The 72,089-nt window shown below is 45.3% G+C and overlaps 1 protein-coding gene across 1 annotated transcript; it reads left to right on the top strand.

Moving 5' to 3' along the window:
- Positions 1-19,283: 19,283 nt before the first annotated feature.
- Positions 19,284-70,070, top strand: LOC126183478 (uncharacterized). Its single transcript, XM_049925496.1, has 2 exons — positions 19,284-19,424; positions 68,331-70,070. The coding sequence occupies exons 1-2, from the start codon at positions 19,404-19,406 to the stop codon at positions 69,765-69,767; spliced, it is 1,458 nt and encodes a 485-aa protein (XP_049781453.1). The 5' UTR covers positions 19,284-19,403; the 3' UTR covers positions 69,768-70,070.
- The last annotated feature ends 2,019 nt before the right edge of the window (positions 70,071-72,089 follow it).

The raw sequence follows: 72,089 nt of genomic DNA, 5'->3' as shown, positions 1-72,089 counted from the left end.
TCTCCTAGATAATGGACGAAATTCGTCTAATGTGCAACTGCTTCTATTCTTTTATTATTTAATTTAAATTTCTTCTTAATTGTGAATAAAATGTTAAGCAAAAAATGTTCATTCGTGTAACTGAAGAAGGAAAGTAGTAATACAGTAAAGTCCCTTTTTAATGTTGTATATTCCTTCATCCTTAAAATGTAAAATCATTTTCTCTTCTAAGTCTCCCTTTCTTCCAAAAATTAAATGTACGCTTCGTTATAAATTCAAAACATTTTGATGTTTTGTCTAAAACCAGTCGCCTGTCATCTATAGAAACTGGGTTCCTTGCCCCTCTTTGAGGAAAATTAGAGAAATAAATAAATTAAACTACTTCTCCTTCGCTGCTGCATATTTTCTTGCTAGACCACGAGCCGCGGACGAAACACATGTCCATTCTGATAGAATGATATAAAGTAGTGTCCTCTGTAGCTACAATTTTCCCCCATTTTCGGGTAACAAATGGATTACGCGATAAAAGAAAATCATATTCTTTTGAGGTGATCCATTCATGAGGCCTCTTTTCGAGATCGTTAAAAGATGTGACGTGTTGTTCAGAAAGGCCATGGAGCATGGACCGAAACAATTGGGAATCGGAAGGGGTGGTGTCCAGTGAATATGGCGGGTGGGGTAAGATATCCCATCGAAGTCCTTACAGGGTCTCCTTCACTCGATTTGCAACATGTGGTTTCGCACTGACATGAAACAGAACGAGTTTGTCATGTCTCTGAATATTTGCGGCGTTTATCTTTAAGTGCGCGACTCAAATTGAGTAATTGTGGTTCGTAGCGTTCAGCATTCACCGTCTGACCCGGTTGCAGCAGCTTATGGTACGCCACATCGACCAGGACGCATTTCACTCACTTCAAAGTCATTGTCTTTGAATCATCGAAATCACTCTCTGCACGTTGTTCCCGACGTTTCCACAAGCAAACGATGAATTTCCGCAGCAGATTCCTTGAGATGAAAGCATACGAATAACACCTCCCGAAAATGCTGTTTTGTAGGTATAAAATCCGACACGTTCAAGGCACTAAATAGGTATGTTCTTTTCACTCCACTAGCAAGTGACATGCAGATTTGAAAGTCTAATGTTTCTACCGTTAAGCAATTTCGTGTCGCTGTCCGATATGGTGCACTAGCACAACTAATGCTCCACTTCGTCAACAGCGGAAATTAATTCAAGCTGCCAACAGTACGGCGGCTTATAGATATTGTCAAAATTTATACCCTAGATATTCTCAAGATTTATACCCTATTTTCGGCTTAATTTATATCTGAATCCACAAGGAGAATGAGATCCGTATCGTTATTATTATTATTATTATTATTATTGTTGTATGTTATTACAGAACCCAGTCGTAAGACATCTCACCGAAGATTGTGGAAACAACAGTTGGACGTTTTTCTGACAACTGTGGAATACCATCTAATTTCTTTTATAAGAGTGCTGCTACACAGTAACAGAGGATACAGCACGAAATCCATGACATAAGGTCACTAAAAATGACAAAAACTTTTCTTCTTTTATTGCCCTGTAGGAAGGTAAAGCAAGAACTGTGAACAGTAAGGGAGCTATGTACCTCCTCTATGCGTCCGAAACTACGGTAGAGTTTACAAAAATAACAGTTCCACCCTTAGCTTACTTAGTAATAATAATAAAGTGCGTGACATAATGGTCTCTGAATATATGACACATGGGCATCACGAGTACTGTCATCTGTTTATAAACAATTGTGGTTGTAGCTGTCACCACCGCTTTTACGGTAATTCAGTTAACTCATACTTTTTCATAGTACAAATTGCTTACAGTATCAGAATAAGAGCTACTCTGTATAGGTGGTGCTGGACAGCTTTCACAAATGTTAGGAATTGCATCGTAAATACACAGCTGTACTTATCATTTTATTTAGACGATCAATTTTGCTCAAACTCAGACCGTCTTCGGGTCATAAGTCTTGTTCACCTGTGTATACCACAACTGCAATGACTTATACTTCTGGAATATTCTGTTAAGTGTAAGATGTGTTATAATGAGCGTGTCCTCTGTCTTGCAATGTGAACATTAATATACCAATTACTGTGCACATTAATATAGCAGTTAATGTGCACATTAATGTTTATACTGCAAGATAGGGAAAATGTTTTTTATATAACACATGTTATACTTAAATACAACATTTCAGAATTATTAGTCATTGCATTTATAGTATCGTGGTTGAATCGGTTTTATGACCCGAAGACGATCTAAATCTCACAGAAATCGACAATCTAGACAAAATAATAGGTACAGCTGTGAATTATACGATGTAATTCCTAACATAGAATCACAGCTCTATTTTATGGTTCTCGTTCAGACCCCCCCCCCCCCCCCCCCCCATATCTTTCCTCTTCTCTCCTTACAGTTTATTACACACTTGTAATATCATTGCTATATACTGACCATTGAAAACTAAGATGCAAGAGCTAAAACGTAAAAAAAAAAGATAATTTATTCTGGCTCACACGTTTTACTAGTTCCTGAATAAATTTTACAGACACACTTAATGATGGCAACAAGAAATTTAGATGATAAGCTTCAGAGGAAAGAACATATTACGATGTGACATCCGAAGGATCGCCTTGAAGCTCCTTGATTAGCAATACAACTGCACTGGCTGTTTGCTGTTAATAAGTGTGCGGTTAAGCTCGATTGAAAGCTGTGTCTCTTAATTTCGACAAATAGTTTGTAATCTTTTCAGGGATTGTGGTGCAGGAGAGGTTTGGGTATAAGCTCGATGTGCTACAATAGACAGGTTTCCGCGACTGCTCTGCAGTATTAATAACTGGGTACTTTTGTTGGTCATTGCACTCTTTATACACACTTGGAAATGGAAAAAAGAACACATTGACACCGGTGTGTCAGACCCACCATACTTGCTCCGGACACTGAGAGAGGGCTGTACAAGCAATGATCACATGCACGGCACAGCGGACACACCAGTAACCGCGGTGTTGGCCGTCGAATGGCGCTAGCTGCGCAGCATTTGTGCACCGCCGCCGTCAGTGTCAGCCAGTTTGCCGTGGCATACGGAGCTCCATCGCAGTCTTTAACACTGGTAGCATGCCGCGACAGCGTGGACGTGAACCGTATGTGCAGTTGACGGACTTTGAGCGAGGGCGTATAGTGGGCATGCGGGAGGCCGGGTGGACGTACCGCCGAATTGCTCAACACGTGGGGCGTGAGGTCTCCACAGTACATCGATGTTGTCGCCAGTGGTCGGCGGAAGGTGCACGTGCCCGTCGACCTGGGACCGGACCGCAGCGACGCACGGATGCACGCCAAGACCGTAGGATCCTACGCAGTGCCGTAGGGGACCGCACCGCCACTTCCCAGCAAATTAGGGACACTGTTGCTCCTGGGGTATCGGCGAGGACCATTCGCAACCGTCTCCATGAAGCTGGGCTACGGTTCCGCACACCGTTAGGCCGTCTTCCGCTCACGCCCCAACATCGTGCAGCCCGCCTCCAGTGGTGTCGCGACAGGCGTGAATGGAGGGACGAATGGAGACGTGTCGTCTTCAGCGATGAGAGTCGCTTCTGCCTTGGTGCCAATGATGGTCGTATGCGTGTTTGGCACCGTGCAGGTGAGCGCCACAATCAGGACTGCATACGACCGAGGCACACAGGGCCAACACCCGGCATCATGGTGTGGGGAGCGATCTCCTACACTGGCCGTACACCACTGGTGATCGTCGACGGGACACTGAATAGTGCACGGTACATCCAAACCGTCATCGAACCCATCGTTCTACCATTCCTAGACCGGCAAGGGAACTTGCTGTTCCAACAGGACAATGCACGTCCGCATGTATCCCGTGCCACCCAACGTTCTCTAGAAGGTGTAAGTCAACTACCCTGGCCAGCAAGATCTCCGGATCTGTCCCCCATTGGGCATGTTTGGGACTGGATGAAGCGTCGTCTCACGCGGTCTGCACGTTCAGCACGAACGCTGGTCCAACTGAGGCGCCAGGTGGAAATGGCATGGCAAGCCGTTCCACAGGACTACATCCAGCATCTCTACGATCGTCTCCATGGGAGAATAGCAGCCTGCATTGCTGCGAAAGGTGGATATACACTGTACTAGTGCCGACATTGTGCATGCTCTGTTGCCTGTGTCTATGTGCCTGTGGTTCTGTCAGTGTGATTATGTGATGTATCTGACCCCAGGAATGTGTCAATAAAGTTTCCCCTTCCTGGGACAATGAATTCACGGTGTTCTTATTTCAATTTCCAGGAGTGTATGTTTTGTTGTGTTTCATTAAAAAATCTCTATATGGACTGACGTTATCCTCTAACATAAGGAACCGTCAAATGAAAATGAGACAGATAGAAGAAGTAAGTAAACTGTTTAGTGCAAAGGTGAGACAAGACTGTCGATGCCTTCATGGCAAAATATTTTTCGGTTGCCTACGAAACCATGATTGTATCCAAATGTGCACCTCTTCGTCCGAAGTTAATCGACGGCCATGGATATATTTCTTCAGGGCTCCAAAACATGCAAATCGCATGTGGAGGGATCGGGGCTATATGGAGGATCGTAAGAGATTCCCAGCGAAACTTCTGCAGCGTAATCGAAACCACCTTGGCAACATGTGAGCCGGCCATGAAGGCCCTAATCGTCTTGTCTCACAGTGGAATAAATGTGTCAACAGTTATGGTGATTACTTGTAAAACAATAAAGAATTTACTTACCTTTCTTCCATCTGTCTCGTTTTGATTTGACTGTCCCTTAAAGAACGATTCCGCCATCTTCTTTGTTGTGTGAATCGTTTAATATTCCGATCCAAGATGTCGTCCTATATTTCTGAAGACTTGCGCTCCCATGTCGGAGCATACAATGGTTCGTATGTCCTTCAAGAAAGAGGCACACAACGTAATTCAGGGATCGCACTCTAGATAGAATACGGTTTTATCACGACATAGGGCAGATGGTCGCTGATGCTGGATTCAACTCACAGGTTCTCCAGGTCGTAGGGAGAGTCGCTTCCTGTTGTTTATTAATGCTTCGCAAATACTTTCTCTGTTCTATTCCTACACTAGATAGTTGAAGAAACTTAGCGATAGTAAATTATTTATTTCTACTTGAATAAAATCCCGCATTTCTTAATTATGAACCTTAATATAATCTTAAGCAACAGGTATGAAGTTGTACTCTAAAATAAAACGTCATAAAATAAAAATAATGACAGGCAACCACCTAATTAAAAAAGTCACGAATCTATTTACATACTACGTATGTATTATTTATTATCTCACTGAAGCTGTACGTTTCAGGATTGTCTCGGAAAGGCATGAAGCCCTTGCCGCTTGTCCCAGCCTACGTATTTCTACTATGTTTAATACTATCTGATTGTTACGAGCTTTGGCACTGACTAGGCTTCCATAAGGCAGTAAATGTTACTGCTCCTCTAACGCTGTGCTAACGGTATGCTAAATAACGAACACAAATGGTTAACAAACATATACATTGTCAGACGCAGTCACACGCGGAGTTTAAAATGTGTATCGAGGAAGTGCCAGGGGGCTATAATTTTCAGTTTTTATTGTGTCCACTTGGAAGGTCTCCGGCAAATCTCAATCGGGGATTACGTAAGAAACGCCTGTTCGTCACACTTGCCACTCTACTGTCAATCCATACTTTCAGTGTCACTTCTTGCAGACAGCATTAGTAAAACGTCATGTGTGAAATTCAAGAAACTACGCTTTCTAAACTTTATCTGCAACTGTATCCACCGAGTGCCTTACTTCTGGCTCTCTCTGAAAGTCGTCCAAACTATTTGACGGCAGAACTTGGTTCTTAGTATCCGCCATCAATCCATGGGATTATACAGTACATGTTCGTGAGCCCCCACTTCAAATAAGTTACTCACTTCAAAGTGACATTCATTACCTATCACGATCAATAAAACAATACTGTGTTATAGAACACCTGTCGGTCGTTCATTTAATTCATTCCGGCGGACAACTACAGCCGCCATTTTCAAGGAATCTTCATTATCGTATCATAAATGCAATAGCTTCCAACGGAGATATTCTCCCTCATTTACGCTTTCCATGATTAGTTCGTTAAAACTCATCAGAGAATTGCAGTACGATTTTTTCTAATATTGAGTTTGTGATATGACTTTGTGCTGGGTGCATTGTCGTGGATATTACGACCGTGACACATATGGTATGGCATTGAGAGGTATTATGTAATTGCCACAAGCCCTGATATCAGAGAACGACCAGATAAGGCTGCGAAGAATACAGAAAAAGAGCCCGCATCTCGTGGTCGTGCGGTAGCGTTCTCGCTTCCCACGCCCGGGTTCCCGGGTTCGATTCCCGGCGGGGTCAGGGATTTTCTCTGCCTCGTGATGGCTGGGTGTTGTGTGCTGTCCTTAGGTTAGTTAGGATTAAGTAGTTCTATGTTCTAGGGGACTGATGACCATAGATGTTAAGTCCCATAGTGCTCAAAGCCATTTGAACCAATACAGAAAGAGCAAGACACCACGAATATATGGATCTCTTATTTTCACTAAAATAATCAGCTAAGTTACGGTAAATACTGCTCATTATATTCATAGCCGGCCGGGGTGGCCGAGCAGTTCTAGGCGCTACAGTCTGGAACCGCGTGACCGCTACGGTCGCAGGTTCGAATCCTGTCTCGGGCATGGATGTGTGTGATGTCCTTAGGTTAGTGAGGTTTAAGTAGTTCTAAGTTCTAGGTGACTGATGATCTCAGAAGTTAAGTCCCATAGTGCTCAGAGCCATTTGAACCATTTGTGCGCCATGACGTGATCACATACATAGAATAATATTTTCAATCGAAAAATCACCAGTTTTCCATTTTTACACAGCCTGACAAAAAAGTAAAGCACACAGAATGGGAGAAGGAAACGAAACGAAACGAAACAATATGGGTAGCGCGGTATATAATGTTGTTTCAGTGACTACAGTATCGTGTGAAATTTACAAACAACTTGGCAGTATGAGCACACAGCAGTATCACATTGCATCCTCCATTCCCTTCCCCCCCCTTCCCCCTCTCACATTTCCTGGCCTGAAAGCATGAACTGATTCGGTTGGGAAGCGTGTCATAAAGCCGTTGTTTCTCCTGCTGAGACAAACTGGCCCATAAGAGTCGTAACGTGTCCTTGATATCCCGTACACAGGCACTCGGACCGAACTGACGTCCGAGGTGGTCCAACACGTGTTCTCTCGCGGATCGTTGTGCCATCAGAGTTCCCTCAGTCACTATCAGCAATGGCCTGAAGTTACACTCGATGGCTCGCCACACCATGACGGCAGGAGCAACACCTCTGTATCTGTTCAAAACATTGGATGAAAGAACCCAGGTCGTCGCCATACTCACCTACGGTGTTCATCTTGGGTAGTGCGGAACCGCGATTCATCACTGAAGACAATGCGTCGCCACGCCTTCTACAGGCCATACCTCCCGGTCACGGGCACCGTCCCAAACGCAGCTAGTATGGGACGGTAACTATCTAGTCCGACTGCTGCCAGTCTCCGACCAACGATGCGAGGTGACACAGAATGTTGCAGGGAGTCCATTTCTTGTTCTCGTATGGCAGTCGGAGATGTGAAGGGCTTACGATGTGCTTGGTGCACTATACGGGATTCCTCCCGTGTGACTGTCAGATGTTATCGATCGCAATCTTGACGACGAATATGTCTGCTTTCTCGTTTCCTAAGCTGGGACAATGTCACATCCGAATTCCCCACAAATCTGCATATTGCACGACGCTACCAGCCGGTCAGATGGTAGGAAAGAGGAAAGGAACTTCCCTATAAATTAACATTATTTGAACTAATACCCATTCGACATCAATGTCATTAGCGACAGAGCACAATCTCGGTATGTTGTAAAATATGGGGAAGGAAATCGCCCGTCCCCTTTCAAAGGAACCATCCCGGCATTTGCGTAGAGCGATTTAGAGAAATCATGGAAAACGTAAACCTCGATGGCAGGACGCAGATTTGAACCGTCGTCCCGAATGCGAGTCCATTGTACTAACCAAAGCACCGCCTAGCTCCCCCGGCCAAATGGTGCCCTACAATGAGGCCCATTCGAACTCTGTCAGGTGCGGATAACGCAATCTCATACGAGTATGCGGCTTCACCGTGTTCTTCACAATGATCTCTCAACATCTAATTTCCCTACCGGGCCTGATAACAACATTACACGCAAACAACCCACTCTGGTGGCCATTCTGTGATAGAGGATTGTAGCGCTAGTCACATACACCCCCGCCGATGCCGTGTACATCTAAGTACTTTCATTGACATACCGACCATATCTTCTGAGTTCTTCACTCTTTTGTCAGGTGGGGCATATACAGGGTGCATGAAAAAGAATCACCCGATTTGGCACGTCTATACAGGGTTATTACAAATGATTGAAGCGATTTCACAGCTCTACAATAACTTTATTATTTGAGATATTTTCACAATGCTTTGCACACACATACAAAAACTCAAAAAGTTTTTTTAGGCATTCACAAATGTTCGATATGTGTCCCTTTAGTGATTCGGCAGACATCAAGCCGATAATCAAGTTCCTCCCACACTCGGCGCAGCATGTCCCCATCAATGAGTTCGAAAGCATCGTTGATGCGAGCTCGCAGTTCTGGCACGTTTTTTGGTAGAGGAGGTTTAAACACTGAATCTTTCACATAATCCCACAGAAAGAAATCGCATGGGGTTAAGTCGGGAGAGCGTGGAGGCCATGACATGAATTGCTGATCATGATCTCCACCACGACCGATCCATCGGGTTTCCAATCTCCTGTTTAAGAAATGCCGAACATCATGATGGAAGTGCGGTGGAGCACCATCCTGTTGAAAGATGAAGTCGGCGCTGTCGGTCTCCTGTTGTGGCATGAGCCAATTTTCCAGCATGTCCAGATACATGTGTCCTGTAACGCTTTTTTCGCAGAAGAAAAAGGGGCCGTAAACTTTAAACCGTGAGATTGCACAAAACACGTTAACTTTTGGTGAATTGCGAATTTGCTGCACGAATGCGTGAGGATTCTCTACCGCCCAGATTCGCACATTGTGTCTGTTCACTTCACCATTAAGAAAAAATGTTGCTTCATCACTGAAAACAAGTTTCGCACTGAACGCATCCTCTTCCATGAGCTGTTGCAACCGCGCCGAAAATTCAAAGCGTTTGACTTTGTCATCGGGTGTCAGGGCTTGTAGCAATTGTAAACGGTAAGGCTTCTGCTTTAGCCCTTTCCGTAAGATTTTCCAAACCGTCGGCTGTGGTACGTTTAGCTCCCTGCTTGCTTTATTCGTCGACTTCCGCGGGCCATGCGTGAAACTTGCCCGCACGCGTTCAACCGTTTCTTCGTCACTGCAGGCCGTCCCCGTTGATACGCGCATACCATCGCCGAATGGAGTTAGCAGTTGGTGGATCTTTGTTGAACTTCGTCCTGAAGTGTCGTTGCACTGTTATGACTGACTGATGTGAGTGCATTTCAAGCACGACATACGCTTTCTCGGCTCCTGTCGCCATTTTGTCTCACTGCGCTCTCGAGGGCTCTGGCGGCAGAAACCTGAAGTGCGGCTTCAGCCGAACAAAACTTTATGAGTTTTTCTACGTATCCGTAGTGTGTCGTGACCATTTGTCAATGAATGGAGCTACAGTGAATTTATGAAATCGCTTCAATCATTTGTAATAGCCCTGTATTTCTGAAACTGATAAACATATACAATGAATTTTGTTTTTTGATGAACGGGAAACTCAAAAAGTTTTTTCATACCTTTCCACTCTGCAGCTAGCATGTCTTGAGTTACAGCTTCCACAGCTGCCGTTATGCGATGTCTCAGTTCATTCATTGTTGTTGGTAACGGAGGCACATAAAGAGAGTCTTTTATAAACCCCCACAAGAAATAATCACATACAGTCAGGTCTGGTGACCTTGGAGGCCAGTAATGTAAGGCTGAATCATTTGGTCCAGCACTATCGATCCGTCGTTCAGTAATACTTTGATTTAAAAAGTCCCGCACTTCCAGATGCCAGTGTGGCAGTGCCCCACCCTGTTGGTAAATGAAGCAGTTCGAATCAGTCTCCAACTGTGGGAAAAGAAAATTCTCAAGCATATCGAGAGACGTGCTTCCTGTAACAGTGTTTCCGGCGACGAAAAATGGACCATACACCTTTTCCTGTGAACCTGCACAAAATACACTCCTGGAAATGGAAAACAGAACACATTGACACCAGTGTGTCAGACCCACCATACTTGCTCCGGACACTGCGAGAGGGCTGTACAAGCAATGATCACACGCACGGCACAGCGGACACACCAGGAACCGCGGTGTTGGCCGTCGAATGGCGCTAGATGCGCAGCATTCGTGCACCGCCACCGTCAGTGTCAGCCAGTTTGCCGTGGCATACGGAGCTCCATCGCAGTCTTTAACACTGGTAGCATGCCGCGACAGCGTGGACGTGAACCGTATGTGCAGTTGACGGACTTTGAGCGAGGGCGTATAGTGGGCATGCGGGAGGCCGGGTGGACGTACCGCCGAATTGCTCAACACGTGGGGCGTGAGGTCTCCACAGTACATCGATGTTGTCGCCAGTGGTCGGCGGAAGGTGCACGTGCCCGTCGACCTGGGACCGGACCGCAGCGACGCACGGATGCACGCCAAGAGCGTAGGATCCTACGCAGTGCCGTAGGGGACCGCACCGCCACTTCCCAGCAAATTAGGGACACTGTTGCTCCTGGGGTATCGGCGAGGACCATTCGCAACCGTCTCCATGAAGCTGGGCTACGGTCCCGCACACCGTTAGGCCGTCGTCCGCTCACGCCCCAACATCGTGCAGCCCGCCTCCAGTGGTGTCGCGACAGGCGTGAATGGAGGGACGAATGGAGACGTGTCGTCTTCAGCGATGAGAGTCGCTTCTGCCTTGGTGCCAATGATGGTCGTATGCGTGTTTGGCGCCGTGCAGGTGAGCGCCACAATCAGGACTGCATACGACCGAGGCACACAGAGCCAACACCCGGCATCATGGTGTGGGGAGCGATCTCCTACACTGGCCGTACACCACTGGTGATCGTCGAGGGGACACTGAATAGTGCACGGTACATCCAAACCGTCATCGAACCCATCGTTCTACCATTCCTAGACCGGCAAGGGAACTTGCTGTTCCAACAGGACAATGCACGTCCGCATGTATCCCGTGCCACCCAACGTGCTCTAGAAGGTGTAAGTCAACTACCCTGGCCAGCAAGATCTCCGGATCTGTCCCCCATTGAGCATGTTTGGGACTGGATGAAGCGTCGTCTCACGCGGTCTGCACGTCCAGCACGAACGCTGGTCCAACTGAGGCGCCAGGTGGAAATGGCATGGCAAGCCGTTCCACAGGACTACATCCAGCACCTCTACGATCGTCTCCATGGGAGAATAGCAGCCTGCATTGCTGCGAAAGGTGGATATACACTGTACTAGTGCCGACATTGTGCATGCTCTGTTGCCTGTGTCTATGTGCCTGTGGTTCTGTCAGTGTGATCATGTGATGTATCTGACCCCAGGAATGTGTCAATAAAGTTTCCCCTTCCTGGGACAATGAATTCACGGTGTTCTTATTTCAATTTCCAGGAGTGTACATTAAATTTTGGAGCGTCCCTCTCATTTGTACAACTTCATATGGTTGTTCCTCATGTTTTCACATTATGATGGTTCACCTTTCCATTTAAATGGAATGTTGCCTCGTCACTAAACACTAAGTGTGGAAGAAAACTGTCATCCTCCATCTTGCCAAGGACGAAATTGCAGAACTCCACACGTTGTTGTTTGTCACCTTCGCTAAGAGCATTCAATAGCTGCATTTTATGTAAACGTCGACGCAACACATGCCAGACGGACATCGGGGGCGTACTGAGCTGTCGAGCTGCACGGCGAACTGATTTCTGCGGACTGCTTGTGAAACTATGGCGGATGCGTTCGACGTCTGTGTCAGGCACTCGGTGACCGCCCGGCGATTTGCTTTTACACAAACCTGTTTCTCGGAATTGTTCATGCCATCGTCGAATGGTCTGTGCTGTAAGAGGATGCACACCATACCTAGAAAGAAAGTCATGGTGAACAGCTATTACTGTCCCGCACTGCGCATAACGTAGAACCCAAAACGCTCTCTGTTGTCCCGACACCATTTTTACAGGAACTGATGTGGGCACACACTGCTGCTACCTAGCGGTAACCATGTAAAACTCGAAAGTTAGCTCTTTACAACAACACATTGTTCACGCACATACACTCCTGGAAATGGAAAAAAGAACACATTGACACCGGTGTGTCAGACCCACCATACTTGCTCCGGACACTGCGAGAGGACTGTACAAGCAATGATCACACGCACGGCACAGCGGACACACCAGGAACCGCGGTGTTGGCCGTCGAATGGCGCTAGCTGCGCAGCATTTGTGCACCGCCGCCGTCAGTGGCAGCCAGTTTGCCGTCGCATACGGAGCTCCATCGCAGTCTTTAACACTGGTAGCATGCCGCGACAGCGTGGACGTGAACCGTATGTGCAGTTGACGGACTTTGAGCGAGGGCGTATAGTGGGCATGCGGGAGGCCGGGTGGACGTACCGCCGAATTGCTCAACACGTGGGACGTGAGGTCTCCACAGTACATCGATGTTGTCGCCAGTGGTCGGCGGAAGGTGCACGTGCCCGTCGACCTGGGACCGGACCGCAGCGACGCACGGATGCACGCCAAGACCGTAGGATCCTACGCAGTGCCGTAGGGGACCGCACCGCCACTTCCCAGCAAATTAGGGACACTGTTGCTCCTGGGGTATCGGCGAGGACCATTCGCAACCGTCTCCATGAAGCTGGGCTACGGTCCCACACACCGTTAGGCCGTCTTCCGCTCACGCCCCAACATCGTGCAGCCCGCCTCCAGTGGTGTCGCGACAGGCGTGAATGGAGGGACGAATGGAGACGTGTCGTCTTCAGCGATGAGAGTCGCTTCTGCCTTGGTGCCAATGATGGTCGTATGCGTGTTTGGCGCCGTGCAGGTGAGCGCCACAATCAGGACTGCATACGACCGAGGCACACAGGGCCAACACCCGGCATCATGGTGTGGGGAGCGATCTCCTACACTGGCCGTACACCACTGGTGATCGTCGATGGGACACTGAATAGTGCACGGTACATCCAAACCGTCATCGAACCCATCGTTCTACTATTCCTAGACCGGCAAGGGAACTTGCTGTTCCAACAGGACAATGCACGTCCGCATGTATCCCGTGCCACCCAACGTGCTCTAGAAGGTGTAAGTCAACTACCCTGGCCAGCAAGATCTCCGGATCTGTCCCCCATTGAGCAAGTTTGGGACTGGATGAAGCGTCGTCTCACGCGGTCTGCACGTCCAGCACGAACGCTGGTCCAACTGAGGCGCCAGGTGGAAATGGCATGGCAAGCCGTTCCACAGGACTACATCCAGCATCTCTACGATCGTCTCCATGGGAGAATAGCAGCCTGCATTGCTGCGAAAGGTGGATATACACTGTACTAGTGCCGACATTGTGCATGCTCTGTTGCCTGTGTCTATATGCCTGTGGTTCTGTCAGTGTGATCATGTGATGTATCTGACCCCAGGAATGTGTCAATAAAGTTTCCCCTTCCTGGGACAATGAATTCACGGTGGTCTTATTTCAATTTCCAGGAGTGTATCTTAGATAACATAATAGTTACGATTTTTTTGAAATCGAATTATTCATTTTGATACACCCTGTATTTTACTTCTAGTACAGGACTGTACACCCTAAACATGTTAGTGAGGTTTGTCATCCAAAATGTTGCTTCAACAAATTATCCGTTTGAATTCACATTTCACTTGTCTGTTTTTTCAGAAGACTTCGACAGTATCTTATAATAACTGATGGCCCCTGCAACACTACAGTGTTCCTAGATTCCTTTCGCCACGACGCTCGTGTGTGCTTACGAAAATTATCGAATCCGTAACGTAATTATTTTTTTTCCAGAAAATCCAGTCAACTTTTTTGCTCACTGACATAGTCAGCCATCACAGCATTTCAGACATTAAGACTTTATATTGGGGTGACTAATCATAATTTTCTGTGAATTTCCAGAATGACATGAGGTGACTGGCAAAAGAGACTCTTCAATAAAAACAGGGCCAGTTCCTTCCCAACATCCTTGTCCCACTGAACTAATGCTCTGTCTTTAATGACCTCGATGTCGACGGGACGTTTAACTGCCCTCCGCCTTCACGTCCGCAGCGCCTTTTACATCAACAGATCGCACTGTCAAGTAACTGCTCCAACCCTACAGCGATGGTGATTTCTGTTGCTCAAATTAGTTCCTTCGACATTTTGTTACCGAGCGAGGTGGCGCAGTGGTTAGCACACTGGACTCGCATTCGGGAGGACGACGGTTCAATCCCGTCTCCGGCCATCCTGATTTAGGTTTTCCGTGATTTCCCTAAATCATTTCAGGCAAATGCCGGGATGGTTCCTTTGAAAGGGCACGGCCGATTTCCTTCCCAATCCTTCTCTAACCCGAGCTTGCGCTCCGTCTCTAATGACCTCGTTGTCGACGGGACGTTAAACTCTAACCACTACTACTACTACATTTTGTTCTTTAGTCTATATCTTCTGTTTTAGGTAGTGCCAGAAGCTCGATGGCAAGCCTCTCTGAAGTACGCGGAAATGTGGCTACGATGTTCGAATCTGCAGTATTTTACATTAGAGTTGATTGCTCTGTCGGTATGAAAGTTACTGAAGACGGTCGTGAATTGAATGTGCGTAATGCTGTTTAGAAAAAGATGTATCTTCGGTTTGACGTAAATCTACGATTTCTAGTGTACCGGCCAGCGTGAAGTGGGTGTTTTAGGCAAGTTTATAGAGTCTTCGTTACTAAAACTGGGCATCCCCTAAAATTTCGGAACTGTAAGGATTTGTTTACTTGCATTTCGTAAGCAAATTCATGAAACTTTTACTAACTGTCCTAGTTATAAATGTTACCGGTTACAAAGCTGAACATGGAAAGACGTAAAAAGCTATGTACATCGCATAATAATTATACGATACAGTGCTGCACTACTGTCTTCAAAGAAAAATTAGTGTGTAAAAAGCATGCTCTTTTAAGAAGTGAAGAAAAATTGTGTAATGAAGACCCATTGATGCCGAGTTAATTACAGACGGCCTGCTATTTCACATATACAGTGTGGTGTATTCCGGCCAACTCTGAGTCTTTTCAGCCTTATTTTACTGCAATGCATACTTCAACACCATACGCGATGTGTCCGCCCGCTTCCATTTTGAGTCCTCCATAACTAGTCTCTGACTCTAAATAAAGAATTAATTCTTTTATAAGAAAAAAAATAGTACTACCGTTCTGTTAGAAAGAATCATTAGATGATGGTCTCGCTTAAAGTTACGCTTTTACCACTAGGTATGTGTGAACTGAATATCAAATGTTAAATTATTTTGAGTAAACATCACAAATTACGTAACATTAGTAATGTCGCGAGCTGACTATAGTACAGCTGACATTAATATGCTACAGTGTACTATAGATCGAGCGAGGTGGTTAAGGTAACAAACTTGCATTCAGGACGATCTAAGTTTAAAATTTATGACTTACAGTACATACAGCAGTTGATTATTGTAAAGCGTTATTGGACGAACACTTCCTAAAGCATCACAGTAGTTCTTGTCAAATTTCATCTTGCTTCTCGGACTGGCAGTTTAGTGTCAAAGAAAATGTCAGTTTCTGTACCTTACCAAAAAAAAAAAAAAGTAGCAACCTGCGGTTGCAGAGGTAGTCAAATTTCGAATCAGCATATAAGCTTAGAATTAATAACGTGTGAGTATATGAAATGAATCAACCACATGCTCACAGTCCTCGATAAAGGAGATTACAGGCTTCAGTACGCTGGTCGTGTAACGGATTAGGTCCCTTTCTCAGACCCCCCTCCGTGAGCGCCATTATAACCGCAAAAGTACCTCCGACCCTATACTTGGTGATTGCTCACTATTTCTTCTCTTTTTCTTATTCTCTCCATCTTACACATTATCTCTCCAACAATGCTGTAAAAACCTGAGTAGCTGCTGATGAAACCACAGGGTCCCTAAATAAATATGTATCGCACGTGGCTGAAGGCGGAATTCATACATACATTCAAGGGTCTTTATTATCATTAATTTTAACTAGCTTTCCCTGTTGTATCAGTTAGACAATTCTGTTTGAAGCGGCTTCGAGAGCGCTAAGCTTTTGCAGCATTACTGAGGAAGGTTGTAGGAACCTTTGAGCCAAATTTCAAACTTATACGTCGCAATGGAAGTCAATTATGGGAATCGAAAAAGCGATCCTTAAATCTATTGCACAGTGTATATTCAGGAAAAACTGACTAACTCATAAATTTATATATACAGGGTTATTACAAATGATTGAAGCGATTTCACAGCTCTACAATAACTTTATTATTTGAGATATTTTCACAATGCTTTGCACACACATACAAAAACTCAAAAAGTTTTTTTAGGCATTCACAAATGTTCGATATGTGCCCCTTTAGTGATTCGGCAGACATCAAGCCAATAATCAAGTTCCTCCCACACTCGGCGCAGCATGTCCCCATCAATGAGTTCGAAAGCATCGTTGATGTTTTAAACTGCGCATATCATCGCCGAATGGAGTTAGCAGTTGGTGGATCTTTGTTGAACTTCGTCCTGAAGTGTCGTTGCACTGTTATGACTGACTGATGTGAGTGCATTTCAAGCACGACATACGCTTTCTCGGCTCCTGTCGCCATTTTGTCTCACTGCGTTCTCGAGCGCTCTGGCGGCAGAAACCTGAAGTGCGGCTTCAGCCGAACAAAACTTTATGAGTTTTTCTACGTATCCGTAGTGTGTCGTGACCAAATGTCAATGAATGGAGCTACAGTGAACTTATGAAATCGCTTCAATCATTTGTAATAGCCCTGTATGTTAAAATATTTTATTATTCAGAAGTATTTTACTTGCTATTGCCAATCAGCGTCTTATTTCCTAACTAGTTTGGCCACCATGTTATTTTCGTGCGCAAATAACAGACCTTATCTACTACTTCTACTGCCTCATCTCTTACGTTAATTAATTTGGCTATGTTCCATTACTCTTGTTTTACTTTCGTTGATGTTGTCTTACAACTTCTTTTCAAGACACTATCCATTCTATTCACCTGCCCTTGGAAATCCTTTGTCTTCTCGGAACAAAATACAGTTTCATCAGCAAACCTCTAAGTTTTTATTTCTTCTTCCTAAACTTAATTCCTTTCGAAAATTTCTCCTTGGTTTCATTTATCGCTTGCTTTATCGACTGAATAACATCGGGGATGGGCTGCAACCCTCTCTCACTGCCATCTCGACCACTGCTTTCCTTTCATGTCCTGCGATTCCTACAGCTGCCGATTCAGATTTTCAATGATTGTATTCCAGGCAACATTGTCACAAGCTTTCCCCAAATTTACAAATTCTACAAATGTAGGTTTGCTTTCCTTTCACTCATCTTCTAAGGTAAGTCGTAGGGTCATACTGCCTCGCGTGTTCTCTCATTTCTCCGGAACCCAAGCTGATCTTCCCCGAGGTTGGCTTCCACGAGTATTTCCATTCTTCGTGTCAGTATTTTGCATACATGACTTAATAAACTGATGGTTCGGCAATATTTACACTTTAAATTGCGAAGTCACTTTTATTCGTACAATGCCGACTTATATGAATCATCGATGTTAGAGGACTTTTAAATTCCGAACAAAGAATTAATCAGCGGATGTACACATAGTAACCAATTTTTGCATGTAATTTGGATTCAAACAAATAAATGACTGTCAGTCGTAGGATGTAGAAAACGGAGCGGCCTTTCAAGTCGATTTGACGTTTGAATCGTCTCAGGTAATTTGGGAATTGGTAGTGAAAAAAATATAAGTAAAACAATTTACTGTGTCAATCACTTGTTCATTTTCTCACTATGCGTTTCGATGTTCGCACAATCATCTTCAGGAGGAGAATTCTATTACTACATTCCTGTTGCGTAGAGCACAGGCGTCTTTTGCCAGTAGCAGACTAGTTGCAAAGCAGGTTATGTTTCGTCTTTTGTTGGTGATAAAATTGTTTTTTTTTCAGAAATGGCACCGTTAAAGTTAAAAGAAGGTGGTTTTAAACTATCACTCTACACAAAGATGTTACACATGTCAGAGACATGTTATGTTTACATAGAGGGCAAAGATTACTGAAAGGAACAATATCTGATATGTGTAACACATTTGTGTGAAGTGACAGTGTAAATATAGTTTACAGTGAAGGGCACATTCAACAGGTAGCAAAAAATGGTTCAAATGGCTCTGAGCACTATAGGATTTAACATCTGAGGTCATCAGTCCCCTAGAACTTAGAACTGCTTAAACCTCATTAACCTAAGGACATCACACACATCCTTGCCCGAGGCAGGATTCGAACCTGCGACCGTAGCGGTCGCACGGTTCCAGACTGGAGCGCCTAGAACCGCTCGGCCACAACGACCGGCAACAAATAGCAGTATGCAGCATCTTTTCAATCTATTTTCCTTAAAGAATATTTTACTCTTACAAATTCATGTTTTTTTTTTAACTTTAACAGCCTATTTTTTGAAAGACCAATTTTGTCACCAGCAAAACATGAAACCTAACCTGTTCTGCTGCTGGGAAAAGGTGCCTGCATCCTACACTAACACTAGGAATGTAACAAAATAGTCATCAACAGTCATCCACCTGAAGAAGAGGGTGAGAAACGTCGACACGTATTGTGAAAAAATAAACAGCTGAATGATACCGGTAATTGTTTTACTTAAATTCATCAACAGTCGCAGCCCTCGCAAACGCATTGTGAAAAAACAAACAACTGACTGATTCCGGTAATTGTTTTACTTAAATTCATCGAGAGTCGCAGCCCTCATGACACCATCCTTTGTGGACGAAATATCCAGCTGAGAAAACCACCAGCAAAAGTGCTGTAGCTGGAAGGCGACGGGATCACGAATGGAAGAAGCAGCAGTCGACTTGTTAGGTAGGGAAGGGATGCGAAGGGTGGGAGGAAGACGCACTCTGTGCTGGGAGGGCAGAGCAGCTGGCGGAGCGATTCTGCGGAGCCATCAGCCTCGCCTCGCCGAGACCTAGCCCGCCCGCGCAGACAGAGCTGAAAAAACGGCTAGCTGCAATACGTTATCAGGCTGAGCTTGGGCTCCAGGTGCAAACGCCGCAATCCGGGTCAGGCTGTCCAGGCGGGCCGCGTCTATATATACATTGGCTCCAGCGGCGGCGCTCACAGTGTGCAGACAGCTACCATGGCCGCCCTCGCGCTCCCTGTAAGTACCCGTCACCGCCACCATTCTGGCTTCTGCAACAGTGCTGTGCGTCGTTTCTGCAAGAAGACGTTACTTAGCCGCGTCATTTGTGAAATATTTTGTTCTGATAGATTATTACTTTTCACTAGTGGTCAGTCGAGGTTCACCGGTATCTATGAATGGAGACTTCACCTTTGCGTACCAACAGTGCTTGACACTAATTAGTGAATTAGAGTAATGTTATAATATTGCTATATTGCTTACGCTTTCACACACACACACACACACACACACACACACACACACACACACACACACACATAAACTCATATATATATATATATATATATATATATATATATATATATATATATGTGTGTGTGTGTGTGTGTGTGTGTGTGTGTGTGTGTGCGCGTGTGTGTTTTATATATATATATATATATATATATATATATATATATATATATATATATATATGTGTGTGTGTGTGTGTGTGTGTGCCACGTTCTTGGGATAGAAATATTGCTCAGTTGTAAATTTTAGGACCATCAATTATTTTGAGACAATTGTCGTTGTTTTAGAGTGAGATCATACGGAACTTTCGTGAAACGTTCTCGGTGTGTAATAATATAAATATTAAACGACCCTCCCGTTAAAAGATTATATATAATTATGCTTATCTGAAAGTGCTTTCTTTGCTTGTGTGAGCACGTATTCGTAAATGATGGACATATTTCATTGAGAGAATTCTATAAAGAAAAATCTGCAGATTATTTTGGTGCAAGGACTGCAGAGAATAGTAATAATCAAGGGTGAGACCTATGTTCGAGAAGCTAAGAGTAGTTTTGGTGAATTCCGTCGTATTCACATAAAGTGAACAGTTTATATGTACTCTGTCTACTAACGTTACATACAATAATGAACACTGCAGTATTTTTCTGACCTACTCATGCACTTTTAGTAACACATATTAAATCTCGGAAGTTCACAAGAGGAAGGTTCGACTAGGCGATTAGGAAATTCAACCCCCTGCTGCATTCCATAACACACCACATACCACTTTACTAGAACCATCAGTGTCTTCTGTTTTTAACGATACTGTATAGTTAAACATTAATGGTAAAGACAAACTTCCAAAATGCAAGACAATTTATCTATAAGGCGTCCAGCGTGTTATATTTCTCTGTGTGTTCTTACAGTCACATTTTAGGCATTGAGAGGCAGCATTTCCTAATAAACAAGCGCTCCAATCATCACGGTAGTCCGAGAAGTACTCTGTCTTACGGAATGTAGTAATATACTTTGATAAAGACCGGTTTTTGCTTCATACGTAAGACTACATGACAACATTAAAACTACGGAGAACCGAACTTTAGTTCACAGCGTCAGAGCTCCAGCGCATTCCTTTGAAAGCTTCTCTCCGCATGTAATCGCACGCTGAATCGAAACTTTGTCGAGACTACTGTTTTCTTCAGTCCGACAAGAGCTGGGAAATTTGGGTCAAAAGTAGGGCTTTCATTACTTCGGAGTATGTTTGCGACTTTTGAAATTGAGCCATTTAACACTGAAACACTTGTGTAATGTCCTCCTGCATTGCACTGCTATACTTTGCGTAATGATTGCAACACACGCTCCAGATAATTGGAGGTCTAGCGGTAGACCCCTCACCTGATTCGGAAAGACAGTGTATGCTGCACTGTTCTATGGACGAGTTCTACTCACGATTTATTTCTCAGTGACTAGTGACTGTTCCGTCAACCACGAAAAGACATAAAGACACAATTTTCAGTCGATCGAAACTATAACGTTAACAAAAATTCATTTTTAAGTGTGTTGTCAAAGACTTCATATCGTGTGACCGAAGTCAGAATTTCATCAACTCATTAGAATTATTAGTGATTCGTAACTGCAGTTAAGAAACGTTTTTTCAGTTTAGCGTGACGAATGATCGCTCGGGGGATGCGTCTTATACGAATATACATATTTTGAGAAGACCTGTCCATCGTTGCATTTATCTTCAAAAAAGATAACTGCGAGATATATATAAGCCAAAGATTGCCATGATATTGTTTTTGAAAATGATCACAGAATAAAATGAGTTGCTAATATATTTGAATGAGGAATGGAACAGCTGTACATTTGTGTTGGTTACGTGGTTATTCTGAATCAGTTTTCAATCCTGTAACTGCATTATTATCGTTCAAGTCGTTATGAGACCCGTTAGAGTAGGTTCATGATTACTCAGTTCTTCGCTTTCCATGTTTTACATTACAAGAATCGAGTGTAAGAAAAATAAATGTATTCGTTCGTACCACAGTTCTCTTTTTTATCTGCGTGATATTTGTGTTACGAATTCTTTATAAGTAGTACTGATTCTCTGAATCTGTTCTAGGAACAGTCCGCCGGACGGCATGTTCCTTGTATCTGTATACCATTTGTATTATCCTCGCAAATCCCTTCGAGAAACGCCTGTGCTGCTTGAACCAGCTTTTAAACCTTGGTGCCAGCTGCTTTGTCTGCCGTCTTCCTCGGCCTCAAATGCTTCTTGGAGAGGACAGATACGTAATCTCTACGCGCTCGTATTTGACTCGCTTTTGTTACTTTTCCATGGAATTTTCGAAGGCTGCTATATTTTTTCTGAACTCCTTTCATAATCATTTATCGTTGAAATTAAATCGTTTTCTTTTTTCTCATATTAATTGACTTACGAAACGAATGGAGGACTGTGAAGAAATTTCCAGCGAGAGCCTGATAAACAGCTCTGCTTGTGCTATAGTGCTGCCCCATACAGATCCCCAGATCCCCTGCAGTTAACCTGAAAGTATGGTAAACTTCATCACACTGAACTGAAAAAGAATTTCATTGCATATATTTTCGTCACATGTATTATTGATTTTCATCGCATGTGTTATTATTGATGAATTAGTGTTCCGAAAAATCTGCGCAAAACCGTCTGATTCACTGCTTGAGTATTCGTTCGGAAGAAGAAAGGAAAATTTCAGGTTTTTGTTGCGTTAACAACTAGCTCATTAGAAACGACGCACTAACTCAGTTGGTAAAGGCTGTAAAATACACTGGCCGTGGTGTTACTAATGAAGCAATTCTGACATTGCCTGAAATGATTTAGGAAACCCACAGAAACCTAATTCAGGGAGGTCTATCAGGGATTTGAAACTGGCACTTCCGAATGTGACTCCAGCGCATAAACCATCGTTCCATGGAGATTCGTTTAGCACTATTCACGGAAAAAAGCAATTACTGTTATCAGCTGTTGATACAATCCACAGCGAATAGCGTTGATTGATGCGGAGTGGACGAGAAGTTAATCGAAAGTACGAATCTATTAGCTGCTTCTGCTTTCCATATTTGTCAGTGATGAAGGTCTTGTTTTGTTCATTCATTGAAGCAGCTGCTCCTTACTATCGACAACGCACCTAGTGTAAGAACGAACGTTAAATATACGGTTTCGAGTTTAAGGTGTCAGAACTAACATTTGAACTGATCCAGCTGAACCACTCATTGGTATTCGGAATTGGCAGATTCTTTACATGGCATTCTCCAGCACTAAAAAATTTTATTCGTGAAAAATGACAACATAAACCGTAGGTTTTCAGTCGGTGTTGAACTGTGAGTTCTCCCATGATTCGCTGGGTGAGATATAAAACTAGTCGAATTATTGATAGTATTATTATTATTGTGTGTAGCTCATTTTCTATGACGCAGCAGTCTTCAGCTGTAAAGAGAAACTCTAGATGTAAGAGAAGGCCTGAGGGCTCTATTTGAGGTCTGAAAATTAGAAGTATAATTTGCAACGGAATCTTGACTTCTAAAAGACAATGATGTACGAATCATTCATCGAGGGCATAGCACAGCTTTGCGAACAGTGTTTGGGAAAATTCACTAATATTTGGTAGGTACGAGGTTCAAATTCCCGTCTGCCCATCTTGACTTAGGATTCCCATAGCTGACTCGAGAAGGAGCAGGAGAGGAGATTAGCGTTTAACATCCTGTCGACAACGAGGTCATTAGAGACGGAGCACAAGCTCGTATGAGGGAAGAATGGAGAAGGGAAGCGGCCGTGCTCTTCCGAAGGAACCATCCCGACATTTGCCTTAAGCGATTTAGGGAAATCTCGGAAAACCTAGATGAGGAGGGCCGGACGCGGGTTTGAACCGTAGTCCTCCCGAAGGCGAGTCCAGTGTGTGCTAACCACTGCGCTACCCCACTCGGTAGCTCACTGGAAGCAACCATGCGAATACCTATATAGTTTCTTCAGTGAGGCTAAGATTGATAAACTTTCTTCTTTCTTCGTATTAACGCGTGCTTTGATTTAACTCCTACCCCTCCCCTCCCCTCCACAGTCCATCCCTCCCTCCTCCTCCCCCCACCCCTCTCCCCCTTCTAGTTTTGCAATCGAGTTCTGTGATCCCTAAAACATATAAATGAACTTAAAAGTAGATGAAGTAAGTGAGAGCATCAAAAAATCCGCCAAAAGAAATGTTGTTTGGAGTAGCAACGTTTTAATCATGGAACAGATATTTTTACGAAGCAAATTAATTTCGACGTACAGAATAATTCGAGACCAAAATTAATGGCCGGTTACTTTGCATTTAGCTCCATTGTTGATCAGACAACTTAGTCTGCAGAGGCATAAGAAACGACAAAGACACTGTTGCAATGGCATTTGACATTCTGCAAGAGTCCTTTGATGCATAACACCTCAGCGCCACCCGGTGCACGCAGCCAGACTGCATACCAAGTAATGGCAGCAGAATTGCAACCGACATGTTCAGGCGACCTTATCCCGGCATTCTGCAAGGCAACCGGTCAGCGTTCATCGGCGACCAGGGCCCGCCGGCAAAAGGAAGAGCAGCGTCTAGACGTCGGAAGGCTTCTCGCTGCACGCCTTGGCATATTAAGGATGACGCCGGGTGCGGATACGGACGGGCTGCGATCCAGTAACGGACAGCACAAAAAGTGGCGATGGGCAAAAATAAAACTAAAATGGAGACCTTGACGAAGCTATAACTGAGTGCGATTACAAAACGTCCGACTACCTCGCCACACACCGGTTAGTAATTTGTCTCGGGCCAAGGCTAAGTAGTCCGGTTTTTTCCATCCTTTTTTGTGTGCAATCGAGGCTAGCCACGCCTAAAGCAACTCTCGTGCGGGCCGCTTCGGCAGACGTCTGCTACCGTTAATTGCTAGTGCAGTCCCTTCAGCAACGTCTCGCAATACACATCTCTGCAACCCCTCTCCACCCTGGTCTCAGCGTGAATACATTGCCGAATACCGAAATGTTGTTGAATCACGGCACTTAATATACTGCTAAGTAGCACTAATTCTGGCGTTGCACGTTAAGAAATAAAATGTAGCAATATTTATTATTATAACTAATAATTTTTTACATATATATTTGTTTATAAGTGAGAATATTTCACAAGTTCTGTCGTTCAAAACTTCGTCGACAAAGTCATTTTGAATGTACCCATATAATTTCTATTTAATTAAAAGAATGTGACATTTTCACAAGTTATGTCGTTCAAAACTTCGTCTACAAAGTCATTTTGAATGTACCCATATAATTTCTATTTAATTAAAATAATATGACATTTTCGACTTAGGCTGTTAATTATTTTAACTATTTCTTTGTGTCAAAACTAGTTTCGGCTTTTTAAGCCATTATCCAGGATTTAGGTAGAAAAAGGTGCCGTAGTACAACAATGGCAGAGTTCTTACATTCCGTGGTTCCGTTTGCTTTGGTTTACAGATTTAATTCAAATGGCTCTGAGCACTATGGGACTTAACTTCTGAGGTCACCAGTCCCCTAGAACTTAGAACTACTTAAACCTAACTAACCTAAGGACATCACACACACCCATGCCCGAGGCAGGATTCGAACCTGCGACCGTAGCGGTTGGCGGTTCCAGACGTAGCGCCTAGAACCGCTCGGCCACCCCGGCCAGCCAGATTTAATTGGCAAAACATAAAGAACAGTTAAGTTTGTAAATTGTACGCCAAAACGAACGGAAGCACGTAATGTGAAGACGCTGCCATATTCATACGCACGACACTATTTTCTAGATAAAGACAGGATAAAGACTTAGAAAGGCTAAACTAGATATGAAATGAAGAAAAAGTTGAAATAACTAACAGCTTCAGTGGAAATTTGCCATATTTACTTAATAAATTTATGGCTGTGATAAACGCAATGAAGAAACTTTCCGTCGCAGTTGATGGCACGAAAAAGTAGTTTCGAACCCTAAGGAGAGAAATGAGAAAGGAAGCTGAAGACTATGTTTCAGCTACACCGAAGTGATGGTGTACTAGCTCAGTTGGATGACGATCAGTCAGTGTCTTGCGCGACCGCTACGGTCACAGGTTCGAATCCTGCCTCGGGCTTGGATGTGTGTGATGTCCTTAGGTTAGTTAGGTTTAAGTAGTTCTAAGTTCTAGGGGACTGATGACCTGAGATGTTAAGTCCAATAGTGCTCAGAGCCATTTTTTGAACCAGTCAGTGTCTTATTTAGCGCAAGTATCCCCAAGATTTACCTAAAATGCCTTTGGAATAGCCTCGAAATCTTGAACCTGACAGCCAGATAGAGATTCGAACCGCGCTCCTTGCGGAAGTAACCCAACCGTCCTCATCATTACGTCATTTCCCTTGGTCTTGGCCTATTAAGTCTTTTTTGAGACACCTCGATCTTACTCGTACTTTGGAAATAGTATTGTCCATTACTGTTCAGTCAAAATTACTTTTTCGTCACGGTTCCTATACTTCCGCATTAATTTTGTAGGATAATGGAAGAAATTTGCCCTTTGAAAGTATGGGAACTTCCTCAAATTAGACACCATTACTTTTTGGCTAGAAATCGAAATTATAATGTGAAACTCATCATTCCTTTGCGTCCACAACAATTTTTATTATTATATATTCCTAAGAGTAACTTGGAGCATGTAAACAAATTTCCTGAAAGGTACACTGTCTCTAAAACCCTACAGGGTAGCCGAATGCGCTAACACGCTGCTTTCTGGACTCGGGTAGTCGGGCCATCCCCAGATCGAATGCGCTTGACGGATTAACGACGATGGCCGATGTGCCGGCCAGCCTGGATGCGGTTTTTAGGCTGTTTTCCACATCCCGCAAGGTGAATACCGGGCTGGTCCCCATGTTACACAGCTCGCAGACATCTGAACACTTTCGCACTATTCCATGGATTACACTCGCCGCAAACAGTTGGGGTACACTAATTCCGTCCCAGGGGGACGGGGTTGGGGCGGAAAGGGCATCTGGCCACCCCTTAACCATTAACATGCCAAATCCGATTAATGATGGCTGACCCTGCGTAACTGCGGGACAGGGCTCAAGCGATAGATAGACAGTACACTATCTCTAAAACAGTACCAGGACATCCGTATGTAATGCAGAACTGATCACTGGATGTCATGAAAGGTTGACCTGTAGTGTTGCAGGGGGTGGGAAGATTGTGCTGCCAGTAAAACAGCAGTTACAGCAGGATGGGCCGGGAAAGGTAGCTCAGTGACCTGCGCAACAAACCCATCAGGGACATTTCAACCCTTCTAAAGTTACCCAAGACTGTGGGTAATGTGGTTGTGAGGCAGAAACGCAAAGGAATAACCACAGCTAAACCAAGACCAGACCGATCTCAAGTACTGACGCATAGGGAACGTCGAGTATTGAAGATAGTGGTCGTACAAAATCGCATGAAATCATCGGAAGGATTTCGTCGTGAGTTCCAAGATGCTACACCAGTCCAGCTGGTACAGTGACTATGTGTATGGAGCTCAAAAGAATGGATTACAATGATCAAGTAGCTCCTCATAAGGCACACATTTCTGTAGTGACTGGACATTGAGGTGATGTAAAGTGCGACGTCATCGGACAGTGGATGACTGGAAAAGAGTGATTTGGAGTGATGAATCACGCTACATCATGTAGCAATCCGATAGAAGAATTTTACTTGGCGAATTCCTGGAGGACATTACCTGCCATCAAGTGTAGTCGCAATAGTGAGGCACGTAGAAGCTTGTGTTACGGTGTCGAGAGTTTTTTGTGGTTAGGGTGTGGTCCCTACATTGTACTTAATAAAAAGGTAATTGCGGAAGAATATTAATACATTGTACAACACAGAGTCTATCATCAGCTGATCTTAAAGAGCTTTATGGCATCTTGTGTCTGTAACTAAGACATTACCAAACCATATAGCTGTGAGTATTCAAAACGCTGATTCACAATCGATGCTTGCTAATTTAATAATTTTCCAACGACATATATTTTTGTATTATGCCTCTCTTGATCATAGCTCACGTTTTCAATTTCTCGGATAAAACGTCACAAATTGAGAGACATGTTTTTCGAGAACGTTTGGTAGAGTAAAAATTACACAAAAATCAATTTTTAAAGAAAAATTTTAAAGAATAAATGCACTTATTGAGCTATAATGGACAGTAATTTTGTTCACCAGAAAGAGAAGTAAAATAATTTTACTTAAATAGCCTTGTCATATGTGGCTGACCTAGTTCAAACTCATGATAAAGACATATAAAACAAGTGCTGTTTCCCATAATTGAGATGTTACTATTACTAAATAACACAGAAAAAGCGTGAATACATTGCCGGTAACAGAAATTGTGTCGACTCACGGCACTTAATACACCTCTAAGTAGCATTATTTCTGGCGTTGCCCGTTACGAAACACAATGTTGCAATATTTACTGTACGTTTGTTTATAAATGTGGATATTTCACAAGTTATGTAGTTCAACACTGCGGCACCAGCTACACTGCTAGCCATTAAAACTAAAACACCATGAAGACGGCACACGACTAACATCCAATTGGCATGAAGTGTACTCCATATAATGTGCATATTATAACTATTTGATTGCAATTGCATGAAGTAGGCACGAGTAACGCCATCTACATTCTGAATACAGGGAAAGTTTATGCAGCGGGTTTCTCATTCAGAAATCGCACTTTTGTTTGTTTGTGAGATGATCGTGTTATGTCTTGTGTGAGAAGAAGAAACTTCAAAAGCATTTGTCATATTTCGATCGTAACTCATCGAGCAATTAATAGTTATTGCGAGTCTCATGCGAATACGGAGTCGATAATGGAGTTGGGAGGGTCATACTCCATCCCATACAGGATCTTAGCGGTCCCCCGAGACTAGCGCCGCAGAGGATTGACATATTATTCGCTCGGTCGTGTGGGACGGTACAGCCACGTCACCTGCTTTGGATCAGAAAATAGCCTTGTTTGTGGAAAGAAAAGTATCAGCACGGACAGTGAGACGCGTCGAGCGCCACGGCCTGGCAGCACGGCACCAAGTCTTGCGTCTTCCCTTGACGTGGCAGCAAATAGAGGCGCCCCGACAGTGATGCGCCCAAAGACAACAGTGAACACTGGAGTGGCACCTCGTGGGCTTTTCAGACGACTCCCGATCCTAAGTGCAATATCACGATGGATTTATCCGTGGCTGGAAGCTCCCAGGAGAACAACGTAGCCAAATGGCATTCGCCCACGTCAGATGGTCCCAGATCTTGGCGTGGTGGATTGTGTGCCATTGGGTACACACCACGATTATCTCCGGTTCACATAGCTGGTAATTTCGAAAGCAGCCGTTATATTTCTGACATGTTGACACCGGTGACTGTGCATAGCTTCGAGGTCTCCGTGACGTTATCTTTCAACAAAATAACAAGACCGCATGTTGCCCATACTGTCCTGACCTACTTTGATACAGAGGGTGTTAGACTGTTGTCCTGGCTAGCACGTTCTCCAGATCGCTCATACTTTTAAAACATTTGGTCATCGGTTGCCTGAGACCGCCACGCCACCACCCGCCAGCCACTACAACTGATAAACTCTAGCATAGTGAAATGAAATGATCGTACGGCGTTGTTGGCCGGGAGACCCCATGCGGGATGTTCGGCCGCCGAAATTGCAAGTCCTTTTTAGCTGACGCCACTTCGGCGCCTTGCGAGTCAATGATGATGAAAGACACACAACACCCAGTCATCTCGAGACAGAGAAAATCCCAGACCCGCCGGAAATCGAACCCGGGACCCCGTGCGCGCAAAGCGAGAACGCTACCGCATGACCACGAGCTGCGGACTCTAGCATACTGTTGAAGCAGCATGTAATGACACACACTATCTGTCACACTGGTTCACTTCGACTCGATGGCTAGTGTGATTAGTTATTGTTGCTGCCGGAGGTGGCAGCCCTGTATGCCATATTTCGTAGTCTGTGCACCTCGAATTTAACTGCATATTGTTCGTACTATTCTGTATACGCACGATAAGTAAAATTTAGTTATTTTCATCCTTGCTGATGTTCAAATTATAATGATCAGCAGTGTAATTGGCAGCCTCACACAGTGAAAAAGTTAACAGAGGTAACCGCATGTGGATAGCAGAATCATTATTATTGTATGTTATTGCCCCGGGAAAGAGCAGCAGCATCTCCACATCGACCCATAATCACCCCCCTCCCCCCCCCCCTTATCGCTGTACGTGTGTCTGTATATTCTGGAAAATTCTCAATTGTTCCAGGAATTATAGGAATTTTTTCGAACAGTCTCGACATTTCTGCAAAGTTTTCAAATGTTCTAGAAACGAAAATATGATGCTTAGAATGGCCTCGGATAGTCCTCGATTGTGTCCCATGTCCTGGAACTGGAAACACTCAGGTCTGCTTTATAGATATTTCGCTCACTTAGAATATACTCGTATTAGTCTTTAATAACAAAGCACAATATAATAAGTCACTCTCGGAAGACAGCAGTAGGCGTCACGAATGGGAGGGGAAAGACGGCTTGCTTCAGACCGCTGCAGTCGTCAGCAGATGGTGGATGCAGGTTTCTGAAATCCAGCCCTACAGACAACGTTTCAGCTATGAATTCGTTGTGCACGAGCACGCCGCGCCTACCTCGTGAACTCCTTCCCCCAGGAGCCAGGAACGAACCGAATCGAATGGTCTATGGCATCTAGCAGCATAAATCCGACTGATCATTCTTGGAGCAATTTAAATTCGCAGTGAATCTTCGCAGGAACCCTACTCACGCACTGGAAGAATGGCCGACGTCGAAAAATGAGGCAGAGTTGAATAGTAACGTGTCGGACCATCTTGCCGACAGCATGCCAAGGTGGATCCAAGCATGTTGCAATGCCACGTTTAAGGTAACACAGAGTCTTACCTATGAGCAAATTTTGATTTCATAGATGTGCATCTTTTGGTAAATTATTTGTTTTTATTTCACAATACAGCTACTTTTTAGTTTCATAAGGCTTACGTTTTCAGTCCCTGCACCCTTTGAATCTAAGACCACACATACAGAGACGCTGCAACACTTGAGTAGAATACATTTTTCGCTCTGCAGTGGAGTGTGCGCTGATATGAAACTTCCTGACAGATTAAAACTATGTGCCAGACCGAGGCTCAAACACGGGACCTCGGCCTATCGCGGGGACTGAGCTCCCCAACACTACTCATTTCCCGTCCTCACAGCTTTAGTTCCGCCAGTACCTTCTCTCCTACTTTCGTGCTTGGTTAGCTCAGTCGTTAGAGCACTTGGCCGCGAAAGGCAAAGGTCCCGATTTCGACTCTCGGTCCGACCTGAAGTTTTAATCTGGCACAGAGTTTCATATCAGCGCACACTCCACTGCAGAGTTCTGGAAATACACTCCTGGAAATTGAAATAAGAACACCGTGAATTCATTGTCCCAGGAAGGGGAAACTTTATTGACACATTCCTGGGGTCAGATACATCACATGATCACACTGACAGAACCACAGGTACATAGACACAGGCAACAGAGCATGCACAATGTCGGCACTAGTACAGTGTATATCCACCTTTCGCAGCAATGCAGGCTGCTATTCTCCCATGGAGACGATCGTAGAGATGCTGGATGTAGTCCTGTGGAACGGCTTGCCATGCCATTTCCACCTGGCGCCTCAGTTGGACCAGCGTTCGTGCTGGACGTGCAGACCGCGTGAGACGACGCTTCATCCAGTCCCAAACATGCTCAATGGGGGACAGATCCGGAGATCTTGCTGGCCAGGGTAGTTGACTTACACCTTCTAGAGCACGTTGGGTGGCACGGGATACATGCGGACGTGCATTGTCCTGTTGGAACAGCAAGTTCCCTTGCCGGTCTAGGAATGGTAGAACGATGGGTTCGATGACGGTTTGGATGTACCGTGCACTATTCAGTGTCCCCTCGACGATAACCAGTGGTGTACGGCCAGTGTAGGACATCGCTCCCCACACCATGATGCCGGGTGTTGGCCCTGTGTGCCTCGGTTGTATGCAGTCCTGATTGTGGCGCTCACCTGCACGGCGCCAAACACGCATACGACCATCATTGGCACCAAGGCAGAAGCGACTCTCATCGCTGAAGACGACACGTCTCCATTCGTCCCTCCATTCACGCCTGTCGCGACACCACTGGAGGCGGGCTGTACGATGTTGGGGCGTGAGCGGAAGACGGCCTAACGGTGTGTGGGACCGTAGCCCAGCTTCATGGAGACGGTTGCGAATGGTCCTCGCCGATACCCCAGGAGCGACAGTGTCCCTAATTTGCTGGGAAGTGGCGGTGCGGTCCCCTACGGCACTGCGTAGCATCCTACGGTCTTGGCGTGCATCCGTGCGTCGCTGCGGTCCGGTCCCAGGTCGACGGGCACGTGCACCTTCCGCCGACCACTGGCGACAACATCGATGTACTGTGGAGACCTCACGCCCCACGTGTTGAGCAATTCGGCGGTACGTCCACCCGGCCTCCCGCATGCCCACTATACGCCCTCGCTCAAAGTCCGTCAACTGCACATACGGTTCACGTCCACGCTGTCGCGGCATGCTACCAGTGTTAAAGACTGCGATGGAGCTCCGTATGCCACGGCAAACTGGCTGACACTGACGGCGGCGGTGCACAAATGCTGCGCAGCTAGCGCCATTCGACGGCCAACACCGCGGTTCCTGGTGTGTCCGCTGTGCCGTGCGTGTGATCATTGCTTGTACAGCCCTCTCGCAGTGTCCGGAGCAAGTATGGTGGGTCTGACACACCGGTGTCAATGTGTTCTTTTTTCCATTTCCAGGAGTGTATTTCCCAGGCTGCGGTTAAGCCATGTCTCCGTAACATCCTTTCTTTCCAGCAAGTTTCGCAGGGTAACTTCCGCGAAGTTTAAATGCTAGGAGATGAGGTACTGGCAGAAGTAAAGCTGTGACGAGGAGTCGTGAGTCGTGCTTGGATATTTCAGACGGTAGAGTAGGTGCCCACGGAAGGTAAAGGTCCCGAGTCTGAGTGCGGCACATATTTTTAATCTGCCAGAAAGATTTATTTGAGCAATTTACAGGGTGATTATAATTAAACTTTCAAACCGCTGTAGAAATAACACCACTGGTCAGAATGACGTCAAATTGCAACGGAATATTATTGGAGAAGGGGGAAAAGGTATGGCGGAAGAAAAATAAATAGTTACAAAATGTAGCAATAGATGGCGCTGTAAGCATCATACTTAAATAGTGGTCGACTACAAATGACAAATGAATCATACAACAATGCCTAAGGTGCACGTTTGACGTTAAACAAACTGTATTACTCATTGTGCATGGGTGTACAAGTATAATACTGTTAGTTACGTAAGCCCATCCACCACGGCAAGGTCATATCACATCGGATGGGAAAAATCGGTTTTTAATTGTCCTGAGGCCAAAAAAGCATAAAAAGTAGCAATCAAAATCAAATCGAATTATTAATTTCCGTGTGACTGGCGCAAAACATGTTCAATACGCTGTACACCGTTTCCTGCAACAAGTTGAAATCGAGATGTTTCGTAGGATTTTACGCACAGTGCTCATTGTTATGTCCAATGTTCGGGCAATTCTCCGTGCGCTATACTTTTGCACACCAGCATTCGTCTCATCCTGCATTGCTTCAGCCACTGCTTCCACTGACGTCGAATCAATTCGTTTCATCCCTCTACCAGGAAGCACACGAAAAGAACCCGTCTTTACGAATTTCCGAATCATTTTCTCCAGACCCTCGGCAGTGATCGGACCAACGCCTGTTTTCAAACCCTTCAGTGTCCGGAACTTCTATAGAGCGACGAGTACTTGGTCATCATTCTTGTAATACAGCTTTACAAGCAGAGCGCGATCCTGCTTTGAGACAGTCATGGAGAACGTCGCAGACGCGAAAGGAGGAAAAGCCGTGTACACGGCGTGTCTATACTAACTTCAGTGGGTTGTGCACATGACAGGTGTTTTCATTTACGTATTCTGATACATACAGCGCCATCTATTGATCAATTTTCACACTATTTTTTTCTTCTGCCATACGTTATCCCCCTTCTCCGATAATATTCCGCTGCAATTTGACGTCATTCTGACCAGTGGTGTTATTTCTACAGCGTTTTGAAAGTTTAACTTTCATTACAATCACCCTGTATATTACTGCCTGTACTCAACAGATCTCATCAGAGTTATGGTATTTGCTCTGCTCTAGCTCTAGCGCTTAGAATTTCGTATCATGCTCCAATGCATATAGCAATCTACATCTAAATCTATACTCCGCAAGCTACTTACGGCAGGTGGCGGAGCGTACTTTGAGCACAATTGTCACTACCTCCTTTTTCCTGTTCCAAATTACGAATAGTTCGCGTGAAGAACGATTGCTGGCAAGCCTCCGTGTGAGCTTGCATTTCTCTAACCTTACTTTCATGCTCTATTCCGGAGATATACGTAGGAGGAAGCAACATATTGGTTGACTCTTCTAGAACATGCAGCGTCTGCCACTGAAGTTGGCTTAGCACATCCGCGTCGCTTTCACACATGCTGAATGAACCAAAGTACCATCTCTAGACGGACAGTGTTGATAATTTAACCATCGCAAAAACGAACAGGCGAGATCCCTGTCTTGCGTCTACATCTACATCTACATCCATACTCCACAAGCCACCTGACGGTGTGTGACGGAGGGTACCTTGAGTACCTCTATCGGTTCTCCCTTCTATTCCAGTCTCGTATTGTTCGTGGAAAGAAGGATTGTCAGTATGCCTCTGTGTGGGCTCTAATCTCTCTGATTTTATCCTCATGGTCTCTTCGCGAGATATACGTAGGAGGAAGCAATATACTGCTTGGCTCCTCGGTGAAGGTATGTTCTCGAAACTTCAACAAAAGCCCGTACCGAGCTACTGAGCGTCTCTCCTGCAGAGTCTTCCACTGGAGTTTACTATCATCTCCGTAACGCTTTTGCGATTACTAAATGATCCTGTAACGAAGCGCGCTGCTCTCCGTTGGATCTTCTCTATCTCTTCTATCAACCCTATCTGGTACGGATCCCACACTGCTGAGCAGTAATCAAGCAGTGGGCGAACAAGCGTACTGTAACCTACTTCCTTTGTTTTCGGATTGCATTTCCTTAGGATTCTTCCAATGAATCTCAGTCTGGCATCTGCTTTACCGACGATCAACATTATATGATCATTCCATTTTAAATCACGCTTAATGCGTACTCCCAGATAATTTATGGAATTAACTGCTTCCAGTTGCTGACCTGCTATATTGTAGCTAAATGATAAGGGATCTTTCCTTCTATCTATTCCCAGCACATTATACTTGTCTACATTGAGATTCAGTTGCCATTCCCTGCAGCATGCGTCAATTCGCTGCAGATCCTCCTGCATTTCAGAACAATTTTTCATTGTTACAACCTCTCGATATACCACAGCATCATCCGCAAAAAGCCTCAGTGAACTTCCGATGTCATCCACAAGGTCATTTATGTATATTGTGAATAGCAACGGTCATATGACACTCCCCTGCGGCACACCTGAAATCACTCTTACTTCGGAAAACTTCTCTCCATTGAGAATGACATGCTGCGTTCTGTTATCTAGGAACTCTTCAAACCAATCACACAATTGGTCTGATAGTCCATATGCTCTTACTTTGTTCATTAAACGACTGTGGGGAACTGTATCAAACGCCTTGCGGAAGTCAAGAAACACGGCATCTGCCTGGGAACCCGTGTCTATGGCCCTCTGAGTCTCGTGGACGAATAGCGCGAGCTGGGTTTCACACGATCGGCTTTTTCGAAACCCATGCTGATTCCTACAGAGTAGATTTCTGGTCTCCAGAAAAGCCATTATACTCGAACGTAATACGTGTTACAAATTTCTACAACTGATCGACGTTAGAGATATAGGTCTATATTTCTGCACATCTGTTCGACGTCGGCGCAATAACGGGTATCATCGACCTCGGCTAATGTCAACGACATGCTATGTTAATAAACAGTTTCGCATATTATTCGTACTGCTGTTTTATGATTTTCAGAAGTAATTAGAATTATTCTTATTAAATATTTACTCACGTATTTAGATATCACTGAGTATTTAACCACATTCGTCTCAGACTGTTTTAACAGCGACACTAATAATCTCGAAGTTGAGTGTTCAGAATCTACAACACACACACAGTCACAGACACACACACACACACACACACACACACACACACACACACACACACACAGCAGTGCTCACAAGTTTCACAATCGTATCAGAAGGGCCAGAGGCAACTGTCTCGACGGAAAACGGCACCTGACGCTGTCGTTGGCCTCGCCAGCTGTAGAGCCAGCCCGAGCGGCGTGTGACAACGGGCGTGGCGCCCTGGGCTTTCTCCCGCCGTTTGGGTCATACAGTACGCCGGAAGGCTCGCAAATCTCGGGGTCGTTGCGTCTTGTCTGTCCAGGATTGGCGCTGCAACCACTTTCAAGCTCCTCACCGCAGTGGGGTAGCGTAACGTGACACCGATTGCGACACACAGGAACACTGTCATTCGCACTTCTTTTCTCTCAGTTCACAGTGTCTAACTGATTTCGGGAATGGGCAGTGAATCCCTCCACGATCACGTGTCTCATAAATATAGACCAATGATCTAAATCTTTAATTACTCTTTTTATATTCTGCTAACGCCCATGGTTCAAATGGTTCAAATGGCTCCTAGCACTATGGCACTTAACATCTGAGGTCATCAGTCCCCTAGAACTTAGAACTACTTAAACCTAACTAACCTAAGGACATCACACACATCCATGCCCAAGGCAGGATTCGAACCTGCGAGTGTAGCGGTCGCGCGGTTCCAGACTGAAGCGCCTAGAACCGCTCAGCCACACCGGCGGCTAACGCCCATGTTGGATTGTGGGTGAGTGACGTGGAGCTGTGGTTGAGACATAAGACTCTAGCTCCTCAGATGCGGTTTTCCGTGGTTCCCCTTAATCACTTCAATAGGACCCCAAGATGGTTTCTATTAATACACTATCTGATCAAAAGTATCCGGATACCTTTATGTAATGCGGAAATGACCGCCAAAGATCACTAGAGGCGGATACGCCTGTATAAAAGGAGGCATGGGCTATTGTGTTCTCAGTAGAGAATCAGTAACAGCAGAACGGGGCTGTCATGAGAGCTCAGTCACTTCGAACGTGGATCTCACCTAAGTAACAAATCCATCAGGGTTCTTCCAGCCCCTCTCAAGCTAACCAAGGTGATGTGATTGTGGACTGGAAACGTGAAGGAACAACCACACCTACACTAAGACACGGCAGACCTCGAGCATTGCGGAGGGTGGTTGTAAGAAGTCGCATAAAGTAGATGGGAGCAACCACTCTCGAGTTCCACAGTGCTACCAACACTCCAGCTAGCACGATTGTGCTTAGCGAGCTAAAAAGAGTGGGATACAGTTTCCGAGCAGCTCCTCATAAACCACACATTTCTGTAGCCAGTCCTTAGCGAAGCTTGAGGTGGTCGTAAATAGTTATGCCACTGGACAATGGATGGGTCGAAACAAGTGATATGGAGTGATGAATCACGCTATTCTCTGTGGTGATACGATGGAAGTGTTTGGGTTTGACAAATGCGTGTGGAACGTTACCTGCCATCATGTATAGTACCAGCAGTGTAGTAGGGAGGAGGTGGTGTTACGGTATGAAGGTACACTACTGGCCATTAAAATTGCTATACCACGAAGATGTCGTGCTACAGACGCGAAATTTAACCAACAGGAATAAGATGCTGTGATATGCAAATGATTAGCTTTTCAGAGCATTCACACAAGGTTGGCGCCGGTGGCGACACCTACAACGTGCTGACATGAGGAAAGTTTCCAACCAATTTCTCATACACATACAGCAGTTGACCGACGTTGCCTGTTGAAACGTTGTTGTGATGCCTCGTATAAGGAGGAAAAATCCGTACCATCTCGTTTCCGACTTTGATAAAGGTCGGGTTGTAGCCTATCGCGATTTCAGTTTATCGTATCACGATATTGCTGCTCGCGTTGGTCGAGACCCAATGACTGTTAGCAGAATATGGAATCGGTGGGTTCAGGAGGGTAATACGGAACGCCGTGCTGGATCCCAACGGCCTCGTATCACTAGCAGTCGAGATGACAGGCATCTTATCCGCATGGCTGTAACGGATCGTGCAGCCACGTCTCGAGTCAACAGATGGGGACGTTTGCAAGACAAAAACCATCTGCACGAACAGTTAGACGACGTTTGCAGCAGCATGGACTATCAGCTCGGAGACCATGGCTGTGGTTACCCTTGACGCTGTATCACAGACAGAAGCGCCTGCGATGGTGTACTCAACGACGAACCTCGGTGCACGAATGGCAAAATGTCATTTTTTCGGATGAATCCAGGTTCTGTTTACAGCATCACGATGGTCGCATCCGTGTTTGGCGACAGCGCGGTGAACGCACATTGGAAGTGTGTATTCGTCATCGCCATACTGACGTATCACCCGCCGTAATGGTATGGGGTGCCACTGGTTATACGTCTCGGTTACCTCTTGTTCGTATTGACGGCACTTTGAACAGTGGACGTTACATTTCAGATGTGTTACGACCCGTGGCTCTACCCTTCAAATGGTTCAAATGGCTCTGAGCACTATGCGACTTAACTTCTGAGGTCAACAGTCGCCTAGAACTTAGAACTAATTAAACCTAGCCAACCTAAGGACATCACACACATCCATGCCCGAGGCAGGATTCGAACCTGCGACCGTAGCGGTCACGCGGTTCCAGACTGAAGCGCCTTTAACCGCACGGCCACACCGGCCGGCGCTCTACCCTTCATTTGATCCCTGCGAAACCCTACATTTCAGCAGGCTAATGCACGTCCGCATGTTGCAGGTCCTATACTGGCCTTTCTAGACAGAAAATGTTCGACTGCTGCCCTGGCCAGCACATTCTCCAGATCTCTCACCAATTGAAAACGTCTGGTCAATGGTGGCCGAGCAACTGGCTCGTCACAATACACCAGTCACTACTCTTGATGAACTGTGGTATCGTGTTGAAGCTGCATGGGCAGCTGTACCTGTACACGCCATCCAAGCTCTGTTTGACTCAATGCCCAGGCGCATCAATGCCGTTATTACGGCCAGATGTGATTGTTCTGGGTGCTGATTTCTCAGGATCTATGCACCCAAATTGTGTGAAAATGTAATCACATGTCAGGTCTAGTATAATATATTTGTCCAATGAATACCCGTTATCATCTGCATTTCTTCTTGGTGTAGCAATTTAATGGCCAGTAGTGTAGTTATCGTGGCTAGGGTGTTGTCCGCTTATTGTACTTTTTAAAAAGGGTGTAAACACAATTTACAGCATTGTGTACTCCGTAAGGTAGACGTTTAGTTCGGAGACTATGACTGCATCAGCACAGCAATACACTCTGTCATAAAGCAGCGTCTGTGAGGCAATGGTCTGTGGTTAATAACATTCCTGAAATGGACTGGCCTGCCCAGAGTCCCGACCTAAGCCCAATGGAATACCTTTGTAATGAGTTAGAGCGTCCACTACGCTCCAGACCACAGTGTCCAAAATGACTACATTCTCCGGTTTCTGCTGTTGAGGACGAATGGGCTGCCGCTCCTCCATACATTGAGATACCTCACTGAAAGTATCCCCAGCAGAATTCAGCCCGTCATAAAGGCGAAGAATGGACTCACCCTACATTAATATCCACTAATAGGCGTTCGGATATTTTTGATCTGATATTATAGGTCACAGCTAATTCCTTCTCGACCCTTCTCCAGTCCCAACTTACGTCCCGAATCTAAAGACCTCTACGGTATTTTGACGTTAGATACATATCTCTCTTCCTACCTTGTAACGGCGTATAACGTCTCTCGCAAAGCATAGCCTTGTGAGGCCATTTGAAACGACACTCTAATGTATGAGCTAAGCCAGCAATACATACGACTAACGTTACTTTATCTTCTGCTATTTCAGAATTTAGTAATTTAGTCTTGACGTGTACAAATTTGGAAATTTGTGGTAAGATCTTATGGGAGCAAACTGCTGAGGTCATCGGTCCCTAAGCTTACACACTACTTAATCTATCTTAAATTAAATTATGCTAAGGTCGACACACACACCCATGCCCGAGAAAGGACTCGAACCTCCGACGGGGAAAGTCGCACGAACCGTGACAACGCGCCCAAGACCGCGCGGCTACTCAGCACCGCTTTGATGTGTACAGGGTTATTAGATTCCGAAATCGGTAACTCACTCAGAATTACCCAAATCATATTCGGCTTACTTCCAAATCCTGGAGACTGGACTATATGAGAACCCAGATCCTAAATGATAACACGACCGTAGGATGAAAGCACCACGTTGCCAACTTGGTGCTGAAGGAACTGTTCGCTTACTCGTCCCTTCATACAAATCTCGGAGACACAAGATCGGAAACGATCTTCTCACAAGACAAGTCAAGCATTTTACAGTTGCATCATTTCGTTGAGTGACTGCATAGCTGTCGAACATTAATGCAGACAGACAGCATCTGTCACCCAGTCCAGGCCTATCCTCCATTTTCTCTCTAAATTTAAATTCCTTTACAGAATATATGAGGGCTTGCTGAGAAGTAATGCCTCCGAATTTTTTTATGTGACATCTCTTAAAGCTTTTGAAACAAAACAAACGTTATTAACATTCTGCATCTAAATTATTCATGAATTTTATCCATAGTGGATGCTGTCGAACTCCATGACTGTTCCTTTATCGGGTGTAGAAAAATATCTGCTACCAGTCACAATAAAAGGTTATTTATTTGTCACATGACCGGTTTCGGGCGTGCGCCCATCCTCAGGTGTTTATACATTCATTTACATGTTTATACTGTTGGAGATCACTGTATAAATACAAAAAATTATTTGCTAGTGGCTACACAGATACAAGTGGGACAATTCTAAGTGGTAAGGCAGCATTTGACGAAAATATATCTGTACTTACATAAAGATGAAGCACCATTATTACATTTACGCTGTGGTGACAGTTTTGCCACTTAGTTACACACTTATTGTCATTTTCACGTGCATATTTCATATTTCACTATTATGAGGTGCACTCGTGAAATATACTATGTTTACATACAAACATGTGGACTGTGGTCAAAAAACTTAGATGTAGTAGATGTAAAGATGTTGCTCATACAGAAACTTGTAGGTTATGGTCAGAGAACTTAGCCACAGGAAGTGCAAGGGTGTTGCATATATAGAAATTTAAAAAGCTATTATAGACTGCGACGTTTATTGATACACATTTTAAAATTTTTTGATTCACATTTTTGTCAGAGAACTCAGATCTAGGAAGTACAATGATGTTATATATATGAAATTACTCAAAGCTATTACAAATTAAAAAATGACAGCTAGAACTGTTTTGAGCCGCACTGTCGTCAGAGAACTTTGTCCTAGGAGGTACAATAATGTTACACACACGAAATTTTGAAAGCTATTACACATTGTGTTTGCAATATGACTATTACAAATTACGATAATGACACTTGGACTGTTGTATGACTGCTACATCGAATTTCCATAGAATATTACTTTGTTATTATATCAGAGAATAATTAGTTTCTGTTTTTGAATATTTCATGAAATATGTGAAGATAGGATTTGTTTGCAAGCTCCTAGTTTATACATTCATTTACATGTTTATACTGTTGGAGATCACTGTATAAATACAAAAAATTATTTGCTGGTGACTACACAGATACAAGTGGGACAATTGTAAGTGGTATGCACGTGAAAATGATAATAAGTGTGTAACTAAGTGGCAAAACTGTCACCACAGCGTAACTGTAATAATGGTGCTTCATCTTTATGTAAGTACAGATATATTTTCGTCAAATGCTGCCTTATCACTTACAATTGTCCTACTTGTATCTGTGTAGTCACCAGCAAATAATTTTTTGTACTTATACAGTGATCTCCAACAGTATAAACATGTAAATGAATGTATAAACACCAGAGGACGGGCGCAAGCCCGAAACCGGTCGTGTGACAAATAAATAACCTTTTATTGTGACTGGTAGCAGATATTTTTCTACACCCGATAAATTATTCATGCCTCCATATTTGCAGCCCTCTGCCGTTAGAGAGTTCTGAATTGTAGCGTGGACTTGACAGCATGTAACGTAACTATATCGGTGCTTGAGAAACACCTTGCTATAATCGAGTTTCGAATTCGAAGAGTTCGTCCACATACGGAGCACCCTTTTCTTCAGCATGACAATGCCAGATCACACACGAGCGCTGCGACACCTACAACAATCTGACGCCCCGGTTTCACTGTCATGCATCATCCTCCATACAGCCCGGACTTGGCCCCACATGGTTTTCATCTGTTTCCAAAATTTAAACGACACCTTCAAGAACTTCACTTTGATAATGGTGAAGCGGTGCAAGCAGAGGTGAAGTTGCGGCTCCGTTAACAAAGTCAAGCATTCTACAGTGACGGTATCAACAAATTGGTCTCTCGTTAGGAGAGATGTGTTCGTTGCCAACGTGACTATGTTGAGAAATAAATATGTAGACATGAAAAATAAAGATCTAGAATGTTAATAACGTTTGTTATACACTCCTGGAAATGGAAAAAAGAACACATTGACACCGGTGTGTCAGACCCACCATACTTGCTCCGGACACTGCGAGAGGGCTGTACAAGCAATGATCACACGCACGGCACAGCGGACACACCAGGAACCGCGGTGTTGGCCGTCGAATGGCGCTAGCTGCGCAGCATTTGTGCACCGCCGCCGTCAGTGTCAGCCAGTTTGCCGTGGCATACGGAGCTCCATCGCAGTCTTTAACACTGGTAGCATGCCGCGACAGCGTGGACGTGAACCGTATGTGCAGTTGACGGACTTTGAGCGAGGGCGTATAGTGGGCATGCGGGAGGCCGGGTGGACGTACCGCCGAATCGCTCAACACGTGGGGCGTGAGGTCTCCACAGTACATCGATGTTGTCGCCAGTGGTCGGCGGAAGGTGCACGTGCCCGTCGACCTAGGACCGGACCGCAGCGACGCACGGATGCACGCCAAGACCGTAGGATCCTACGCAGTGCCGTAGGGGACCGCACCGCCACGTCCCAGCAAATTAGGGACACTGTTGCTCCTGGGGTATCGGCGAGGACCATTCGCAACCGTCTCCATGAAGCTGGGCTACGGTCCCGCACACCGTTAGGCCGTCTTCCGCTCACGCCCCAACATCGTGCAGCCCGCCTCCAGTGGTGTCGCGACAGGCGTGAATGGAGGGACGAATGGAGACGTGTCGTCTTCAGCGATGAGAGTCGCTTCTGCCTTGGTGCCAATGATGGTCGTATGCGTGTTTGGCGCCGTGCAGGTGAGCGCCACAATCAGGACTGCATACGACCGAGGCACACAGGGCCAACACCCGGCATCATGGTGTGGGGAGCGATCTCCTACACTGGCCGTACACCACTGGTGATCGTCGAGGGGACACTGAATAGTGCACGGTACATCCAAACCGTCATCGAACCCATCGTTCTACCATTCCTAGACCGGCAAGGGAACTTGCTGTTCCAACAGGACAATGCACGTCCGCATGTATCCCGTGCCACCCAACGTGCTCTAGAAGGTGTAAGTCAACTATCCTGGCCAGCAAGATCTCCGGATCTGTCCCCCATTGAGCATGTTTGGGACTGGATGAAGCGTCGTCTCACGTGGTCTGCACGTCCAGCACGAACGCTGGTCCAACTGAGGCGCCAGGTGGAAATGGCATGGCAAGCCGTTCCACAGGACTACATCCAGCATCTCTACGATCGTCTCCATGGGAGAATAGCAGCCTGCATTGCTGCGAAAGGTGGATATACACTGTACTAGTGCCGACATTGTGCATGCTCTGTTGCCTGTGTCTATGTGCCTGTGGTTCTGTCAGTGTGATCATGTGATGTATCTGACCCCAGGAATGTGTCAATAAAGTTTCCCCTTCCTGGGACAATGAATTCACGGTGTTCTTATTTCAATTTCCAGGAGTGTATTTCAAAATCTTTAAGAGTTTTCACATAAAAAACTCGTTGGCATTACTTTTCAGAATGGCCTCGTATGTTTTTGAATGAAACATAGATGTGCCGTGATCATAGCCTTAATATTCTCCTGCATGTGTCTAAACACAGCACTGAGATTGTTGCTGCACAAGGTACTTAAAAGTAACTAACTGCGACACATTACAGTGTTGACAGATGTCATATATTTCGTTACGAGACATTACATAACTGGACTGAGTATCGTGGTGCGCAGAGATCAAAACATGTCAGCGATTTATTGACACTAGAGGTTATGACGAAGCAACCGCAAAGTAAGTTGCGTATTGTGATCGACACTGTGACTTCTGCATCTGTCATTCAAAGTAGACTGAAATCATGGTTCAGTGGAAGCATAGAGTATCTTCATAAGTTCCTAAACAGCGTTTCATAACAGGTTTATAGGCACCCAGCAACCTCACAGGACTATAAAATTAACTTGTGAAGTATCCTTTCTCTAATTCGCTTTCACTCTGAAGTAGCTGCAGCTTGTGGAGGAGAGTACGAGGTACGACTTTTATCGTTGGATCAGCTCGAACAGTGTATTAAAGAGGAACCGGTATAGATGATTGTTTTCTTTCGGCACCATCGGTTTGCATTGCTTGTCACAGTTCGTTTTCGCAGTGAACGTTGTTGAATGAAGTAACTTCATGGATTGTGGAAGAAGCGTTGACGTCCAGCGGATCGATTCGAGAGGCTTTAGAATGCGAACTGATGTTGCCTTTATAGCGTCACACGTCGAAGCGAGACGAGAAACACAAAGATCACTATTAAATATAATCAAATACATTTAGTCCGTTATGAATAATTTTATATTCCATTAATGTCAACTTTCCGTATACTATGTCCAGAGAGGCGAGTAATAACATGGAGTAGATTTCTGCCTTTCTTTACGGCTCCACGTAATTTTACGAATAGGTGTGTGATGCAAGGAAAGTATTTGTCACAATGTAAAATAAATATCTGTATAGAGAGATGATATCAGCCATACCCACGATATTTCATCTCTACGATTGGGAAAAGCTCGAAGACAAAACTCACTTAAATTCATGAAAAGGATCCTGTTAAAAAAAAACTAAGTTCCTATTACCGTACCGCAGACTGCAAACTCACTATAGATGGATCGTATATCTATATTTTGGTAAAACTGGTCGTTTTGGTTAGGAAATTTTCCTAACGTCCTGCGCCTAAGATGGGTCACAAATATGAACAGGAAATTTCGGGTTATACGGAAGAACATCGAGTGGGACTGGGAATCTGGGTAGGGCCAGGAAGTGTGTTTGGACCCCCTAATAGTAATGTGACTGCTCAAGAGAAGCAGTAAATCCAGACCTGAGTCTTGCTCCTGAAACGTACTTGCAAGTATCACTCCTGATGCATAAGCTAAATCACCAAATAGGCTTTATATGATCAAAACATTCCGTATATATAAATCTGCAACTGCTGTCGAAGTTTGCTAATGGAGAGTTTAGATACAGTTATAGCATCATCTACTAGTGAGTGTTACGTGCACAACTGTGAGGGAACTTTCCTTTGCTGTGGCCTTGGACCATCGACACTCAGGCTACAATGAACGCACGAAGACTGGCAATGGGGCACATGCTGGCAACAGTTCGTGTCTCTGAACGAGACCTGCTTTAAATTAGACTACATTACGGACCACATCTGCAGCGCAGTGGTGATCACCACGTTCTACTACGCATTCTGGAGAAAGGAAGAAAGCTTAAGGTTTAATGTCCGTCAACGTTCACGTCGTTAGAGAAGGCGCACAAGCTCGGGTAGCAACCGATAAGGAAGGAATTCGGTAAAGTCCATTTCAAGGAAACTGCTGTATTCACCAAATACATTTGGCGTGAAAAAAAATTAGTGACTCCAGTGCGCATGCACACATGAATCATTAAACCTTTGCCGGCCGGTGTGGCCGAGCGGTTCTAAGCGCTACAGTCTGGAACCGCGCCTCCGCTACGGTCGCAGGTTCGAATCCTGCCTCGGGCATGGATGTGTGTGACTTCCTTAGGTTAGTTAGGTTTAAGTAATTCTAAGTTCCAGGGGACTGATGACCTCAGATGTTAAGTCCCATAGTGCTCAGAGCCATTTGAACTATTTGAACCATTAAACATTTATAGATGGAGCAGTAATTGAGTCACGTGCTCAACTGAGCGCGCACTGGCTCCAGGTGAGTATAAGGCAGTAGCGATCAGTGAGACATTTATGTTTCAAGCGGGCATTGTACATAAACATGGGAAAGTGTAAGGACGTGACAGAGTGGCGAAAAGGGACATTTGTGTTTGACTGTGCCCATGGCCATACGGTGTGTGAAGTTGCTGGATTTGTTGGTGTTTGGCGGCGGACTGTTCAATGTGTCTGCAAGCAGTGGTGTAACACACGTGGCCACGAAACACGACATCAGAATTGTGGTCGGATAAAGATCCTGACTGACGTGAGCCAGAGACGCGTTTCACGGCTTGTGATTCAAAAGCGCTTCCAAACCCGACAGGAATTGATGCAGGCAGTGACTGAAGGTCCATCCCAACCTGTTAGCAAGATAGCATTGCGACGGCACCTGCATGGAACGAGCATTTGGATTCGGTCACCTCGCAAGAGGCTACTGCTCACACAGGTACAGAAAGACACCAGAAACAAAGTTCATCGACCTGGAAGCATGTTGGCTGCTTCTCTGAACACGCCTCTCCCCCCCCCCCCCCTATTGGCTTGAAAAATCACCTGACTTGAAACGAATAGAAAATCTGTGGGACATGTTGGAGCAGGGGGTAAAACGCCGACATCACCATCCCCTGGATTTGGTGGGATTACGCAGCACTCAGATCATCAGCGATTGGCTTAATCCGGATGCGACGTACCTTCACAATCTTGTGGACTCACTTCCTAACCGAATCCAGGCGGTTATCAAGTCCAGGGGATGAATTATACGGTACTAAATGATGCTTGTAATGATTTCTCTAGGGATGACAAATTTTTTGTCCGGTGAGCTTGATGTGGGGGGGGGAGAACCCCTTAGCACCGAAAGTAGTTGCCGTTATTAAATGTCTTGCGTGCACACAGCAACTACACTGATGAGCCAAAAAATTATGACCCCCTGCTTAAAAGCTTGTTTGTCCATCTTAGGAACGAAAATACCAGCGATTCTGCGTATCAGGGATAAGACAGTTTGTTAGTAGGTTTCTGGAGGTATATGGCGTTAGATGTCTCCCCACAGGTCATGCAGTTTGTGTAAATAACGGGCCATTGATCTGCGGACGTAATGATGGCGCCCGATAGCGACCGAAATGGGTTCCGTTGAATTTACATCAGGCGAATTTCGTCGTCGAGACATCAACTTGATTTCACTCCAATGCTGCTCAAAGCACTGCAGCATAGTTCTGGGTCCGAGACACGGACAGTTATAGTGCTGAAAGATGACATCGCCGTTGGGGAAGATATCAAGCAGAAGGAATGGAGGTGGTTCGAAGCTGTCAGCGTGTATTAGATCACTACCATAGGCCCCAACAAGCGCAGGAGAATGTTTCCCATAGTATAATACTGCTCCCACCAGCCTGCATTCGTGGCGCACTGCACGTTTCGAGCCGCCGGTCACCTTGATGACGGCGTTTGTTTAGACGACCATCGACCTAGCGTAGCAAAAATGTGGTTTACCAGAAGAGCCGACATGTTTCCATTGATCGACGGTCGAATCCCGATGGTCCCGTACCCACTACAATCGTAATTAACGATGTCGCTGGGTGAGCTGCTGCGGAGCTCCATGTTCAACAATGTACGATGAACTGTGTGCTCCGAAACACTTATATGTGCACTAGCATTGTGCTCTTTCGGCAGAGATGCCGTCGATCACCATCTGTTCGACTTTACAGAGCACACAACCGTCCGAACCCCACGTTCTATAAAGAGTCGTGGACGTCCAACCATTTAGTGCTTAGTGGTAGTTTCACTGTCCATCTACGTCTTTCTGTAGATGTTCAGGACAGAAGTACGTGAACATTCGACCAGATTCGCCGTTTTCGATATACTCGTTCATAGGCTATGCCCTTTGTAAAAGTCGCTTATCTCAATGGATTTCCCCACCCGCAGCCCATATATTCGCTAGGGTGATCCCCATCCGTGTCTGCTCCACTTACACTTTTTGGTACCGCGTCACGTTCCGACAACGCCACCAGGCGATATCAAACGTCGCGGTGGGCAGTGGTCATAATACTCTGGCTTCTCAGCATATACAGCCCACTTCTAGGTGACGACTGTAACCACGGTCTAGTGCTGTCTTAAGGCAGCGTTGATGCTATCGTACTAACTGTAGATGCAATCTGTCTGACCAGAACTCTGCGTCCGCTTATATCGTTCCATATCTACTGGAGGACACCGCAGGAACCATTCATTAAGTCTCTTTCACCGGCTTAGCATAACCATGGAAAACTTAAATGTGAATGGTCTAACGCGAATTTGAATCCCGCTCCACCCGAGTGCAGTATTTTGTGTTATCGTGCTGAACCAGTGGTAAGTGCGCTGGCGTGGATTGCCACTGCAAACCGACTGCTACGGCATGCTGGCCATGTCAAAAGTAGGCACTATCTTAAAAAAAAATAAATCCCCCTTTTTACTGGAAAGTTTTTGTCACTACGTAGTGTAACTTTAAGACTTTATTTGCAGAGTAAAGAATCCTGTTCTTCCTCTGGTCTGTCTATTCGATAGAATTTTCGTCATCTGAACATATAAGGTGATGGGTCTCACAGCAAGCCGTCCAGTAATGACCTTAAGCAGTCGCCACCAACGAAAGACTTAATTTTACTGAAGCGTTATCACATAAAGTACGCCAGAACACGAGAAATATCTCTGATAGGATGTCCCAACATGGCACCTACTAATAAGAAAACACTTTATTGGTACAGAAGTTTAGCACGCCTCCTTGACATGTCTGAAAGGGAATGATACAAATTTCATGGGTGTGAAAGTAAGAAGTTTAGTGTTGAATGGTCATTAGAGAGCACATTTGAAGCTCGGATTAAGGAAGGATGGAAAAGTAAATCGGTCGTGTCCTTTCAAATAAACCATGTGTGTTGAGCGATTTAGGGAAATTATTACTCAGTGAAGGCTTCGCCATCTTGAAGTATCTACATCGACATATGCAGGGTGTTTCCGTGATGGTGATGTAAGCCGTCAGGCATGATGGAGCCGGGCGGGATTAGCCGAGTGGTCTAAGGCGCTGCAGTGATGGACTGTGCGGCTGGTCCCGGCGGAGGTTCGAGTCCTCCCTCGGGCATGGGTGTGTGTGTTTGTCCGTAGAATAATTTAGGTTAAGTATTGTGTAAGCTTAGGGACTGATGACCTTCGCAGTTAAGTCCCTTAAGATTTCACACACATTTGAACATTTTGAGGCATGATGGAGAATGGCAGATGTGTCAATTTGAAACTCCAGAAGCGTATTGCATATGACGTGGCATGTACACTTACACAGTCAGTCCTGACGTGCAGGCAATTTGTTTTTACGAGTTGATGAGCACCATTGATCATTTCTAGTGACATGGCACTGTGCACGGATACAGTATTCCCAGAATGATTTTGGTACACGTATATGGAAGCTCATAGGTTGAATCGGTCCAAGTATGCACCTAGAAGACAATCGACGCTCACAGTGTTTGTAAGATGAATTCCAAGCTTAGGGGATATAGGAAAGCGGTATCACTATTCAAAAACTGAGAAAGACAACGGAATACATTGATGAGGCGGAACATCATAACTACCTACCTAACAGCTGGCATATCCATCTTTGGCACGGATAACAGCGGTGGCGCGTCGTGGTATGGAGGCAGTAGGTCGCTGGAGGGAGTTGCCATCACATCTACTCACACCAGTAACCTAATTCCCGTAAATTCCGGGAATCCCATATGTATTCGATCGGGTTCATATCTGGAAAGGTGGGAAGCCAACACATCAATTGTAACTCGCCACTGTGTTCCTCGAACCACTCCTGGCCCTGTGAAACTGCGCATTATCCTGTTGAAAAATGCCAGTTCCATCGGGAAACATTGTCGTCGTGATCGTATGTGGTCTGCAACCAGTGTACGATACTCATTGGCCTTTATGATGCCTTGCACGAGCTCCACTGGACCCACGGATGTCCACGACAAAGTTCCCCAGAGCATAATGGAGCCTCCGCCATCTTGTCTCCGTCCCGCAGTACAGGTGTCAATGATGATGATGATGAGCGTTTGGCGTCATTGGCCGGGAGGCCCCTCGCGGGGCAGGTCCGGCCGCCGTGGCGCAGGTCTTATTACATTCGGCGCCACATTGGGCGACCTGCACGCCGGATGGGGATGAAATGATGATGAACACAACACAACACCCAGTCCCTGAGCGGAGAAAATCTCCGACCCAGCCGGGAATCGAACCCGGGCCCGGAGGACGGCAATCCGTCACGCTGACCACTCAGCTACTGGGGCGGACACAGGTGTCAATGAGCTGCTCCCTTGAAAGACGACGGACGACGGATTAGCGCCCATCCATCAGCATGATGAAGAACGTATCGGATTCATCAGACCACGCAACGCTCTGCCATTGCACCAACGTCCAGTGTCGATAGTCACGTGCCCATTTCAGTCGAAGCTGCCGATGTCGTGGTGTGAACTTCGGCACATGCATGGGTCGTCGGCTGCGGTGGCCCATCGCTAGGAGTATTCGTTGCACTGTGTGTTCAGACACACTTGTACTCTGCCCAGCATTAAAGTCTGATGTTTGTTCCCCCACAGTTCTCCGCCTGTCCTATATTACCAGTCTGTACAGCCAACGGCGTCCGGCATCCATAATGAGGGATGGCCGCTCAATCCCACGACATCTGGACGTGGTTTCACCTTGATTTCGCCACATGTGTGAAACACTCACTACAGCACTCCTCGAACACCCGACAAATCGTGCAGTTTCCGAAATGCTCGTGCCGAGCCTCCGGGCCATCACAATCTGCCCTCAGTCGCGCTCCTTCCGTATTCTACACACGGACAGCACGCTCACTGATACTACATGCACGGTGCGTGTGTCTGACTAGCAGTCATTCCTCGCCAGATGACGCTGCTATCACCTGGACGGGTTTATATCGATAGTTGGTCGGTGGTTATAAAGTTCCGGCTGACAAAAAAAGTGAAGCACCCAGAAGACAGGTCGGATGTCACTCCACTTTCGTACACATAGAATATGTGGATATGTAAATCATTATACGAGGGCTATCCACAAAGTACATTACGTTTTGGAATTAAAAATAAATAAAGTATTGGAAATTTTTTTTATTATATACAGATGAAAGCCACACTTAAATACTCCTTTTCTACATAGTTGCCATTTAAATTAAGGCACTTATCGTAGCGATGGACGAGCTTGCAAATTCCTTCGTCGCAAAATTCTTATTTCAATTTCCAGGAGTGTATCTCTTACAGGGTGACAATTATTGAACAATACATAAAAAAACGTAAATTAGTTACAAACTACGGCGTACACACACTTTATTCAACATGTAAACGTCACTACAGATATCCGGATTTAGGTTATGAAATGTTCGATATGTCTGCCATCATTGGCAACCATGTGGCGCAGACGAACAGCAAAATCCTGCACGACTCGCTGAAGTGTCGGAACATCGATACTGTCGATGACCTCCTGAATAGCTGTTTTCAGCTCAGCAATGGTTTTGGGGTTATTGCTGTACACTTTGTCTTTAATATAGCCCCACAAACAGGAGTCGCAATCATCTTCCAAAACCTTCACGTTCCGTTCGGTAGCCACCGTGCCATCAAGGAATTTAACACCGATTATTCCGCGACTGGACGTTGCACACCACACAGTCACCTGTTGAGGGTGAAGAGACTTCTCAGTCGCGTAATGTGGATTTTCAGTCCTCCAAATGCACCAATTTTGCTTATTGACGAACCCATCCAAATGAAGGTAGACTTCGTCGCTAAACCAAACCATACAGCGCATACTAATTCCCATCATGCTCCGCGGCCAACCGTGCACTTTGAACGTCCTAATGCAAACTGTTCAGAAGTTATGACGATTTTATTTCATATAGTTCAATAATTGTAAACCAGTATCTTATTCTTGCGATATCTACGTCAGCCGTATGTTGGTACCATAGTTGCGCGTAGTACTTCCGAAATCGGCTCTTCACCCAGTGACAACGTCATTGTCAGCGAATAATAATAGTGTTTCTGATAGTAAGTGATAAATCGTTTATGTATGTTGAGAACATCATCGGGCACATAACGCTTCACTCAGACACTGTAGACGTTATATTCACGTTATATTCACACTCAGTACCAGTCGACAATGTGTGGAACACGTTTCGGAAATGTAGGTTCAAAATGGTTCAAATGGCTCTGAACACTATGGGACTTAACTTCTGAGGTCATCAGTCCCCTAGAACATAGAACTACTTAAACCTAACTAACCTAAGGACATCACACATATCCATGCCCGAGGCAGGATTCGAACCTGCGACCGTAGCGGGGTCGGGTGGTTCCGAACTGAAGCGCCTAGAACCGCTCGGCCACACCGGCCGGCTCAGGAAATGTAGGAATACAGGATCAAATAATTGTACCTATCGTATGTGAAGAAGGCGTGTCATGTTTCACGCGAGAGGATAGTTCATGATACCCTTGAAACAAATGTTTGGTCAAGTGTAGCCATTATGCTGGAAAGCAACAAATGCCATTTCCATAACACAGTATATCAGCGTTTTACCATGGAAGTTCTTGTGCCCGTACTTTTGGATGCATCCTTGTAATTGTCCTTTATGAATTCTTGCAAGTAGTGTCACTTGTCTTCTGTAACGCATAACGTAACATACAACCTACATAATTTCAGCATTCTGAAAATATTCGTAGTCTTTTCATCGACAGTAGTGCAACCGATCGTATTGTTTAGTCGAAACCTGAAATTTGTAGTTAGATGCTCAGGTTTCATACAATAAAAGTAACTATTCTGTGCAAAGACATTTGATCAACCTCGACCATTACTTCTTATGAAACTGTTTCATTTCCAGGGAAAAAGTAGCAACCGTAAGAGCCCGAATATGACAGGGTTTTCAAATTCACATCTGTCCATCCTGATCTATATTTTGTGCGATATCCTGCATCACTTCGTGCAGATACACGGGCGGCTGTTTCGACAAGGCCACGATGTATTGCTTCGCTCGAACTATCCCCAAGCAATCCTCTCTTTCATCGCTAATGACCTCTTTGTTGGTGGCGCTTTACACTCAAACAAAATTAAATAAATACAGACACACTAAAAAAAAAGTTTTGAAGTCCTGGCAGCTACGACAGTGTCAATTACCCCTTGTAAGTTTCCACATGCATTGCACATTAATTAATTTCCCTGCCGAGAAGAAATTACAATTATAGGAAACATAAGCTGCACATTTCTTAGGACTTGCGACCTTCTGTCGTCTCTCTGTATCGGCACAGTACAGTATTAGAGACGTGTAGCGCCGAATATGAAACAAAAAGGGAGATAAATAAATTGCATTTTCAAAAGAGAGTGCTGAAGACAAATAAGAAAGACGTGGCAGATTGTTTATGCGAACACATTACATTCAGCTGTTGACAGTACGTGGATTCCGAAACCGGTAGGACTACCGAAAGTTTCTGACTCCAGATTTTTGTTGCGACAGGCTCTGATATTATCTGAATTCTTGGGAAGCAGCCCAATTACGCGGATAGAGGTTGATTAACAATACATTTCGTGATTACTGTCCTTGACGAAGGACAGCTTTCGTTACACACTGCAGCATCCTTGTACAGTGCAGTTTCATTTTGAGTTCCCTATAGAGGCTATAAATGTGGATATTTTCATTGGTGACTGAGGGCAATGTATTGACCAACATTACATCAGTATTTACTTCGTTTACAGATGAATAATAATAGTTAATAGAAATAGTATATTTTTAGGTTGTTTAGTACCTCCAAGCACATGTGGAGAGAGCAAGCCATTAATATTATTTTTCCCTGGGCAGCAGGTCAGGTACTGTAGTGTGGACGCGTGGACAAAAATCAGGAAATCTATACTCACAGGTGAAGTCCACTTACTGGTACAGTTACGACCGTGCATAAAACATCAGGCAGCAAATTACGTGACGTATTTGTGTATTAGACTCAGAGAAAAAACAACTAACGCAATGAATGGGGTACAAATTAAAGTACCAATGATCACAATATCTGCGCTTATACTGCTAATATTCAGTATATTATGAAACCGATGGTTACAGGTACTTCCACTGCATGGACTTAGACACAGTCACATTACATTCTATCTAGGAAGGCTGAACTATTATCTGAGAATCTGAGAGCAGCGTGAGTCTGACAATGATTCGTCTTCGGCATCTTACCTCAACAACAAACGTAGAATATGCCACACTACTTAAACGTTCGAAGAAAGATTAATTTCGTAAACATGTTGCGGTAGATATTGTATACCGTAAAGAACGTAGACAAGAGCCTAATCATTACAGTTTTACCATTAACTCTTTTCATTTCTTTACATTGTTTTAATTAATTAATACGATAATTAATTTTAACATCGTCTTAGTGGATGATACTAGGTATAATCACAGTATGATAAAGACTGTCCTCTCCTCTGTATCGTATGAATACTGCGTGTAAAAGAAATTGGCAAATCATCTGAATTAAGAATTGAAAAGGCTTATCATTCATACAAATTGATAGCTACTTTTTGATAACTGGATGAGAATCCATTGCTTCTTGGCTTTCCTCAATGCACTGTTCTGGCATTGCGTTTAAATAGTGTAGCTACATAGAACCTGCGTTACTATACACAAGATCAGGACCTCTGCATTCACAGACAGCAGTAGATCTTGTGGGATTTGAAACCCGCTGTCACTGACAAGGCGTAACATCCTGACACTCGTCTCCGGTTACCGTCGGTTAGGATCTTTTGGTTCAAATGGCTCTGAGCACTAAGGGACTCAACTGCTGAGGCCATTAGTCCCCTAGAACTTAGAACTAGTTAAACCTAACTAACCTAAGGACATCACAAACATCCATGCCCGAGGCAGGATTCGAACCTGCGACCGTAGCGGTCTTGTGGTTCCAGACTGCAGCGCCTTTAACCGCACGGCCACTTCGGCCGGCTAGGATCTTTTACAACCGTTGTTCTTGCGCCATGTTACATATCTGTGAATGGTACACCATTCCTTGTAGACACAATGGACAACCTGCGTTGTTCCACCAACTAATCGGGAAACTTTTTTCAAGATATAGTGAGTGGTGAGCAGGTGGAAACATGTTAGCTTCTTTCTACCATTCTGCCTCGTCTCAACGTCGACCTACCCTATTACACTAGTTCCATACAATCAACTGGTGCATAAACCCAACTTCACTATCGCTGGTAGCAGTCCTACACTCTACAGCGCTCCTACATGTGCTCTTTTAAGAGAGCGGCAAATACACGGCCCACTCCCATTAATTTGACAACCTGTCAAAGGCTTGAATAACCACATTTTGCAGCGCGGACGTGCGTCGAGATAGTCAATGAGATTCTGGAAGGTACCGACAGGGATATGGAGCCATGCTGACTGCACTGCTTGCGGATCCATGGCGCGAACAGACCGAGCGAGGTAGTGCTTCAAATTTTCGATTGGATTTATATGGGGAATTTGGTGGCCGGGATGAACGGTAATTTCATCCTGGTGCCTTCGAGCCACACACGTACACTGCGAGCTGTGTGATACGTTGCATTGTCTTATTGGTAGATGCCATTGTGCCGAGGAAAAACGAACTGCATGTGGGGATGGACGTGCTCCCCAAGGATAGGGTACTGTTCAAATGGCTCTAAGTATTATGGGACTTAACATCTGAGGTCATCAGTCCCCTAGACTTAGAACTACTTAAACCTAACTAACCTAAGGACATCACACACATCCATGCCCGAGGCAGGATTCGAACCTGCGACCGTAGCAGCAGCGCAGGTTCCGGACTAAAGCGCCTAGAACCGCTCGGTCACAGCGGCCGGCCCAAGGATAGAGACATAGTTGTGTTGATCACCGATCAAGACGAAATCACCCAGGGAGTGCAACGAAAACATTCCTCAGACAGTAACGCTCCCACCTTGTTTCCTTTCAGACATTTCACGCCGTACACGCCGATGGCCATCTTTCCGATGGAACATATAACTTGATTCACCTGAAAAAGCCGCCAGATGCCACTCAGTGGACCTCCAGCTGGGGTACTGGTACGCAAATTCCAGCCTTCGTCGACGATGAATAGCAGTGGTGACATGGGTATATGAACCAGGCGCCTACTGCGGACGCCCATGTGCAGCAACGTACGCCGAACGGCCGTTGAGGAGACACTGTTGGTAGCTTCTTGGTTTATCTGCGTGGTCAGTTGCACAACAGTTGCACCTCTATTCGCCCGTACACCTCTCCGCAGCCATCGTTCACCGCTGTCATCTATGGTCCGTGATACACCGCAGTTGCGTCGGCGCCGGTTTTGGATCTACATCTACATCTACATGGATACTCTGCACAGCACATTTAAGTGCCTGGCAGACGGTTCATCGAACCACCTTCACAATAATTCTCTATTACTCCATCCCCGAACGGCGCACGGAAAAAAACGAACAGCTATATCTCCCGTGCGAGCTCTGATTTCCCTTACTTTATTATGATATTATGATAATGTACGTCGGCGTCAACAAGAAATTTTCGCACTCGGAGAAGAAAGTAGATGATTGAAATTTCGTAACGAGAAATGCCTTTGTTTTAATTATGTTCATCCCAAATCCTGTACCATATCTGCACACTTTCTCACCTATTTCTAAATAATCCAAAACGTGCTGCCCGTCTATGAACTTTCTCGATGTATTCCGTTAATCCTGTCTGGTAAGTATAACAATACCTCCACTAACAGTCAATTAGTTCAACAATTATTACGCCGCGCACTCAAAGTATGATCTTTTTATTGCGCAACTAAATGGTCTTTAATGTGGCAGGTATTGCTACATCAATTGATTTCAGTCACTGAAGAAAATTAACAATAATATCACTTATCTTGTATTTGCAATCCAACGACGATCTCGCTCTTGCTTTGGCTCGTAATTAAAATTGTTGTCTAGGTAGCATGACTATTGCTGTTGGTGCGAAAGGCACTCGGATGTTGATTACGCCGACTTGAAGAACTTACGAAGACAATGTTTCACAAAAATTCACATTTACTAAACTTCTTATACTTTCGCATGTTCAAAGCATTACTTCACATACAATTTCGCAGCCGTTACTGCACTCAATAAAACTCACAACATTTTTCATTGTCCACAACTCAGACTCATCTTTTCATTTCCAACACAAAGTCAAGACTGTTCATATTCAACACAAAAACTTGGCTACTCTGTACGCTTCCGCGCCAAAAGTCACAAACCAGCCTCAAAGATAACAATAAGTACAAAGATATTCACACTAGATATTACACTCCTGGAAATGGAAAAAAGAACACATTGACACCGGAGTGTCAGACCCACCATACTTGCTCCGGACACTGCGAGAGGGCTGTACAAGCAATGATCACACGCACGGCACAGCGGACACACCAGGAACCGCGGTGTTGGCCGTCGAATGGCGCTAGCTGCGCAGCATTTGTCCACCGCCGCCGTCAGTGTCAGCCAGTTTGCCGTGGCATACGGAGCTCCATCGCAGTCCTTAACACTGGTAGCATGCCGCGACAGCGTGGACGTGAACCGTATGTGCAGTTGACGGACTTTGAGCGAGGGCGTATAGTGGGCATGCGGGAGGCCGGGTGGACGTACCGCCGAATTGCTCAACACGTGGGACGTGAGGTCTCCACAGTACATCGATGTTGTCGCCAGTGGTCGGCGGAAGGTGCACGTGCCCGTCGACCTGGGACCGGACCGCAGCGACGCACGGATGCACGCCAAGACCGTAGGATCCTACGCAGTGCCGTAGGGGACCGCACCGCCACTTCCCAGCAAATTAGGGACACTGTTGCTCCTGGGGTATCGGCGAGGACCATTCGCAACCGTCTCCATGAAGCTGGGCTACGGTCCCGCACACCGTTAGGCCGTCTTCCGCTCACGCCCCAACATCGTGCAGCCCGCCTCCAGTGGTGTCGCGACAGGCGTGAATAGAGGGACGAATGGAGACGTGTCGTCTTCAGCGATGAGAGTCGCTTCTGCCTTGGTGCCAATGATGGTCGTATGCGTGTTTGGCGCCGTGCAGGTGAGCGCCACAATCAGGACTGCATACGACCGAGGCACACAGGGCCAACACCCGGCGTCATGGTGTGGGGAGCGATCTCCTACACTGGCCGTACACCACTGGTGATCGTCGAGGGGACACTGAATAGTGCACGGTACATCCAAACCGTCATCGAACCCATCGTTCTACCATTCCTAGACCGGCAAGGGAACTTGCTGTTCCAACAGGACAATGCACGTCCGCATGTATCCCGTGCCACCCAACGTGCTCTAGAAGGTGTAAGTCAACTACCCTGGCCAGCAAGATCTCCGGATCTGTCCCCCATTGAGCATGTTTGGGACTGGATGAAGCGTCGTCTCACGCGGTCTGCACGTCCAGCACGAACGCTGGTTCAACTGAGGCGCCAGGTGGAAATGGCATGGCAAGCCGTTCCACAGGACTACATCCAGCATCTCTACGATCGTCTCCATGGGAGAATAGCAGCCTGCATTGCTGCGAAAGGTGGATATACACTGTACTAGTGCCGACATTGTGCATGCTCTGTTGCCTGTGTCTATGTGCCTGTGGTTCTGTCAGTGTGATCATGTGATGTATCTGACCCCAGGAATGTGTCAATAAAGTTTCCCCTTCCTGGGACAATGAATTCACGGTGTTCTTATTTCAATTTCCAGGAGTGTATATCGATTTCAACATCTCAAAATATCGACGTACATACATATAAAAATAAAACCAAATTTAAATAGAGTGAAAAATATGAGACATTACATAGAAAAATATTCATTAATCTATGGTATCTAAAAATTGGGTTGGCGGGTGGTAGTGGTTTCGCAAATAAAGAACCATTACATTAGGATCCCACAACTCCCAGCATTACTCCAAAAGAGGACGAACAAACGTAGTATAGGCAGTCTCTTTAGTAGATCTGTTGCATTTTCTAACTTTTCTGGCTTTTTTCACCTTCCCCACAACTTCTTCTACGTGTTCTTCCAATTTAAGTTGTTAGTAATTCTGATTCCTAGGTATCTGGTTGAATTTACGACCTTCAGATTTAATTGATTCATCGTGTAACCGAAGTTTAACGGATTCCTTTTGGCACTCACGTGAATGACCTCACACTTTTCATTATTTAGGGTCAATTGCTAAATTGCGCACCATACACACACGTTTTCTAAACCGTTTTGTAATTTGGACTGATTTTCTGATGACTTTACTAGACGATAATCGACAGCGTCATTTGCAAACGACCTAAAGACGGCTGGTCAAGACTGTTTCCTAGGGCGTTTATACAGATAAGGAACAGCAGAGATCCTATAACGCTACCATGGGGAACTCCAGAAATCATTTCTGTTTTACTCGATGACTTTTCGTCAGTTACGACGAATTGTGACCTCTCTGACGGTAAATCACGAAACCAGTAGTATAACTGAGACGATACTCCATAAGCATGTGATTCGATTGAAAGCCTCTTGTGAAGTAAAGTGTCAAAAGCCTTCTGAAAATCTAGAAATACAGAATCAATTTTAAATCCCTTCTCGGTAGCACTCAATACTTCTTGTGAGCAAAGAACTAATTGTGTTTGACCAGAACGATGTTTTCTAAATCCGTGTTGACTGTGTGTCAATAGACCGTTTCCTTCGAGGCAATGCAAAATGTTCGAACACAACTTTCCAGTCTTTGGGCACGGATGTTTCGTCCAACGGGCAGTTTTATATGATTGTTAAGAATGGACCTATTGCATTAGCATACTCTGAAAGGTACCTAATTGGTATACAGTCTGGACATGAAGACTTGGTTTCATTAAGTGCTTCACTACTCCTGGGACATCATCTTCTAAATTACTCATGTTGGCAGCTGTACTTGATTCGAATTCTTGAATATTTACTTCGTCTTCTTTGGTAAGGAGTTTCGAAAAGCTGTGTTCAGTAACGTTGCTTTAACAGCACTGTCAACGGTAGTATTTCCATGGCTATCGCGTAGGGAAGGCACTGATTGTGTCTTACCGCTGGCATACATTGCATACGACCAGAATGTCTTTTGATTTTTTGCCAGGCTTCGAGCCTTCGTTGTGGAAACTATTAAAAGCATCTCGCATTGAAGTTAACACTAAATTTTGAGATTCTATAAAATTTAGCCAATCTTGGGGATTTTGCCTTCGTTTGAATTTGGCATGGTAGTTTCGTTGTTTCTGCATCAGTGTTCTGACCTGTTTTGTGTACTAACGGGTATCAGCTGCGTCTTCTGTTAATTTATTTGGCATAAATCTCTCAATTTCTGTCGATGCTATTCCTTTGTATTCAAGCTACATCTGATATATAGTTACATTGTTAATTTGGAAGGAGCGGAGATTCTCTCTCAGGAAGGCTTCGAGGGAACTTTTACCTGCTTTTTTGAATAGGTTTATTTTTCTTTTGTATTTGGAGGATTTGGGAGTTACGGTATTCAGTCTCGCTATGACAACCTTGTGTTCATTAATGCCTGTATCCATTTTGATGCTCGTTAATAGCTCAGGATTGTTTGTTGCTAAGAGGCAAGTGTAGTTTCACAACCGTTAACTATTAGAGTGGGCTCATAAACCAATGACTCGATATAACTTTCAGAGAACGCGTTTAGTGCAATTTCAGATGATGTTTTATGCGTACCTCCGGATCTAAACACATAGAGGGTGAACTGAAGCCACCACCAACTGTAATTGTATAAGTCGAGAACGTGTTTAAAGTTAGACTCAAGTTTCTTTCAACGTTTCAGCAATTGGATCATCTGACTTGGGAGGTCGGTAAAAGAATCCAATTATTATTTTATTCCGATAGCCAAGAACGACCTCAACCCATACTAAGTCAGAGGAACTGTTTCCAGATTTTCCGTGATGGCCAGTTCTCCTGTTGGTTAACAAGGTTCGATTCGGTGTCAGTGACATAAATATTTTCTGGGCCAGTTTTATTTTGCCCACCCTGTATTTCTCCTTTTGTGTCTTAATGGAGTTGTAAGAAACTTCCCTCGTACTATTAAAGTTTTCATGAATTAAGCGGAATCACAGAACATCAATAACTAATAAAGGTACGTGTAGAACACGATAAAACGTAATGAAACTACAGTAGCACCTCTAATGCACTAAAATATAGTTCCCGACGAATAATTTCAGCTAGTACACATTTGAAACGAATTTGGTATTTCACAAATAACGTCAATACGGAATGTGATTACCCCAATATGCAAAACTACACACACAAACACACATACATAGACTGATGAGACAGAACATTTACCCCACTTGCTTAAAATCGTGTTGGACCAAGTGTGGAATGTAATACGGCAGTGATTCTGCGTGTCATGGATTCGATAAGCACTTGGAAGATTTCCTGAAGTCAAACAAATTCCGTAGTTTACGGTCCGGTGGTCTGTGTGCGCCGAGCTGGTGCCCGATAGCGTCCGAGATGTGTTTCATCGGGTTCTGATAAACCAAATTTCATGGCCAAGAGATCAACATGAGTTCACTATCATGCTCCTCAAATCACTGCAGCTCTGTAACACGGACAGTCATCCTGCTGGAAGATGCCACCGCTGTTGGAGAATACTTAAGGCATAATGGGGTACAGGTGGTCCCTAATAATGTTCACGTAGTCCACAGTTGTCACGGTGCTTTCGATTACTACCAAAGGTCCCGTGGAAGCCCAGATGAATGTCCTCCATAACATAATACTACTCCCACCGGCCTGCGTCCGTAGCGCGGTGAATGTTCCCAGCAGCCGTTCGCCTGGATGACGGCGTACCCAAACACGACCATCGACCTGGTTTAACAAGAAACGTGATTCATTCGGCCAGGTGTAACAATTCCATTTATCCGCTGTCCAATCTCGATGATCCTGTGCACACTGTAATCATAATTGATGATGTTGTTGCGTCAACATTGGAACGAGCTGGGGAGGTGTGCTGCGGAACATCATGTCCGACAATGTGCGCTGAACTGTGTGCTCCAGAACTGTACTCTGTCATCAGATCTGCCACAAATCGCAGCCTACTTTGCTTTAGAGAACGCGCAAGCCCCCGACACCTACGTTCTGTGATGAGGTATGACGCCTACTCGTAGTTTCATCAGCCTCAAACCACATTTCATAGACGCTGACGACAGTAGCACGCAAACAGCCGACCAGCTTGGCCGTTACCGAAACGCTCACTCTCAGGTGCCGGCCTACAGCAATCTAGCTTTTGTCAAAGTCGCTAATGTCAATGAATTTCGAATTTGCGCCATTTATCATCGCTAGAACGATTCCCCTTTCGTCTCTGCTCCGCTCATACACTTCCCTCGCCGCATCGCGTGCCCTCAAGACCACCAGGCAGCATTCAGTCTCACGGTGGGCAGTAGTCATAATGTTTTCGCTCATCACTGTAGGTGTGAGATGAGGGTATCTATCAGCTAAATAGTAAGTGAAGGCAGTTCTCTGTGCTTCAAGGATATGAGGAACAGGACTGCTAGCAGTAACATGGCCCCTGGCACAGTCTGTCGATCGATGTGTCCATTCTCCATTCCATAGGCGCCATTGTTTACTTCTGAATATATATAGCAGTAACATGCCTCCTGGCGCAGTCTGTCGACCGATGTGTCCATTCACTATTCCATAGGCGCCATTGTTTACTTCTGAATATATATAACCCTATTTGGTAGATAGTTGTCTTATACAATGAAATTCTCACATTTTGCACCCACATATGAGGACGTACACAATGTCATTTCTGTAGACCCAATCAGTCAGAGTTCCACGTTTAAGTTCATTCTGGAATCTTGAGGTCTGTACGTCCATCCTGAGATATACCACGTCACATGCAGGCACTGCCTCGACCCTTTCGAGGGTATTCAATAGATGATTATGGTATCCACCTCCAAGGCAAATCATAACATACACTACTGGCCATTAAAATTGCTACACCAAGAAGAAATGCAGATGATAAACGGGTATTCATTGGTCAAATATATTGTACTAGAACTGACATGTGATTACATTTTCACGCAATTTGGGTGCATAGATCCTGAGAAATCAGTACCCAGAACAACCACCTCTGGCCGTAATAACGGCCTTGATACGCCTGGGCATTGAGTCAAACAGAGCCTGGATGGCGTGTACAGGTACAGCTGCCCATGCAGCTTCAACACGATATCACAGTTCATCAAGAGTAGTGACTGGCGTATTGTGACGTACCAGTTGCTCAGCCACCATTGACCAGACGTTTTCAATTGGTGAGAGATCTGGAGAATGTGCTGGCCAGGGTAGCAGTCGAACATTTTCTGTATCCAGATAGGATACGTCCATCCTGAGATATACCACGTCACATGCAGGCACTGCCTCGACCCTTTCGAGGGTATTCAATAGAACGGCTGCTGGGAACATACACAGCGCTACGGACGCAGGCCGGTGGGAGTAGTATTATGTTATGGAGGACATTCATCTGGGCTTCCACGGGACCTGCAACATGCGGACGTACATTATCCTGCTGAAATGTAGTGTTTCGCAGGGATCGAATCAAGGGTAGAGTCACGGGTCGTAACACATCTGAAATGTAACGTCCACTGTTCAAAGTGTCGTCAATGCGAACAAGAGGTGACCGAGACGTGTAACCAATGGCACCCCCTACCATCACGCCGGATGATACGCCAGTATGGCGATGATGAATACACGCTTCCAAACACGGATGCGACCATCATGATACTGTAAACAGAACCTGGATTCATCCGAAATGACGTTTTGCCATTCGGGCACCCAGGTTCGTCGTTGAGTACACCATCGCAGTCGCATATAGAGATGCAGCGTCAAGGGTAACCACAGCCGTGGTCTCCGAGCTGAGCCGGCCGGTGTGGCCGTGCGGTTAAAGGCGCTTCAGTCTGGAACCGCGTGACCGCTACGTTCGCAGGTTCGAATTCTGCCTCGGGCATGGATGTGTGTGATGTCCTTAGGTTAGTTAGGTTTAATTAGTTCTAAGTTCTAGGCGACTGATGACCTCAGACGTTAAGTCGCATAGTGCTCAGAGCCATTTGAACCAGCCATTTCACCGAGCTGATAGTCCATGCTGCTGCAAACGTCGTCCAACTGTTCGTGCAGATGGTTGTTGTCTTGCAAACGTCCCCATCTGTTGACTCGAGACGTGGCTGCACGATCCGTTACAGCCATGCGGATAAGATGCCTGTCATCTCGACTGCTAGTGATACGAGGCCGTTGGGATCCAACACGGCGTTCCGTATTACTCTCCTGAACCCACCGATTCCATATTCTGCTAACAGTCACTGGATCTCGACCAACGAGGGCAGCAATGTCGCGATACGATAAACCGCAATCGCGGTAGGCTACAATCCGACCTTTATCAAAGTCGGAAACGTGATGGTACGCATTTCTCCTCCTTACACGAGGCATCACAACAACGTTTCACCAGGCAACGCCGGTCAAGTGCTATTTGTGTATGAGAAATCGGTTGGAAACTTTCCTCATGTCAGCACGTTGTAGGTGTTGCCACCGGCGCCAGCGTTGTGTGAATGCTCTGAAAAGCTAATCATTTGCATATCACAGCATGTTCTTCCTGTCGGTTAAATTTCGTGTCTGTAGCACGTCATCTTCGTGGTGTAGCAATTTTAATGGCCAGTAGTGTATATGCTGTCATGCTGCTAGCTAAACTGAAACTCTTATGTGAAGAATATTATCCCCCATTACACTCCAGTTCAGTGTTCATATTTGCATGGCTACTAGAAACACTCTCTCCTGTGAGGAGCTGTAAGTGAGGCATACATTATTTTACTGACATAAATATCATTTTAATGAAATCTCCTGCGCACAGTAATCAATTATATTGCCCCTCTGGTAATTGCAGCAAGCTTGGATCGTACTTATAATGAGCTCGAGATCCTATACCTTCTCGACATATACACCAACTATCGCTAATCGAAGAGCAACTTGGCCTTTACCTTGCATGCTGAACTTTTTGCATTCTGAAGCAATGGTTACAGTGGTTGCCCTATAGTCTATGAATAATTGACGGTTTGGCCTCTGACAACGTTTGAGCTAATTTCTATGCCAATTATACTGAAAAATAATACCTTGACACCATAAATCTAGTTCACTGTCTCAACTATCTCAATCTAAAAGCATTAACCGACGTTCCGTTCTCATACATGGAACTGGGCGTTGTGTACTTACGACAGTAGCGGGGTTCAATGATGCTGGTTTAGACGTAACTGCTTTATGCAGCACTGTTGCAGTAACTACATACTCTGTCGTCAGTTAGGGTACGTTTTACCAAATTTTTGCTATTTTTTGGAATATTTCAGTAACGTTCATGAAGATTGCTACCTGGAGGCTGTATGGGAGTATACACCTTCCCATGGCATCCCATACTTGCTCCATGACTGACAAATCAGAAGACTAGGCAGGCGAGTCAAGAATCCTGCTTAAATATTCCATTTCGTGCCCTGATCATGAAGGGCATGACAACAGTGTTCACCATTCTTAACACATACTGGCGACCATTCAACGTCTCATCAGCAAGTACCAAATCGGTCCTGCTGCCATATCCAGTAGCTCCCTACACCACGATTCCAGGAGCCGGAAAGGTAGTGGTCTCAATAATCGCTGCTTCTTGTGACCTTTCACCAGGTCGCCCACGAACATGTCGGCATCGATTTGGCAGTCACAAAAAGAAGCGAGACTCACTGATGAACACCACAGAACGTCACATTAGTTCTACACCATGCAAGTCTCCGTTGTCTGTGATAGAGTGTCAATGCTATATGACGCATTGCAACATGAGAGCTCAATGAAGCTTTCAGTATTCTGTTCCCGGAGGATCATAGTGACACACTGACTGTAACCTCTGTCCGATTTCAAACTGTTGACATCCGTTTATTTGTCAGAGGCAGTCGAACAATTCTACGATCCTCCCGTGGTGTATCTACATCTACATCCACATCAATACTCCGCAAGCCACCTGACGGTGTGTGGCGGAGGGTACTTTGAGTACCTCTATTGGTTCTCCCTTCTATTCCAGTCTCGTAGTGTTCGTGGAAAAAAAGATTGTCGGTATGCCTCTGTGTGGGCTCTAATCTCTCTGATTTTATCCCCATGGTCTCTTCGCGAGATATACGTAGGAGGGAGCAATATACTGCTTGACTCCTCGGTGAAGGTATGTTCTCGAAGTTTTAACAAAAGCCCGTACCGAGCTACTGAGCGTCTCTCCTGCAGTCTTCCACTGGAGTTTACTATCATCTCCGTAACGCTTTCGCGATTACTAAATGATCCTGTAACGAAGCGCGCTGCTATCCGTTGGATCTTCTCTATCTCTTCTATCAACCCTATCTGGTACGGATCCCACGCTGGTGAGCAATATTCAAGCAGTGGGCTAACAAGTGTACTGTAACCTACTTCCTTTGTTTTCGGATTGCATTTCCTTAGGATTCTTACAATGAATCTCAGTCTGGCATTTGCTTTACCGACGATCAACTTTATAAGATCATCCCATTTTAAATCACTCCTAATGCGTACTCCCAGATAATTTATGGAATTAACTGCTTCTAGTTGCTGACCTGCTATATTGTAGCTAAATGATAAAGGATCTTTATTTCTATGGTGGTGTAGTTATTCTTACTGTTACACTATTGTTGAGCATATCTCGTCACCATTCGTTCTGCGGTTATTGCAACACAGCTTGTCTATGCTATCTGTACGTATGCTGCACCAGTTCCCTGTCGCCAATGATTCGACCTTTCTCAAAGTCCGAAAGATGTCGATTAGCTGCATGTGTAATTCCTCTTGGTATGCTGTGTTGCAGTCTCCATATGAAAAGTTCCAGTAACTTGACGCATACCCAATAACCATCATGTACTCACACGATTACCCTAATGTAGGAATTGCTTTTTCTGTGCTGAAAATACTGAATATAAGCTCACATTAGGATGAAAGTTAAACAGACACATCCCCCAACCATGGAAATGCTAGAGCAGGGCTTCCCAACGTGTGGTTCGCGGACCCCTTAGGGGTCCGCCGGCTCTTTCTAGGGGGTCCGCGGCCACCTTTCACCAAATCGTGTAAAATAACGAGTAAAATTATTGATTAAAAATGTGAAAATCAAATTCATCACTATTTTTTTCGTGTGAAAAACATGTGTACTTTTACTTCAGGTCGTATTCCCAAGCAGCCTTTGCGGTTCCTACGCATACACAGTTTAATGCCGCAGAATGCGGCTTCTCTGATCGACTATTTCGCAACAATTCGGGGGTCGTTTGTGCCCCGGCTCACGGCGCTAGATGCGCTGAAACCTTTTACGCATGCGCGGAGCGAGCTTTGTCGACCAATCACAGCGCTCAGCAAATGTTAAACTTGCTTTCTCAGTGCACTACCTATTTCATAAGTCAATTTTTGACCAGTTTATTACTCCTAACATGGATCCGTGGCTGAAGTCGGGATCATTGAAGAAGGGTGCGGTTTCTCCATCGCCCTCACAACAAGGGAAGTTTCCAGTTAAAATGAAGGAGGAGGGAGGACGACCAAAGGAAGAACAATCACAACAATCTCCAAAGACTATTGATACTTCGGGGGGGGGGGGGGTCATTGGGAACATGGCACTTGTATTAAGAAGCTTTCCATGGGTTTCGCTCTGAAATTTAAGGTTACTGTGCTCTTGACTGACTAGGGGTCCGCCATGGATTTTCTACTGTAGAAGGGGTCCGCCAGCTGAAAAGGTTGGGAAGCCCTGTGCTAGAGTATCATTTTGGTATCGTTCGGCCAACGAGTTCGTGGTGTAACACCATTTCCGTGAGTGTACTACGCCTTTTTTAGTCGTTTTGTTAGCGATGACGTTATTGCAGACTATAATACTGAGTGAGATTGTGTAGTGGTTAAGACCGTGGGCCGGCCGGTGTGGCCGAGCAGATCTAGGCGCTTCAGTCTGGAACTGTGCGACCGCTACGGTCGCAGGTTCGAATCCTGCCTCGGACATGGATGTGTGTGATGTCCTTAGGTTAGTTAGGTTTAAGTAGTTCTAAGTTCTAGGGGACTGATGACCTCAGATTTTAAGTCCCATAGTGCTCAGAGCCATTTTTTTTAAGACCGTGGACTCTTTTTCGGGAGGAGCAAGTTTCAAATCCCACCCAGCCAACCAGAATGAGACCTTCCGCAGTTCTGAAAATTCATTTAAGCCGAATTTCTTAATGGTCTCTTTGAACAGACCCGGCCGAGTTCGCTCGCCCTCATTTTGTAATTGAGCGACAGAGCTCGGTGTTGAAGTGTACGGTTGCTGTTGCAGGTGATCCTAGTGTGCTTGTCGCGCACGGCGCTGGCCGGTGTGTTCGGTCTGCCCCCCTTCGCGTACGTGGCGCCGCCGCTGCCCTACTACCAGCACTACTCCGCTCAGCCGGCAGTGGCGACTCACTACTCGGCCCAGCCCGCAGTCGCCACTCACTACTCCGCCCAGCCCGCCATCTCGCAGACGCACTACTCCTACTCGCCTCCGCCGGAGAACCGCTTCCAGGGTTTCTACTACCGCACCGCTTTCCTCGACGGCTCCGCGGACAGCCAGGTGCTGTTCGTGACCGGGCCGGAGGTGCGTCAGCTGCTGAGCGAGGCGTCGCAGTTTACGCGGCTGCTGGCGTCTGGCGGAGCGGAGAACGCGACAGATGGGGGCGCCGCCTTCAGGTCGCTGGCAGAGCGAGCCAAGGCCGCCGCGGAGAGCTCCGTGGTGTTCCCGGCAGCCACTGCGCCGCTGCTGGGTGGCTCCATCCCACTGGACGCTTTCCTGCCGCCGTGGGCGCGCGGCCTACCCGACGCAGTCACCGGTGCCGACGGAGCCGCTGGCGGCGACGCTGACAATTCCACGAGTTCCAGCAGCTCGGACAGCACACAGGACAGCGCCGCACCTGCCGAGGCTGGTCCAAACTCCGAAGCGAGTAGCCGCTCCGAAGTTATCGTGCCGGCGATAGAGACCAACAGCATCGCCGATACACCCCAGCCGGTCCCCGACGTGGCCGCCTCCTCCACTTCGGCTCCAGCAGTGGAACCGGCAGCCAGCCCATCCGCACCCGTCGCCTCCGAAGCAGCCTCTGCGGCACCGAGTACCGAACCGGCATCGCCTTCACCCAGTACAGAAGTGGCACCCGCTTCCAGCAGTACGGAAGTGGCACCCGCTCCCAGCAGTACCGAAATGGCAACCGCTTCCAGCAGCACAGAAGTGGCACCCGCTTCCAGCAGTGCCGAAATGGCACCCGCTTCCAGCAGTACCGAGGTGGCACCCGCTTCCAGCAGTGAAGCCACAGTATCCAGCACTGAAGCGGCACCCTCCGAATCTGGTGGAGAAACTACTTCGGCTGCAGCTGTAGACAGCGGAGCGAGTCCAGTCGCCACAGAACCCAGTCCCATTGCTTCTGTCGATACTGCTGCCTCTACCAGTGCCCCTGCTGCCGCGGAAGAAGCTTCGACCTCCACTGGATCATCGGAAGTCACTCCATCTGTTGTCGTTATCACCGAGGCTTCTTCTGGTGACTCGACTGAAAACGGTGCATCCACACCCGCCTCTACCGAACGTGCTCCGTCCGAATCTTCTGAAACTACTAGCCCAGACAGCGCTTCCAGCACCACTGCCCCTCAAGGATCAGCTGAAACGAGTACACTCTCAGAGGCAGCTAGTGACAGCTCCGAATCTACCACTAACTCTAGCAGTGGCACGGAGCAATTAGCTACGAGTTAGGTCTAATACCTATGTGTAACGGTTTGTGATCAAAGTGACAAGGCGAGACGAGATGCAAAGCCCAATCTGTCCGTCGCTAACACAGCTTTCAGTTGAAGTTTAAATTGCCTTTCGATTGTCTTGTCAAAGCGTCGGTCTCATACACTGAGGTCCAAGGGATCACGGGAAAGGTTTGGGCAGTGTACCCTTTCGGCTCTGAATCAGTCTAACATCAAATAAAATTTGATATATTAAAATGCATATGTATCCTATGGTTCTCGTGATACAGACCGTCAAATATATATTTATTTGTGTCATCGAAAATTAACTAAAAGAAAATGTTTCGCCTTTAAACCATTTCCCTTTATTTTTCCTGCACGTTAGAAAGATCCAGCAAATATTCTAAGATAAGTGCTCTTACCTTTTACAGAAAGTCGCCGCTTACTCTCAGACTTTCGAAAAATCTCTTGCGTCTTTCAGAGAGTGCTCTGATTTGATCAGTTAAGAGAAATGGAAAACAGGACGCCACAATTTATGGAAGCAGCAGTAACGAAGCAGTTACTGTCTTCTCACACGATCAAAATGCTGAGAAAATTTATAATAGACGACTAAAAGACAACACTTTTTTCTGATATATCTGTTATGAAATTAGATTAACGCTCCCAAAATAAGACAGATCCACTTTCAAAAATTAGTGACAACAGCTCAGTACGTTTTTAAATATAATTCTATCGTAAGTGGTTCGCCCTCTGATTCTGCTGATGTTATAGCCTTCTTGTCCAGCTAACTACGGAGAAGACTGTTTTATACCATGTTCCAGCTCCAGCCATATGTATATTCGTATCTTTGGTTTCGAAAATGACATTATATACCAGAACTGTTCACAGCTTGTACTGATATTCAAAATGGGGAGTGTTCTAGACAAGACTTCAATGTCTTAGGGACTTACGGCATAAACGGCAATACATTCATTAGTGTCCCATTCAATAACAAATTCATTAACCACCTCAGAGTACTCCAAGCCATGACCAGCCCTAGTTAAATTGTCAACACATCTACCATAGACTAATTCTAGAGACAACAACTTAGTAACAGATCCCCTGCAGTAGTTGAGCACCACACGAAAGCAATACTAAATCTCACAATTACTCTGTACAACAAGCCCAAGCGGATGTCAAATTCTCAGTCATCCACACCTATCGGATAAGTGACTAGTATGTAGAATAAACCACTCTATGTACTCATGTTTCCTTTTTTTCTTTACTGAACTAGAGTGGATTATTTGAGATCTTGGTCTGCTGATTCCGTTATTTGCCTTACAACCACGAAAGCCCTCCTTAGAACCTTGGCCGTAACCGGTGAATTGGAACAACAGTCATTTTGTCCCCGGGAAAATACATGACAGACAAAAATGTAAACGCTTTATGGGTTCGTGCGTATTTGTAAGAGTGTGTGACTGAATAATGTCGATGACTCGACATGTAAAGCAGTAAAGGGGCCTGGGGAAAAATTTATAGTGGCACCACCTAGAGACTGTCCATCGAATAGGACATGGATGCATCTGGCAAAGACACGTGATGTTTTCGCCTCCGTAGCCGAGTAGGCTGATGCATGTTAATGTGGTGCTGTCGTTCAGCTCGGAGAAGTTCAGGTGGAAGAAATTATCGGGATCAGAATTTTGTCGGCAAGGGAAGGATAGCCGCTATCGTACACTTCCCGATCATCAGACTGTGCTGCAGTATCATGGGATAAATCCCAAATCTCTACGTCGTTTCTGACACTGTGATGGCTTGGCGATCCTTTCCTGGGATGGGATTGGGATGTTAGGCTCGGCGGCTTCTTGGATTCTATTCGAGATACTGAAATATGTGTCATTACCGAATTTAGTTCTCTCCCCTCTTCCTTCTTCATCAGTCATACATCATCCACACCTCACAAATACACGAACATATAATAGTCACGTGGTGAGAATGAAAGCCGCAAATGCGTGTGAATAAAGAAAATCTCTCCCATGTAGCTGCTTAACATCTGGGGGACAGGCCAGCCAACTATGACATGACACGTTTATTTCGTAATGTTATTTATCAACAGCCAGTGATTATTTCCTAAAAAAACACAAAATTCGTTCCTGGTGATCAAAAATTTTAAATTCTGGAACTGTGCTATTTTGTGTAACTGCAGTTTCGGAAAGTCAACAACTGCATTATGGGAGTCCAGGTTTCTAGACAATACATTAGATTCAAGGAAAGACATGACCATTACCAAATGATTTGCGATAAAGACTTTGTTTAGAACTACTGAACAGTTTAAACTTGAGGTCATTGTCAAGCGCACCTGTTCTAT

The sequence above is a fragment of the Schistocerca cancellata genome, chromosome 4, assembly GCF_023864275.1.
Source record: "Schistocerca cancellata isolate TAMUIC-IGC-003103 chromosome 4, iqSchCanc2.1, whole genome shotgun sequence".
Classification (NCBI taxonomy): Eukaryota; Metazoa; Arthropoda; class Insecta; order Orthoptera; family Acrididae; genus Schistocerca; species Schistocerca cancellata.
The sequence above is the reverse complement of the archived record's forward strand: the minus strand, read 5'-3'. Positions and strand labels throughout refer to the sequence as shown.

Bases quoted from the DNA above. Each gene is read 5' to 3' on its own strand.
- LOC126183478 (XM_049925496.1), top strand. From the start codon at position 19,404: ATGGCCGCCCTCGCGCTCCCT. The intron at 19,425-68,330 runs GTAAGTACCCGT...TTGCTGTTGCAG, and splicing joins TGGCCGCCCTCGCGCTCCCT to GTGATCCTAGTGTGCTTGTC.